The following is a 50,519-nucleotide window of genomic DNA, read 5'->3' on the forward strand; positions in this document are numbered from 1 at the left end:
CATGAATATTCATTAGGTGGGCTGATGATGTCACATCCCCACTTTCCGTTTTCTTATGTTATTACAAAAATCATAAATTTTTTATCATTTCATACTTGGGTGAATAATATGTCTCCCTTATAATGAAATAAGTTGCAGCAATAAATATCTAATGCACTAAATCAGTTGTCAATCCAATTTTTCTAGTTCTTGGAGGAAAAAAAATGAATAAACCTAATTTCATATAATAAAATACAAAAGAACAAGTGGGGATGTAACATCATCAGCCCACTAATGAATATTCATGACGACTGTTATCACAAAATGTTGCTAAAATTTAAAATTAAATAACTTTGTTATCCGATTTTGATGAAATTTTCGGCATTTTGCTCAGTGAATTCTACTCTATTTATTAAGCTATAAATACTTTCAGCCTGGACCATCCCTTTAATAATACGACGTCCACCGTTGGTTTTTTCACGATTTCTTAAAATATTTGCTCTCCTATCCTATCTATGAATGATTATTGAGTGAGTATCTTTTTATTAAAATTAAAATACTTTGGCCACGTTTCAGGGAACTGCTTGTCATGGTGGGGTGTTATTTGGGACAGATAGTTATCAAGAAGGAGCTCGGGTTACACATCGTTTCTTCCGTAGCTGCGAAGTTTCTCGACCTTACTGAATGGGTTATAGGGGTAGGTGAGAGTGACTGTACGAGACATCGGACCCTTGTGTAGAAAGTGGTCCATGTTGATCAGCGGAAACATCAAAGGTCTGGAGAAAAGTGATGTAAATTCAAACAAAGTGAACTTAAGAAAGCAAAATTGAAAGAAAAATACCATAACTTCTTAGAAAAGTAATATGTTTCAGCAAACTTACTTGGCAGGAATCTAGCTGCACTCATTAACAAACTTCCATGCGAAGATTTGATTGGTGAATTAAGGCATGCATGAGTAAGCAAAATAAGGCCAAAGTGTCACCTTTAAAATGTGAGAAGGGTCATTTTGGTAAATTTCTGTTACAGAATTTGGACAAATTGTAATTTTGGTAGCGTCGTTAGTTTACTGCCCCCCCCCCACCCCCTTACACGTCTCCTGACGTGCATTTTCACATTTTCCGGTTCAATGAACTGAGTTTGACAGTTTAAATCTTTCTTACATTTAGATATTTTATAATCATTTTAGTTTATCGAAAAAAGAAAGAATTGAGATGTGTAGAAAGTGAAAAGCAATAGGATAGGTTGAAGCAATATCAGAATCCGGAGTAAAAATAGAGCGATGGAACCACCAAATATGGAACTTACCTATAACTGGCTTTCATAGTGGTCATCATTCTGAGATTGGGTTCATTCAGATTCTCCATGGGGATTCGAAGCGGTGACCTGGGACGGTAGCCTGCATAACCGGGGCACTGACGGACACTATACCGAGTAATGAGAGAAAGAATACAAATTATGAAATTTAGGGGGGTGGGTAATAGGAATAGAGGACAATCACTGGTGAATCCAGGGGGGCACTACCGGCCCGTGCCCCCTCCCCCCTTTGAGAGGCATAATGGAAATTTGTAATGTAAACATGACGTTATAAAACAAGTGTGCCCCCCCCCTTGAAAGTGAGGACCTTTTTTTTTTGTTGTTGGTTGTCAAATTTTCCTAGGGAGAATGTTCCCCCTCCCCCTTTGGAAAATCCTGGATCCGCCCCTGAGGACAATGATAGTACGTGAAAACGAAGAATAGACGAGAAGTAGATGATACAGATGTCTATTAAGGATCGGGTAGAATATTGTCAGCAATATACCACAACTAAAATTTACAGAAATAACACAGGAAAATGACGGATATCGGAGATAGAAAATTGTCTTATCAGAAATAAAATATGTAATTAAAAAGAGACCAAAAAAAAACGTGTGGCCTTTTTACAAAAGTAGCAAGAAATGTCAGAGAACATTGGAAATTAATCTAAACCTCTGGTGGTGACGATTGTTATTATCAGTATCAAACGAAAGTATCAGAATACCAAGACAATTAGATTAGATAATCATTATTGAATGCAATAACACACACACAAAAAAAGAAAAATAATAACCACCCAAGGGAAACACAAAATGTGGCCTTGATTGACAGTGGCTCCGACAGACATGTTATACACACACAATCTGCCTCCATGGGAATCAAGTTTAGTGGTCACTATAGACAGGTGGCTGCTATAGACAGGTTCTTATACACACAATCTGCCTCCATGGGAATCAGTTTTAGTGGTCACTACAGACAGGTGGCTGCTATAGACAGGTTCTTATACACACAATCTGCCGCCATGGGAAACAGTTTTAGTGGTCATTATAGGCAGGTGGTTGCTACATACAGATGGCCATTAACACAGGTTTTACTGTATATAGGTATAGGTATAGAGGTGGCGTGGAATAGTACTCCCGTTAATTTTCAGACCCCCCCCCCCCCATCCCCGGTATTCGCAAAATTGATATGGTAATGGTAGTTGGAGTTAGAGAATCATGGGAATTGGTTCTAGTTGTTGCTATACTTACTAGGTTGAAGTTAGCCTTTCTCGTTTGACGAGATCTGTTATCTTTTCGTTTACAGAAATACTGCCACCATCTTTCAATTTTGATCTGAACAGAAACGGTAAACACAATGATGGAAAATGTAAAAGTTTCATTTTTCAGTCTTGTGGTTCGCACTTCAATTCCAACCGTACTGCCAAACTGAGTACAAGAAAATACATAAATAAAGTATAATTGATATACCACTATTTGCATAACGGTCTGTTATGACTGTCACCAGTGGCGTAACTACGGGGGGGCATGGGGGGGCACGTGCCCCCCCAATCGGCTGACAAAAAAAATAAAAAAACGGGGAAAAGGAGAAAAAGAGGGAGAAAGGAAGAGAAACGTAGTGGAAAGAAGACATTATTGTTCATTCTAATGTTATATTATATCATAATTATGTTATGTTATATTACATAAGAATTTTTTTTTTTCATAACTTTATGAAGCATAATTTGCTCAGGGCCTATGTCGTCATTGTTCCTGGTGCTCGCATTGTCTGTTTATCGAGATATATAATCCTGTTATACTAAAACCTCCCGTTTCCAAGTCAATATACACCAAACTGCCAAATATATTTCCTCGCACTTCGAGTTATTATAGTTTTTTGTACAATAGTATGCTTCTTTTTCATGACTACTTTGCCCCATTTTAAGGTCTTAATATAAAACATTTCCTGTCCGTGCTTACGTTCGCAGTAGTGAATTGGTGAAATATGTCTGCTCTCCATGAATTCCTAGAATCAGTCCTTAAGATGTCCCTTTTTCTGATCTGAATATCAAAAATTTTCAGCTCGCGCTTCGCGCTCGCATCACTTGGTTAGTGAACTACGTATGGTCTTCGTGAATTCCTACAAACAAGCCTTAAAATGCCCCTCTTCAGGTCTGAATTTCCTAAATTTTCAGCTCGCGCTTCGCGCTCGCAAGATTTGATTAGTGAGATGGGTATGTTAATCATGATTACAAGTGCTTTATGTGCATGTTTAGATGTAATTCTAACAAAATCAGCAAGCGCTAATTGGCACTTTGCATTAGATGACTATGATGAGATGTGTATACTCTTAATGAATTCCTAAAATATAGTCCTTAAAATCTTCCTGTTTGGGGGTCAATATTTACAAAAATTTCAGCTCGCGCTTCGCGCTCGCATTATTTAGCGAGACAGGTACGTATCATGATTACAAAAGATTGATTATAATGTCCCTTTTTAGGTCTGAATAACAAAAATTTTAAGCTCGCGCTTCGCGCTCGCATTATTTTACCAGTGAGATACATATCCGTTTAATGGCACTGTCCTTAAAATGTCTCTATTAGGTCAGTATACCTGGCAACTGACTCAATTTTTTTGCTGGTGCCCCCCCAATGCCGTGACCCACGGTACGCCACTGACTGTCACGCTAAGACTTGTTGTTGAACTGTGGAGATGACATTGCAGGTTTTTCTTTGCCAAAAAAGGGAATCTCAACGATACTAACATGACTAAAACCAGATGCCCGGGAGCTGATCGAATGATCTATGAAACAGGCAAACAACAAGCACGTATCTCTGCCTAAAAGAAATTGTCACCTCAAAAGTGGGTTAATATTTAAAACAAAAGGTCTCCACAAAAAAAAAGATGACGCAGTTGCTTTAGACATAAGCTTATGAGCAAAAAACCGACAAGCGGAAAAGGGTCCCTGCCAAAACTTACTTTCCTGATTTGGGCCTATTGATGGCGGGTATAGGGGTGAATGCCGTGGTGTTAATGACAGGTGTTGGTCTAGGATAGGACTGTCGAGGTTTGATCCTGGCCCGTTCCTGGATCCGATCCCATACTGGAGGTGTTATCTCCTGCCAGGTGGCTGGACCAACGTCGTATCGCCAGGGTCGGTATTTTACCAGGTCTGCATTCCTCTCTAGCGTCGAGCTGGGAGGTCGGAACTGAGGATTGAGAATTTTAAAAATATATTCCTTAAAATATTGTTGGCTTATTTACAAGTTAAGGAAGAAGAAGTAGGAAAAAGAATTTAGGTGAAATTTGCACAATGAAAATTCATCACCACCCCCCCCCCCCTCAACGAAAGAAAACATCTTTTACTTGTTCATTAAATTTTTTTTACAGAGGATACTTTTCAAAGCTTCACTTCTTAACAAAAAACCGGAAAATACCTCCCCCCCCCCCCAGCTGGGATGGCAGAAAAGTGTCTAGCTTCTAAGTTCTACCCGGACCATTTTGCAAGTACAGTGGTGTGTAAATCAATTTTTATTTTTATTCATCTGTGGATTTCTCAGTCTAAGTATCAAATTGAATATTCGTCATCAAAGGAAAGTGCGATCATTATTTGAATTTTGCATATATCATTTCTTAACCACATAATATTTGCAAGGTCGGGTACTAAAAACACAATAAATTATCGAAAGAAAAGGAAGTTGTCACCTAATGTGAGATGTGAGAAACTACCTTTGGGACTGGAAGACAAGCTTGTTCTGTCATCCTTCGAGTCGTCGATGTCCAGAAAGCTCTGATAGCAAGCTGGTTGATTTCTTCAGGACTGAGTCCCTTCAAAGGATCCTCGACTGTGTCTTCCTTGAATGATTCTTTCTTTTCTTCCTCCCCCTCTTCGTCTTCCCCTTCACTTTTCGATTTTCCTCCCTTCTCCGCTTCTTCTTCTTCTTCTTTTAAATCTGTCTGTTCCTTTGTTTCATTTGTCGTTAGACAAGTGTTCTCCTGACAAGGCGGTTCTTTGACATCGTTGTCATAGTTTGGTATCAACTGGAAGGATGTCTTGGTAAGATGGGGAGGGTCTGATCTGACTATAGGTTTGTCAACAAAGAACCTGAAGAAATGAAAGATGGTTTTCAAGGACAAGTCCACCCCAATATATACTTGATTTGAATTTCAAAAATAGGAAAATCCAGCAAGCATAACATTGAAAATGTCATCAAATCTGATATAAAGTAAGGAAGTTATGACATTAAAGGTTCGCTTAAAGGAGAATGAAACTCTTGGAGCAAGTTAGCTTTTGTGAAAGCAGAAAAATCAAAGAATAAGATCAACAAAAGTTTGAGTAAAATAGGACTAGCAATAGAAGAGTTAGAAGAGTTATGAGCATTTGAATGTCGAGATCACTAATGCTATGGAGATCCTCCATTGGCAATGCGACCAAGATCTATGATGTCACAGATGAACAACTCTCCCCTTTTGGACACTGAAAATATACCCCAAAACATCTCTTTTTGCCCATTCTAATCATATGACAAACGATTCATCAATGATATAATGTTGTGAAACCTCTGTACTTGTCCTCTCATAAAGAGAACACCTCACCTTGTGATAGACTCTATAAAAGTGAGAATATAAGTGAAATAAGTACTAAAGTAATGAGGGAGTTGTACGTGTGTGACATCACAGATCTTGGTCGCATTGCCAATGGGAGGAACTACATGGCATTAGTGATCTCAATATTCAAATGCTCATAACTTTCTTATTATTCATTCAATCTTCCTCAAACTTTCAACAATACGTTTCTTTGATTTTTCTCTTTGATATGGATTCAGCTGGTTTCAAGGGTTTCATTCTCCTTTAATTTCACATAATGCACATTCTGGGGCCCGTTTCATGAAGGACTTGCAACTGTTGTAACTTTGCCAATTATGGCAACTACCCTGGTAACAGGGCTCAGCAGCCAATCAAAATCAAGGTTACCATGGTAGTTGCCATAATGGCAAAGTTACAACAGTTGCAAGTCCTTTGTGAAACGGGCCCCTGCATGGTCTGCATGCAAATGAGGGAACTGATGACACCCCCACTCACTATTTCTTTTGCATTTCATTATATTAAATATGAAATATTTCCTCCTCATTCTCATGTAACACAACGTTTTATTCCTCCCTGAATTTGTGGAATTCCTATTGTTTTAATATTTTATGGTTGAGTCAAGTTGGTCATAATGGTCAAATCTGTAAAAATTGAAATATCGTATAATTAAAAAAAATATATAGACAAAATTAATAATGAGTGAGGGACATCGTCAACACTCTCATTTGCATAGCCGAGCTGTACATAAATAACTTTTTTTTAAAGATATGCAAATCTTTAGAATGTGTTATAACTTTCTTATTTTACATCCGACTTTGATGAAATTTTCAGCGTTTTCTTTGTCACCTTTTTCTCTATTGATTCAAATCAACATTTTGTTCTGCGGTAGACTTGACCTTTAAGTTTGATGGAGATATTACTCGTATAACAAACTCAGTTGTAATAGATTTCTGTCATGTTAAGAAAACTCAGATACACATTGAGGTAATGATGGGGAAATATTAGATTGGATACTCTTTGTGTTACCGGTATTGTTATGATACCCCCTGGTATAAATATATGGCATAATTGGAAGAAGTAAATCGGTCTCTCACGAGTCTCGCATCGGAATTGAGGAAAGAACAGCAGCAAACTCTACCACGAATATCTATATATATTGCAAACACGGAAGGGTATTCATTTTGATAATCATAGTGCTCATCTAGGAACATAATTTGTGATTACATCTACATTGAAAGATGTTATTATATCTTCCGAGACTTTATTTTTGTTGCTTGATTTATACTTCATTTTGAGGATGATTGAAGTCTGCAACGAAAATCAAACTAAACTTTACCCCCTTGTTTTTTGTATTTTATTTTTTGTATTTTTTTGGGGGGGGATATAGGATTTAGATTTAGGCATATATAGTTTTTGATTGAATTAGGGAATATTTATTCTTATGTATATTTTTAGATGAATATAAAAGTTTGTTTAAGCCAACATATTTGTTTAAATGATTCAAATTTACTAAAGATTTACGCTGGTAGACCTACTCATTAAAACATAGATCTATGTGAAATAATTTATTTTATATTCTACCTCGCCGATCGTCATGATAACAGAATTATAAATTTTGTCTTTACCCAAAAGGCAAAAATATATATATGTAATAATAAATGATAAAGGAGCAGCAATCAGTCCCAAATAAGATTTTTTTTTTTTTCAGAAGTGATATTCAGAAAATAAATTTTACCTAATGTTGCATCTCATTCCCTGATCCCAGCCAGCCTCCCAGTGCCGTTTCGGTCCTTGGGGCTCGATCGGAAATTGTCTTGGAGAGAGTTTAGCTTCCTTCTCGAGTTCGATTGAGGGAAGCTGATGAAAATGAAACTTTGGTGGTATTTCACTTGGATTATACTGATAGCACAATCGACTGGTTGTGCTAATAGATTTAGGTGAACCCTTTATTTCCATAACATGGAAATATTTGCTAGTTTTATTAATCTGTCCCTGAGCCTAGTTTAAATTACATATAAATTTCACGATCTAAATTACACTCTTGCTATAATAGATTGACAATTCAAGTATTCTTATTGTCTTAAAATCTTATTACGTCATCGCGTTGCCAAGCTTTATTGCGCACGCGCGTACTTTTCGCGCTCTTTGTGACGTATTGAAATCCACTCTTCTTATCCTCCAAGTCATCACATTTTATCGTTATCTTTAATTCGAAGGACTTCTAATTATCTTACGAAACATCACCCTACTCTTTCATTGATTCATTCCTCGCCTTTCAATTTCCATCCAATCTTTTCCATTTAAATTCATTTCTGATAAATAAAATTGTCCTGATTTAGCATGGTGAACTATAAGCCTTATCAGATAGTTCTTGAAACGTGTCAATATTAATGCCACGATTAACATAGAAAAAGAAAAGGTTATATGAATTCTTGTTATTTAATCATATTCAGTTTGTCCAATATATGAAGAGGGGCGATGATTGTATTTACAACTGTCGCTTTCTTTTCCCAAGGGGGGGGGGGGGGGGGGTTACGGACGTTAATCCCGGGGATGGGGATATATCCCCACTTTTCGGAGGAGGGTGGCATGTACAATCATCTCCCACTTTTCAAGACAACCAAATGTTTAATCTTCAATTGAATAATACTATTTTTAATGCGTTGAGTCATCTTTGAATGCAGTCAGAGTCCTTAAATTAGCCTAATTTTGCATTCTAAAAACGCAAAATTTCTCGCGCGGTCGCTCCGCTCCCGCATTCAATCATCTTATGCACAGTATAGGCCTAACTTATCAAAAAATAAAGTTCCTATGTAAGTGGTAATGAATAACTAATCTTAACTTTGTTCAACATCAATTGTCACAATTCCCGAGGAACCCTGACAATTTTTTTAAATCCCCAAGCCCAATCTCTTCCTCCAAATTATATTAATGATTGATTTGACTCTTCATCTCTCAAACAATCATGCTTTCGGATATAGCATGGATTTCTTTACGTACATTTTTGAATCCGTTCCGTTGTCCTGTCGATCAGTGAGAATCGTTGTGTTTGCTGAGGACAAGATTCTGGAGACCTTTCATCTCTCTCCTATTCATTTGCTCTTATTTTCATTTTCCCCCTAAATATACTTTTAATAGGTTTATGATCAAGTTGTCTTTTTTTTTGGGGGGGGGGAGGGGGTGGGGGTCTATACTATATAGGAGGCTCCGCTCCGCTTTTTTAGCAGCCTCCTTCATTTCCAACCTGTTTGTATAATCATTTTGACTATAATTTTTGTACTTTGAAATTTGCTATATGTTTTATTACTTAAAATAATTATCTGCATACCAAGATGAACGAAACCCGTTGTAAACAATGAAAATGGATATGAACGAATGAAATTTAATAACTTTTAAAGATGGACTTTTGAAGGCTAACATTGATTTGACTTTAAACAAATCTGAGCTGCAAGGTCCCTCTTGTCATCTGTGTCTGTGATATGTTACAAAATTGAAGCCAAGAAAAATCGCGTCCGAAAATAATTATTTAGTGCTTCAAAATAGTAAAATATAAAGTGACCGGAAACACGATCTTATTTTCATCACATACACTTACCACTCATGTGTTCTATTATTATCGGCACGATAGAAATTACACAAAATCTTCAATTATAACGTATCAAAAGCATTTCTTTTGATTTTTTTGTTGGTTTCAGAGTTTTTAGGTTGATAGAAAGGCACCCATGTACACATTTCATCTCTCCTTTGGTTTTTTAAATTACATGTCTATAACGTTAACTTATGCCTTTAAGTCCCTCGGAGGTGACCTAAAGCGTTCGGTCCTCCGGTTACTTACAGCATTCATTCTTCCTTGGCAGACTGGTAAAACAAATCATTCGACTCCATTTTTTAAAAGTAGATTGTTTTATTTTATTCGAATAAATGATGTTAAAACGTTTTTATGTATTTCTAGTCATCCTGTGATTTTAACAAACAAACGACAATTCACGTATACACAATCTAAGACATAAAAAAATCATGTTACAGTTTCTGAGGCAATGATTATATTGAAAAGGGTGATAAGCATGATTATTATTCAAACAGGGTCCATCTTCTCACACAGAAGATATTTTGCACATCAATATTCTTAATTATATATGACAAGAAACTCCCGCCGACGTCTATTACACGGAGAAAACGAGGAAAGTAACTTTCAGTGATTTATAGCCTCGGTTAGAAATAATGACATTTTATATAAGCACAAATTATATCAATTTCAATCCATTTAGAGGAAAGCTAAAAAGGTAATGAAATACAGTCATTGTTTTCTACATTATTTTCACAAAGAGTAAGACGATTACTATGAGACTCAAATAACATTAAGCTTTGAAATCATATATACCAGTTCAATGAAATGTTTATGGACCTAAATTATTGTTTGTTTGATGACATGCCACGATATTAAATATACATACCATGTCCCATTTTGTATATATATCTTATCAATAAATTAATATTTACCTTGCTGGGTAGTCGAACTTGAGCAAATCTGGAACCCGTTTCATAAAAAGCTACAACTATTGTGACTTTGCCTCAGTGCTATAACTACCATGGTAACAGGGCTCAGCAGCCAATCAGAATCAAGGTTTCCATGGTAGTTACCATAATGGCATGAATTGTAAGTCCTTATTCAACGGACCCTTGCATGTTAATTGCCAATCCATTATGGACCAGAGTGCCTCGAAAGAATAGTTCAGCCGAATAATTTTGTAATTGTTTCGAAGAATGCGCAGATGTGTCTAACTGCTGTCGAATTGATTTACGTGCCCGAATTAAGATAACCTCCTTGTAATAAGACATCATTATGCCGCTCTTTACCTGAGCTATTCGCTCTCTTAAAAAATACAGTGTATTGAAGATACGCGCTTGTAGCATGACTTATATAACTATAATGTGAGTTTCATTGATCACCGAAATGTCACAGAGAGGTTTCCAAGTTCATTCTAAAATTTAAGAAAACACACATTGTTACTCCAAATTAACTTCTCAAAAAGTGGGGAAAAAGAGATAAAGACCGCGTATATGTTGTGAGCTCCCATCAGTCCTTGGCATTTGATCAAAATGTAACAAGTCTACCAAATTGATGCTTTGTTCTCACTTCTAATGTACGTTGCTTGTCTAATCATATTCCCATGAAGTCAACTTGATTTTGTATCATAGACAGTTCCTTTTTGCATTCCGAACTCTGAAGCCACTACTGTGGTCAAAGAACGCCCTTAAATAGCACATCAAACCATATATGTACTCGACAATAACAATGACGCTTCTTCCGCACTGCTAACTTTGGTATCGTCCAAAGCCTAGCTGCTCAGAAATGCTCAAACACAATAGCAATTCAAATGCTATGACGGCTCGCAGATGGGATATCCTTGACAGGGATCGCTGTAGTACGGTACAAACGCAGACAGGACGTTGACAAAGGGAAAGATGATGAGGGCGCCTGTCAATGAGCCAAGTTGGGTGACGATACCGTACCATGTCAGCAGTCGATGGTTATGGGGCTGGTTACGGAGGATAAACCCGATGGTCGCCTTCACGTGAGCAAAGAGACCGCCTGCTAGGATCCAAGCTATCACCTGACGGATGTAGATGAGGGAGAAGGGAGATAAGAAAAGAAAAGAAGTGGGAGGAGAGGGGAGGAGAAATTAAAAATGAAATGAAAATTAGGGATCATAATGCCTCATCACTCTTTTTACGACTCGGTAGAGACGCTGAAGTAGGTTATTGTTTCTACCTTGGGACTCGGGGTTATGACTTTAGGACACTGATCGAATCTTTGTATAGTTGAGATAATGAACATGATTTAGTATATAGTATGTCAAAATAATTCGAAAGCAAAGGCATATTTTGTTTTCTTCGTTGATCATCAGTTTTTCTGATATTTAAGGAAAATTCGTAATGAACGTGACTAGATTTTAAACTGACATTTGGAAGCAAATCCTTTCTAAAGGATTGACAAAATTATATAGGCTATATATCCGAACCATCAACAACATGACTGCAGAATGCGAATTCAAACGGTATTATCTTACCACAAGAGCGACTCCTGATATCTCTTCCTGTAGGGGTGGAGCTGGACTCAGTAAAGCGGTGGCCATGCAATAACCTCCCATCAGGAGTCCTAAAAGACAGGTCCCTGCTACCAAGACCAGACTCGTCTGTGGGAAGAACATGACGATGAAGCAAGCTAAAGGATTGGCTACCTGGCCCAATGTAGCCGCTAGAAGATAAGCATTGAAGCCGTAGGCACCACAAGAAAAGCTCTGGATGGACGGAAGAACACTGTTGCTTAAGGCATTGGTAATGGCAAGAATGACAAATAAAATGGCATATTCTCCTTTAGAATAGCCTTGGCGTTGCTCAGAATTTTCATCTTCTAGTCTGTCTGAAGACTTCTGTTTTTCCGTACTGTCCTCTTTGTTGAAGTTGGTCTCGCTAGACCTTGACTCGTTGTATTTTTCAGAGGATGACTGTGTCTCGGCATCTTGCTGAGCGTACTCCTTCTTGGAAGAAGGAAGAATGTGCAGGAAAAGGAAGGCTGCGAAGGACAGAAACATGGATGCGCAGAGGAACGAAAAGAAGGTCTCTGGTGGGAATTTAGCCGGTTGCGTTTGCGACATCCATGATGTGCAATTGTCGCCAGTTGAGAGGTAAGTGTAATTGGCGACGCACACCTGCTTGCCAACGCCTTGCCCGAGGGCTACCAAGCTTGGTGCCAATGCACTAAAACCCTGACCAACGAAAAACCATGTCATGTACGAGCTTTTCAGTTTGACCATGAACGGGATGAATGTCACCGAGGATGTGCAGTTCACCAGAGCTAGGACGAAAGACAGGCATATCAAAGCAGTACTGCGTGGTTCTCCAAACACTCCCCAAACAGTCGTCGCATTCCAGAAGAATACAAGAAGAAGACATGCAAATACTCCAGCTGACAAACTCAAGTATATGGTGGGGATCTCAAGCTTGTTTCCCTTCACGAAGTAGCTGAAGGCCGTGAACGAAAGAGGTCCAACGTTCGCTAACTGGATGATGATGACCAGGTAGGAGGCAAGATTGTATCCTTCCGGGATTCCGAGTGCTACCATGAGGGGCAGTTCCACCCATAATCCATTGATGGCCAACCATGATCCCGACCCGAAGAGTACCACCAAAATAATCACGAATATGTTACGAAATCGATCTCCTAATCTCTCATTCATGGCTGTGTATCGAGCCAACGTCGTTTATCCATGCACCTCAAAAAGCAAAGAAATAAGCTGTTGGCTTACCGATTTGTTTCGTTATCTAATCTTTCGATTTTACCGAACACCTGCGATGGCTAAGATGATTAGAGGACACTGATACCACTCACGTAATCACTGGCTTCGTCAATTACCTATAGAAAAGAGCAAACAGAGCGATATAGTTAGCAGTTAATATACATCATCGAAGTGTATGTGGCGAGTGGGAGGGGGGGGGGGCTGACCGACGAGTGTTCGAATGTACCATTATCACTACAATGGTATCGCAGGAAAAAATGCGTATAGCATTACTTATGGACCTAGGTCCATGCACTATCAACTTGAAAATGACAGTCATTATGACATGAATGATTTTGCAAAAGAAAATATACCTAACTGGTATGTGACAATGACCCCAACAAGATGGAGGAAGAGGGTCTCGCATCCCCATGGCGTGATCAACGAGTTACGCTGAAGTGATGTCGTGGTCGATGACAAAACGACAACAGACGAATGAAGGAACAGAGCGATCCAATCGACGAGACACCAAGATAATGACCCAGAAATCTATTCATCCGTGTATACCCCCTATACCCTGTATTCACTCACTGCCCAACTTGAGCTGAGTGATGCAATTAATGAAATAAACATGATATGATACCAGAGATCAAGATAACATTGCTGACCCCAATACAAAGTACAGCAAACAACAATGAGATAAGATTCTGTTAGGGTACCATGAGAAGGAACATAAATTTACCCGAGATCGAACTATAAAGATAGATATAAAAGCTGGACTCGGATTTACAATGATAATCATTTTATATATGGGTAAACTCATGGGGTAGGGTGATTTATTATACCTTGGTCACATTTGCTCTACGGCGGCCGTACGGCGAGTCGAAAACAGCCGTTTTATTAATTTTAATTCAAGCCATATATATGTAGTTGGTACAAAAAATGTTGAAACGGCTGTTTTCGACTCGCCGTACGGCCACCGTAGAGCAAATGTGACCATGGTATTAGTATCCATGCCAAATCAATTTAGGGCCTCTTGTAATCAGCTTCATATCCATGCTATGAATCACGTGACATTATCCGTACCAGTGGCGGATCCAGGTAGGACACATCGGACCTGTACCCCCCTCCCCCCTCCCACCCCCCCCCCCCCCTTGAGAGGCACAACAAAATATTTGTTTATGGGAATATGTCATGCATACGCAAGTGAGGACATTTTTTCCTGGAACAACATGGCCTACATTTTTTTAGTAAAAACTTTTTTTTTGCTTGTCAACATATTCCTGCACACCCCCCCCCCTCCTTTGAAAATCCTGGATCTGCATTCCGTTCCGAGTTAAATTACATTTGCATTAAATGATGGAGACATCGATCTATTTAATCATTCGCATAAAACTTAATTTCGTATAGAAATAAGAAACACGATATTAGTCTTCACTACAAGCACTTTCTTGGTTGCTTGGTTGATTGTTTAATTGATTGATTGATTGGTTGCTTGTTTGATTAGTTAGTTGATTGATTGATTGTTTTAATGATTGGTTTATCGTTTGCTTTCTCTTACAGTGATATCAGTTACAAATCTCAAGAGTCTGTCGCACAGCTTAATATGACAGCGTATGTATTGCTATCTTTATATTTATTAACAACAAAAAATTATTTCTAGATATCAATAAATCAATTATTGATAAAGAAATTTGTTGATATCAAGAAGTGATTCTTGCAATCACTGATTGCCTGCCATATGTCTGTATGTACGTCGGTCGTGGCACTGGAAAGCGGGGTGCGGGGCCTGGTATGCTGCGTATTTATATATATTATATATATTTGCCTCCGACGAAGATTCTGCTAGGATCGAAAGCTTAGGCCCCTTTTTGACTTTCTATTTATATATACCACAGGCAGCACCCCCTTGAAGTCAAGTTGGTATGCTAAAATGTAGAAATTTGACCAATATCACCTTCATTTCGGAGCGAAAAAAACTTCTTTTTCCCTTTCTTCGTCATTTCTTTTTCAAAACCAGCAAGTCACTCTTCAGAAATCGTTCCCATGCCCCTGACGTCGGTACGTGCTGGCAAAAAAAGGTCAAGGAATGACAGCCAAATTAGCAAAGAAATCCAGTTTATTTGTGTTATGGCAAAATTCTAGCATATTGTATAAATTCTTTACATTTTATAACCCAACCGATCCACAAAGCAAATTCACTGAGGAGGCGGGCCTAATAACGCCGAAACTTCTTTAAAGGTAAATAAAAGGTCGGTTTACTTCAAGGCAACGGCATCAGGTCTGATGCACTTTATCATACATTATTTTTCTTTCATAATTATGCCCACATGTCATCTGATATAATTATGTGCTTTTTATTGAAATCTCGACAAAAGATTTACAGGATCCGAACCGAACTAGGTCATGTTAATGCATATAATCAATTACTGAAGAGATAATGTGATCAACACGCGTAACACCTATTTCAATAATTCTTTACTGGTATTCAGTTTCAATCGTTGACGTCTGTGTTGTGGGCTCAGAAGGGGGAATCTTCCACGCAATGGCAAAACTATTATCTTTTTTTAGAAGGGATCTGGTAATGTATTGTTGCCTGCTCGTTATTTGTGAGAATAGACTTCCAAAAGCCAATAAACGAAATAATTATATTATTTTGTCCATCTTGAAAAAAAAATACAATTTCCATTTTAAGGGGATGTATAACATAGGCGGGTCACGGGGGCTCGAGGGGCCCGGGCCCCCCTATTGGCGGAGCAAAAAAATGAAAAAAAGGGGGAAAGAAAAACAGAAAAAGAAGGGGAAAGAAAGGAGGAAAAAAGGAAGAGGAAAAATAAAAGGGAAGCGAGTGAATAAAATAAGGTCAAGGGAAGACTTGGAAAATGATTAATTTCATGTCACTTCATTAAATTTTTGCTCGCGCTCGCATAGCCTGTTCGATGAGATACATATCTTGTTCAATAGGCTAATATGTAGTTTAAAATATCAAAATTTGAAGTCAATATACAAAGCATATTTCAGCTCGGACATCGAGCTTTCATTATTTTGTTTGATTTACGAATTGATTTTTTTTTTAAGTGCTCTGTAAAATGTCCGTTTTATTGTGTGATTATCATTTGCAGCTTTTTGCGCTGTGCGCTCGCATTAGTTGATTCGCCAAGTAGGCCTACATATCGTCTTTGTTTATTCCATAAGATTCGTTATATATCAATTCTATAACAAACTACTTAAAATCCCCCTTTTATGACAGTTTATCAAAAATTTCTTCTCGCGATTTGCGCTCGCATTATTGTTAAAAATATATCAACTCATAAATCCTATTCATGATTACAAAAGTGCTCAAAATATCCAGTTTTAAGGCCTCAATATCAACAAATTTCACTCACCCATTAGGCTATTTACATTAATAAATATGATAATAAAATTTTCATGAATTCCAAATAACTAAATTGTCCCTTTTTCAAAAAGGAATATCGACAAGTTTCATATCAAGCTTAGGAAGAAGAATAGGAAGATAGTCACCATTTTTATATGTTGAAAGAATATCCTTAGGCATAGAATGTCCATAATAATACAAATATCAGCTCGCCCATCGCACTCGCATCATTTATTAAGTGTTATCCACATCCACTTCACAATTTCCCTACACAGTGCTTTAGATAGGGCTTAAATTTACCCTTTTCATACCGGAATATCAAGTATTTTCCGCTCGCGCTTCGTGCTCGCATTATTGATTTTCATGATAAAAAATGAAATGTATTCAGCATGCCCAGATTCTGTCTAACTCTAAAACACGCACACAAATGTTTATTGAGATACACAGCGTAATCTTTATTCAAAACGTGAAAACAAAAAAAAAGAAAAGGAAAGGGATAAGGGTGAAATATAGGCCTATTATTTTCCAATGTTATGTCAAAATCTGTCACAAACTTTGATTTTTGTAATAAAAATGTCGAAATTTTTGCTCGCTCGCTTCGCTTGCTCGCAACTTATTAACTTTACGCTATACGCCGTATCGAGCACCCTCAAATTCGTTGGCTCATTATGCCGCTGGGACAACCCCTTCAAAGAAATAAACAAAAATCAACTTTGAGTTTCCGATCGGGGAGAATATGGGTGAAAAAAAAAATCGGCCCCCCCCCCTATTGGCGGGAGCTGGATCCGCCCCTGGTGTATAAGGCAGGGTTGTACAAATAGCATAATGCCAACAGTTTTCAAAGGTACCCTGTTCTTTCTTCTCCTTCTTTTTTTTTGTTTGTCAAATTTTCGAGGAGGCAAATGTCGACCCATTTCAGCTCTATGGTTGATCAGTTTCATCGACGAGAACCAGTTTATTTTTTCCAAAGTTAAACAACAAAGAGAATTACTGGCTTGTCAAATATATGAAGTTAGAAATTAATTTCAAATTCGAGGGCGTGGCCCTTTCGTGATTATCAGGATTTGGTGCTTGATAAAGGGCATATAGGCCATCCTCACTATGGACCATAGGCTAGGCGCAGGGCCGTAGCTAGAGGGGGGGTATGGGGGGGTGTGACACCCCCCCAACATTCGTGGCAGTCGGCAAAATCATGTACCAGTTGGCAAAATTGAGGATAGGGGAGAAAAAGAAAGAAAGAGAGAGAGAGAGGGGGAGAGAGAGAAAGAAAGAAAGAAAGAAAAAAGAAAGAAAGAAAGAAAGAAAGAAAGAAAGAAAGAAAGAAAGAAAGAAAGAAAGAAAGAAAGAAAGAAAGAAAGAAAGAAAGAAAGAAAGAAAGAAAGAAAGAAAGAAAGAAAGAAAGAAAGAAAGAAAGAAAGAAAGAAAGAAAGAAAGAAAGAAAGAAAGAAAGAAAGAAAGAAAGAAAGAAAGAAAGAAAGAAAGAAAAGGAAAGAAAAATAGGGGTACTAACTTCGAAGAAGGTTACGACTTTTAGAGTAAAGACAACCAATTGGCAAATCCAAGTCCATGTAGCCAGGCTTAGAGCCCTACTAGTCAGCAAAATACTAAGTACATAACAGATGGAGCTATAATAACACACAAAGTAAGCCCCCGATCCTCCCCCAATATGAACAAGCTTGTTAGTTTGCAAATTATACCACAATTATTGACGATTTAACAAACATTAGTTTTGTAAAATTAAAGGCAAGACTAGGTACATAAATATTGGGTGGGATGAATTTCCAAGGTTTAAGTTGAATAATCAAAGCCAAAGAATAGTTGGCAAATTATAAAGTGGGCCTATTAAAGTGGCAGAACACTATACGCTCTACCAGTCAGCAAAGTGATGTGCAAGTACTGCCCCGTTTCAGATCTGAAAAGAACAGAACACAAGACTTAAAAAATGGTAACTCTGCAGTTGGCAAATTCATGAAGACAAGTCTACAACTTGTAGACTTGTCTACAAGTTTGCAGTTGGCAAAAAACACCAAAATTTTCTAAGTTATTTTTACTAAACTTTTTTTTTTTTTTAATGGTGTCAGAAGGTGCTTAGGATGGGGATGGGTGGGAGTGGGGGCAGGTTGGGGTTGCATCATTCCTGGTGCTCGCATTGTCTGACTAATGAGATATATAGTCCTGTTGTAGTTTAAGTCCATAAAGATTATGCACCAAACTATCTCCTCGCACTTCAAGTTATCATTGTTTTATGTAGTGACATATGCTTTTTTCATGACTATATACTTAAAGTGATTTAAGGCCTTAATAAAACATTTCCAGTCTGTGCTTACGTTCGCATTGGTGTGGACCGATATAGATACCGGGCTGGTGTTAAATCACCGGCGTTTCTGCAGTGCACGAATTCCTAAAGACAGTCCTTAAAATGTCCCTTTTTCTGATCTAATTATAACAAATTTTCAGCTCGCGCTTCGCGCTCGCATTACTTAATTAGTGAAATAGTAAATTCCTACAAACAAGCCATAGAATGCCCCTCTTCAGGTCTGAATTTCAAAAATTGTCAGCTCGCGCTTCTCGCCCGCAATATTTCATTAGTGAAATACGTATCATGTTCATGATTACAATGACCACAAAAAGTGCTTCATGTGCCAGTGTAATTCTAACAAAATCAGCAAGCGCTTGGCGCTCGCATTAAATGACTATGATGAGATACGTACGCACTTCATAAATTCCAAAAGATAGTCCTGAAAATGTCCCTTTTTAGGGTTAAGTTATACAAAAAATTTCAGCTCGCGCTTCGTGCTCGCATTGTTTGTTTTGAAGACAGATACGTATCATGATTACAAAACTTTGCTTATAATGTCCCTTTTTAGGACTGAATACCAAACATTTTCAGCTCGCGCTTCGCGCTCGCATTATTTGATCACTAAGATACATATCCGTTTAATGGCACAGTCCTTAAAATGTCTCTATCAGGTCAGTATACCTGGCAATTGAGCGCGCTTCGCGCGCCCACTTAATGACTCTAAATTTTTGCTTGTGCCCCCTCCCCAATGCCGTGACCCACGGTACGCCACTGTTAGCAGTAGCATTCTTGAAATTTTAGTTGAGACATCTTGCACAGAAGGTCAATTAAAAATTAACAAATCTTTGATTTTGATATTATTAATGCATAGGGTATATCATTATATACTGCAAGTTAGCAACTACGGCACACTAGCCTTTCTCTTTTGATCAAAAATGTTTATTTTTAAAGTGCAAATATCTTTGTATAATTTACCTTAAAGTATTCACCAAATGCCACTAATTCAATTCTAAAAATTCAAAATCTTTTAGCAATTGATTATTGTAGGAGGGGGCACATCCCCCATCAGACTCCCCCTGTGCTCACGTTGGCGCTGTCTCGCCAAATTTAGTTGGCAAATTTAGCTGGTACACCCCCCCAACAAAATGCTTCTGGCTACGGCCCTGGCTAGGCGTATATGTTTTCTAGGGTGTACGGTCTTTAACATGGGATTACATTTACCCAGCAAGTTTAGGGTGAACTACGCGGATATAGGTAGACCTATTGCAATACAGGGTCATAGGGGAAGTTCATCCTGAAGAAAAGTTTGTTGTAAAAATAGCAGAAAAATATATTTAAAAATATTGGTGAAGGTTTGAGGAAAATCCATTACAGATTAAGAAAAGTATTATAAGTTTAAGTTTTGGGTTTGTGACGTCATCAACGAGCAGCTGGCCCATACATGTATGTTATGTAATACAAAATGCATAAATTTCAATTGTTTAATGGTTCGTGATGACTTCTTTTTGTTTTATATTTAGGAACGGGTGTGAAATGATTTGTCTATTGATATACTGAAGGCAAAGTAAAATCCATTTTCCATTTTCTGAGAAAATAACATTTCATTGATTGTTCACCATACGATATGTAGGAAAGCTGCTCGCATATGATGTCACAAATTAGATTATTAAAATTCTAATAACTTTTTTGGATGGATTTTTCTCAAACCTTCGGCATTATTTTTTATCATTTTTTCAGCTAATTTTACAATGAACTTTTTGTCATGGCGAACTTCCCTTTTAAGAAAAACAAACTGTGGTCGCTGATTGTTGGCTCTGTCATTGGCCTCTTAGGCTGCTTGCAGGGGGGGGGCATCAGCCAATAGAAAATGTACAACATTTCAGGAACTTCTACGATCTACATTCTAAAATATTAGTGGAGTTATTTTCTATATACTATAGTAGTGACGTACCGTGAGTCATGGCATGGGAGGGAGGGGCACGACCAAAAATTGTGAGTGAATGATTAAGTATGCATTGACCCTATAAGGGAACGTTTTAATCACCGATTGACATGTAGGAATGTTATGAAGAGGATAGGCCCTATACATGTATATGCAAATAATATTTGAGAGTGAAAAGCGCGAGCTGACGTTTTTGTCAGATTGAGACCTTAAAACAGGAAAAGCATAAGCACTTCTAATCATTGTAATAATAAACAGAAGAAGTATCGCAAAAATAAAATATTGCGAGCGCGAGGTGGAAATATTTTTGATGTTCAAAACTAAAAAGAGACTTATTTTTAAGTACTGTTTGTATGAATTCATGAAGAGCGTAGTATCTCACTAATCAAATGATTCGAGCGCGGAGCACGCGAGCTTAAAATTTTTCATATTCAGACCTGAAAATTGACTATTTTTGAAGACCATACCACGTATCTCATCATTCAACAAAGGCGACCTGATGTTTTTTTTACATTTAGACCTAAAAAGGGTACCCGGCTTAAACAGTTAAAGCATTTTAGCCGTTATCCTGAAAGAGATGCGCAGGCCTATATCACTAAATGAAATAACAACGCTAGGAGAAATTTAAATCTATTTTCTATTGACTTCAAAACTGAATGTTTAAAGCGTCATTAAATCCTCTTATCTTGGACGGGGTTATGAATCTCAAACAGACAATACGTGCGTCGGGAGGAATGAACACAAGTCATGTGCAAATTATGCTTCATATTGTGAATTCTGATAAAATTCTGAAAAAGTACCTTTTCACTATAAATTCTCTTTCTTACTTCCCCCATGCACTTTCTCATACTTTCCACCCGTTTGCCGGTTTTTTTATCTCTTTTTTGCCAGGGGATAGGGGGGGGCTCTTGCCCCCAGACGCGTCGATCCTGGGGGGGGGGGCAGGGGGGGCGATCGCCCCACCAATGAAAATATTGGGGGCCAATAATTCCGCATGTGCAAAAATAAAATAAGATTGTAATGTTACACAGAAATCAGCAAGCGAGATTGAGATACACAACACGTTCTTTATTTAAAATCGTGCTCCAAATGTCCGCTTTTTCAGATTGGAATATAAAAAATTTCTGCTCGCACTTCGCGCTCGCATCTATTGTTGTTATAGATACCCATCTTAATCATTGGTACCAAAAATACTTAGAATATCAAGCTTTCAGGTCAGAATATAAAGAAATTTCAACTCGCTCTCGGCACTCGCATTATCTGTGTAGTGATATATGTATCCTCCTCATGAGTTACTACAAACAGTCCTAAACAGGTATACCTTTTTCCGGTTTTCAGGTCAGTATACTAAAAAAAATCAGCTCGCGCTTCGCGCTCGCATTAATTTGTTGGTGAGATATGTGTCCCTTTCTCATGAGTCATATATAAATATATATAGGCCTATGTGTGGGGGTTGTTTGTTTTGTGTGATCGAGCGCCTTTGGAACGTTGATTCATGATTTTGCCCCCCCCCCCCATCTGAAAAATGGATCGACGCCCCTGCTTGCCCGCGTGCCTCCCATAGTTACTCCACAGCAAATGGCGTCCATACAGGCCTCCTTTTAATCTCGGAAGCGCCAATCGAAAGACATATCCTCATAATAATATTGTCAGGTTTTGCTTACCATTCAGAAACTTTAGTAGTCGTAGCAGTGGCGGATATCAAATTGCTCCGTTGTAGTCTTGACTCTGGGCATATTGACTATGGATTGCCTCATTAAAACGTGAAATGAAAGATCATCTGCAAGACTGTCTGGTGTTCATCAAGCCGAATTTTCAAATCCCATTCCTATACAGCTAACCCAGGAAATAAGGCCAGGCTCGTCTAGCTCTATGGTTTGACGACCGATATTTATCAACCATGCTTCATTACACGTGCACTTTCTAATGTTCCCTCATGTTGTTTGGGCATAATTCATGCTTGGCTGGTTTTATCAGGGACGTGTCCATGGTTTTATAGAGCCCCCTTTCAGAGCGGTCATGCGACACACCACGTGTATTGCAGTGAGAGTGTTTACAATGTCTGACCCCGGTCTGACCATGGTAGCTTCCTGGTCTGACCAATTACAACCCTTCTCTCAATACCTTGAGTGTCTGGAATGATGCATGGCCCTCGGAAGCGGGGACCAAAACACCTTAATTTTAATGGTGAAAATCTTTTTTTTTGTTGCTTGTCAAATTTACTTCAGCAAAAAAATCGTTCCAAGGGCCCTGGAATGATCACGATCAAAAGTATTCTTTCAGCCCACTTCTAACATGTCACTGGCCCGCCTCCAATGGAGAGTTGGGTTAAAAAAAATGGAATAGGGGCAGAGTGCTATACACTAGCGTACCTACGGGGGGGGGGGGGGCAGGGGGGGCACTCTGCCCCCCCTGACGAGCCACAACCCATACAAAATACATATCACTGCCCCCCCCTGACGAGCTTGAAAGACCTTTTATGCCCCCCCTGACGAGCTTGAAGACCTTTTTTTTTTCTGGTACAATAACCTTTATTTTTGATTGAAGACCTTTTTTCTTTTTTTTTTTTTTGCTTGTCAATTTTTTTCTTGGAACAATAACCTTTATTTTTTATTGAAGACCTTTTTTTTTTTTTTGGCTTGTCAATTTTTTTGGCGGCCGATTTTGCCCCCCTGTGGAAAATCCTAGGTACGCCACTGGTGCTATAGTCATGATAGTATAGCCATATCTCATATCTCCATGGTATAACGACGAAAATCCCCTTTATTTCAACTAATCAAACTTTAATTTTATGTTACAGCACTTTTGTATGTTCATTATGTACTTCGTGTTATATATATTTTTAACATAATATCTGTTTTATCTACTACATTGTATTCATATTGTGACATTTTGACCATACATGCTTGCGATATGCCATGCATAAATGAATGAATAAATAAATAACATCTGAACCGAATCGACTGAATCAATATTTAGAGTTGTTTTTTTTTTCTTGAAAACTTGGATCTGGATTTAGATATTCACTAAATTAATGATACTCCGAAAACAATAGAGGTACATGTATATGTATCTCATTAGGGGAAAAATGGCAAAATAATATCCCAAAATTACTCTTGTGTGTGTTTTTTTTTATGAAACGCTTTCATTTTTGCTCAAAATCATATCGGCTTTTGAATGAACAATGAATCAAAGGTTGATCGTTTGAAAAGGTCGGCCAGCAATCCTGCGATTTCACACGTAGCGCGTTGATACGTAGGGGCGGACCTGGCTTTTATCCATAGCTAGGAGGGGGGTTGACCGAGAAATTTGACAAGAAAAAAAAAAGGTAAAGGAGTTTTATAAAAGGTATTTTGGGGTTGGCTCCGTAATGTTGGTCATCACTTTTATTTTTACTTGGCAGCCCAACGGGGGGAGGGGGAGAGGTTAAACCCCCTACCCCCCCGTAGATCCGTCACTGAGCCATGTGTTAAGCCCGGTGTTAATGAAGAGTAGATTGGGGAAAATAAGAATAATAATGTTCATGATTAGACAATGGCCTTTGTTTGCATGACTGCAGTATGCTATGAGTTTCTTACCAGCATTATGGTTTCGTTTAGGAACTGATGTACTAGAGGGTTTTGGGGGTACTGACTACTGACATGACTGAGCCGCAACATAATTTCTATGACCAAGAAAAAAGGCAGAGAAAAGGGAAATTAAAAAAATGTGAAATAAATTATCAGTAAAGAAAGATTTCATACCATAGTCCAACCAGGGAAGTGGGAGTAAAAAACCTACTTCCCTGGTTCAACATAATATTCCAGAATAAGCTTGCTGAAAGAAATAATTCCTCACATGAAATAATGAAATTGATATACAAAAAAATAGAATCAAAATCCTCACTAAAATGTGAAACAAATTTAAGATATCAAGTAGATCGATGAATTCCATCAAATTATCGTTGTTCGATTTCAAATATACTGTAATACAGTGACACGCTACCATTGCCATATTCATTCCTGACAAGTTTTCTAACATTTTTGGAAAAGGGTCAAAACTTATTGTCTTTTGTGGTCATGAATTTGTTTTAATGTTGATCTTAACTCACTATAATAATGATCAAATACCATACGAAAGAGGGTCTATGATTCTTAATTAGATATAAATTCATCTAACATAAATGAATCCATATATACACACATTGATATTTGATATTCACCAATTGATACCCCCCCCCGAGCAACGCTTAAACAGGGGTAGAAACCATAAACTGAATTATCAACGAATCGCCATTTACTTATACATAAATCGACAATGCAGAAAAGTACACATGCTGTACAAAAAGACCTATTAATATAGCTCTTTGTTTACGAACTAAATTTTTCGGATTTTTTAGTCATGGGCGGTGCATGCCAAGGTAATTTTATAGGGGGAAAAGAGCCGATCCAAAAGTGACGTCATGTTTTCAATTTGATAATAGGGGTATATACAAAATATACTACCCAGATCTCATTTTCATATCATCTTTTTTTTTATAATTCTTTTTTTTTCTGTCATATTACTCCTCTTTCTCCCCCACTAATTGACAAAGTAGGGACACCTCCTGCCCCATGTAGCTTCGCCTGTGGTTGGAATATGATTACCAATTCTAATTGCCATGTTCACGGTCTCACGCACGTATTTATGAAATGCGAAAAGCGAAAGAAACTTTATTATTATTATTACTTATTATTTGTACTGCGCTTTTCCCATTAGGCCCAAAGCGCTTAAATGAATAGTCAAAAGTGATAATGATCCAAGCGATATAACACATACCTTGTTGGTTTGATAGTTGATACGATTGATGTGTTGAAATAATGGCTCACGTAATCAATAATAAAGAAAGAATTGTTTTCCAACTGCTGGATTCTTTTCGTCAAGAATGTCAATTTTGATCTTCTAAACGATGATGTATGTTATTAAAAACCGAATCGTTGCTGTCCGCATTCACTTCCAGAGCCAAAATAGAGTCAAAGGTGAAGAGACGCGTTAATTCAGTGTTAGGTAAGTCCCCCAAATCAACGTGTTTTGTAACGTCACTCGAACTTGGGCAAAAATTGAATTGACGGAAACGGTTAAAGATAACACCCTCAAACAATCGCTTTTAGCCAATAAATCATTAACACTATTTAACACTAGTAATAGGGGTATTATACAAAATATACTACCCAGATCTCATTTTCATATTATCTTTTTTTTATAATTTTTTTTCTGTCATATTACTCCTCTTTCTCTCGCACTAATTGACAAAGTAGGGACACCTCCTGCCCCATGTAGCTTCGCCTGTGGTTGGAATATGATTACCAATTCTAATTGGCATGTTCACGATCTCACGCACTTATTTATAAAATGCGAAAAGCGAAAGAAACTTGAATGAATAGTCAAAAGAGATAATGATCCAAGCGATATAACACATACCTTGTTGGTTTGATAGTTGATACGATTGATGTGTTGAAATAATAATGGCTCACGTAATCAATAATAAAGAAAGAATTGTTTTCCAACTGCTGGATTCTTTTCGTCAAGAATGTCAATTTTGATCTTCTCAACGACGATGTATGTTATTAAAAACCGAATTGTTGCTGTCCGCATTCACTTCCAGAGAGACGCGTTAATTCAGTGTTAGGTAAGTCCCCCAAATCATCGTGTTTTGTAACTCGAACTTGGGAAAAAAATTGAATTGACGGAAACGATTAAAGATAACATCCTCAAACAATCGCTTTTAGCCAATCAATCATTTACAGTAGTATCCAGTATGATGTAATTGAAGGATGTAAAACACCAAAGTTGGGGTTGATTGAACTTATATTAGATATAATTTATTATCAATGTGATTTAAGGTTTATACCATAATAATGCACGAACTTTAATATTATAACGAGACCCCACCCCCATTATCATGTTGCCAACTGGTAGACATGTCTCATTTGGCCACCAACTGCATGTTTTAAAGGTCAAGTCCACCCCCGAAAAATGTTGATTTGAATAAATAGAGAAAATTCAAATGAGCATAACGCTGAAATTTTAATCAAAATCGGATGTGAAATAAGATAGTTATGACAATTTAAAGTTTCGCTTATTTTTCACAAAACAGTGATATGCACAATTCAGTGATATGCAAATGAGACAGTCGATGATGTCCTTCACTCACTATTTCTTTTGTTTTTTATTGTTTGTATTTTACAATATGTCATTTTTTACAGATTTGACAATAAGGACCAACTTGACTGAACCATATATTATTAAACAATGCTAATTCCACATCTTCAGGGAGAAATTAATCGTATTTCACTTGACACCGAGGAGCAAATTAGAATATTTCATATAATAAAATACAAAAGCAATAGTGAGTGGATGACGTCATCAGTCTCCTCATTTGCATACCGACCAGGATGTGCATGTAACTGTTTTGTGAAATTAAGCAAAATTTTAAAATGTCATAACTTAGTTTCTTATTTCACATCCGATTTTGATGAAATTTTCTTTGTTATGCTTGCTTGATTTTTCTCTTTTAATTCAAATAAACTTTTTGTTGGGGTGGACTTGTCCTTTAAATCAGATTTTCACCCCCAACCACCTGTTAAAATCATAACTCCTGAGTAATTTAGAAATGACAAAACAAAGGATGAATGTACTATGTGAACTTGCACTATTAACCTTCACTGCAGTTAAATGTTTTGAGGAATGTTGACCATGCCGTGGAAGATCAACGGCAGCAGCAAACGGTAGCTGAAACCTGATATCGTGATACGGTTTATGTTATCCTTCAGTGCCATGGAAGCCCGGGGGCCACTTCCATTGACGAGTGGATACCATGCGCGACCATGGGGTCTCGAAAAGCACCCTAAACACGTATTTTCCATTTTCTGAAAATGCACCCCTTAACAGGTATTAGCATGTGAAACCTTACTATTAGAAACAAAACGATACCCTTGGCAAGTATTCCCTGAATTGAACCCCTAAACAAGTACAGCGATATTTTATTGTTAAACGTCACGTACGGGTCCGTCGGTCGTCGGTTTTACCTATACACATCATTTGGTTTAGTATACGGCCCCACCTTCTACACCTCGCGCAAATCGGACTCTAAACACGTAATGTTGGGGCAAAAAGGACATCCTTTATAAAACATTTTAATTTTGTTTTATCATCCCCGCAAATTTGACCCTAAACACGTTGGCTAGCGAAATAGATACCCTTTTTTCATTATTTTTGTGTTTTTTTTTACACCCTTATCACGTTACGTACGTAACGTGCCCTATCTTGAAAAAGACATCCTTTTTACGTGTTTTTTGGGTCGCGCATGGTATCCACTCGTCAATGTAAGTGCCCCCCCCCCCGGCATGAAAGAAATACAATCGAGTATAACAACAAACTTCGCTTAAAAGAGAATGAAACCCTTGAAACTAGCTGAATCCATATTAAAGAGAAAAATCAAAGAAACATATTGTTGAAAGTTTGAGGAAGATTGAATGAATAATAAGAAAGTTATGAGCATTTGAATATTGAGATCACTAGTGCCATGTAGATCCTCCCATCGGCAATGCGACCAAGATCTGTGATATCACACACGTACAACTCCCTCATTACTTTAGTACTTATTTCACTTATATTCTCACTTTTATAGAGTCTATCACAAGGTTAGGTGTTTTCTTTATGAGATGACAAGTACAGAGGTTTCACAACATTATATCATTGATGAATCGTTTGTCATATGATTAGAATGAGCAAAAAGAGATGTTTTGGGGTATATTTTCAGTGTCCGAATGGGAGAGTTGTACGTGTGTGACATCACAGATCTTGGTCGCATTGCCAATAGGAGGATCTCCATAGCATTAGTGATCTCGACATTCAAATGCTCATAACTCTTTTATTGCTAGTCCTATTTTACTCAAAGTTTTGTTGATCTTATTCTTTGATTTTTCTGCTTTCATAAAAGCTAACTTGCTCCAAGAGTTTCATTCTCCTTTAACAACAAATATAAATATACATGAGAAGTTAAAAAAATAAAAGCTTGAAATAATAAGCTCTGACAACAAACAATTACGGCAAGAATAGATGAAAATTAAAAAAATCCCATATATATTCTCAAGAAAATAACGATGGCATTGTCGCTGAAGTCAAGTAAATGAACAAGGGGGACTATAGTGCATTCTCTTGTATAGTAAATGCATATGAGGATAACTCAGGGGGTTGGGTCCGGGCCTGTCACATGGATCTACCTCTGAAAGACATAGTAATCATGCAGTGAATTAACATGCTTTTAACAGGGGAACAGTGCCCAAATAAAATGGGAATTGGCAGACAAAACAATCTTCAGAAATTTTATGAGAAAGTGGCATTTTCATGGAATTTATATTAAAGGGATGGTCCAGGCTGGAGATATTTCTATCTCAAGAAATAGAGTAAAATTCACAGAACAAAATGCTGAAAATTTGATCAAAATCGGATAACAAATAACGAAGTTACTCCGGTGAAACAGTTCTCGGCATGTCTTTATGAATATTCATTATAGGTGGGCTGATGATGTCATATCCCCACTTATTCTTTTGTGTTATATATATATATATGAAATTAGGTTTATTCAACAAATTTCTTCCAAGAACTAAAACAATTGGATTGACAACTGATTAAGTGCATTATTTATTGCCGCAACTTATTTCATCATAACGGAGACACATCATTTACACATGTATGAACAAATGAAACATTTACGATTTCATGTAATAACATAAGAAAAAAGAAAGTGGGGATGTGACATCACCAGCCCACCTAATGAATATTCAAGACGATGTGCATACAACTGTTTCCACACAATATTTATAAAACTTTAATTCAATAACTTAGTTATCCGATTTTGATGAAACTTTCCGCATTTTGCTCTGTGAATTTTGCTCTATTTATTTAGATATAAATATTTTCAACCCGGACCATCCCTTTAAAAAAAGTTATGGTGGAGCGCTGTTCGATTGTGGCCGATGGTGTATCTAGGGGGGGGGGGGACATGTCCTGGGCTGAAAGCCACTAAATTGAAGTCTTTTTTATCTATCAATCAATCAATCAGTCAGTCATTCAGTTATCAATAATATTCACTCAATTACTCATTCAATCAATCTACAAATCAATTAATCAACTTAGTTTCCAAAACAGCAAATAATAATAGTAGCCAGTTTTTATATTGCCCTTTTCCTATATACGGCTCAAAGTGCTTTCCAGCATATTATCACCCTGGTTATTGGATTCGTTTCAATCCTGCACAAAAGTGCACAATTTCCACTCTCTGGGGAGCATCCCTTGCATTCATCGCAGCCTCAAAAGGCGCTGGCAAATTCAAACATACAACTTTTGCATCCTACCGGGTACCCAATTAACACCTGGGTGGAGAGTGGCAAACGCAGACCGACGTCTTGCCAAAGGATGCTAGCACCGGTTGGGATTCGAACACACGACCATCTGATTGAAAGGCGAGAGTCAGTACCACTACACCACAACACCTCTACAAATAAATAATGATCAGCCAATTATGCACCCAATCAATCAACTATCAATAGTGCGACAGCCCAACATTCAATTAATCATTAATCAATACACAATACATTGACCAATCAAAAATTCTCATTACCTAATTTACATCTGAATATTTCCAACAATTAATCATTTTACAATCAAGGAAGTAGAATACCCCCAAACATAGTAGGCAATCCAAAACTGGTCTATTATATATTTTAGAAGTTTGGTTTCACACACAAACACACACATTAGAGACACTAATTTATGTATTTATCATTGCAATCATTTGATCACTCTCTTTAATGATAATTTCTATAATCTGATAATTTTTTTCACAGTACTTCAAGAGACATGACTCTCAAATTGCATAATTTCAGATTTAAGTGAAAAACAAGTCACTGTCTACAAAATCTCTTCTAACCATCTAAAGTGATTTTTTTTTCTGTCTAGATCATAATGCATCCTTCTTCATTCCTTCAAGACATAATCATTGGTACAAAATAAATTTCTGAAATAAATAAGCACCACTACATCGTAACACAATCCATTTTTACTCTCTACACAACTGATGCCAAGAATGATAATCTGATTTAACAATCAAGTCATCGGTGTAAACACAAATTACACACCATTTCAAGTAAACTAAAACAAATCGAAATAATCATATATGTAAAGAAAATTGCAATTTGCACCAAATGATTAAATCAAACATAAAGATTAATTTGGTCAAAACTCTCTCCTAAGACACAATACGATATTGACAAACTGGTATTACAAAACTGACATAGAGTTCTACCAATAATTGGATCTGAATCCAATTTAGTGTCATAAATAATTAACCTCTACAAAATAATCAGTTGTGCTATCAATTTTACCCTGTCTCAAATTCAAATTCTAAGTATTCAAGAATAATTAGAAAAACCGCAGCAATAGTCTTAAGATAATTTTAATATAAATATAAAGATCTGTGATCAATTTTCATATATTTCTATAATTTTTTTACATAAATTTTCATAAATTGATGATATAGTTCTTGAATATTGCTTCCAAAAATTTAGATTCTGATATTTTATTTGAAAGCGTACATGGACAATGTAAATGTAATATCTACCAACACATCTAGGTATTTAAACTTCAAGACTTTGTAACAATATTTTCACTGTAATTCAATCGAAAGGCCTGGTCCCACTGGCCGATGGACACAAAATGCATTCATAACGGATACAGCTGACAAGCAAAATTTTTGGGTGGCTCCATCCGTTTTCATCTGCTCCAGACAATGGACAAAATGGGCGAACAATGAAATCACAGTGGACGGATGCTCGATGAATATAGAGCGTATGAAATATGTACGCAAAGAGTACACAACGGATACATAACATGATCCAACAGATGGCAAGATTCTTTTCCGTTTTACATCCTCTCTACATCCAGAAGTGCAGTGGGACCAAGCTTTAATTGAGTTCGTTCATTAGTTAATCATTAAAACTCATTGGGATCATAAACAACATCTTCTGGATAATCTAATATTAAATAAACATATCTTTATCCAAAGACCAGTTCTTTCCCCCCATTTTTTTCCCATTTTTATTTGATGTGCATTTGCAATGTAAAATTAAGTTGAGCTGCCCAAAAGAGTAGATAATTTAAAATGATAATAATAACGCAGTTCTTGTATAGCGCATATCACATTATGTCAGAACGTCCCTATGCGCTTCCAAAGGACTTGGATATTATTACCCTGGCTTTGCCCCGCACCCTTTTTACAGCGCGGTGGCAATGCAAGGAATATATACCTGCCAGGTACCCATTCATCTCACCTGGGTTGAGTGCAGCACAATGTGGATGAATTTCTTGCTGAAGGAAATTACGCCATGGCTGGGATTCCAACCCAGGACCCTCTGTTTCAAAGTCAGAAGACTAATCCACTGGGCCACACAACCTCTGGCCTGGGGTTTTGAAATGTTACAGTGGACAAATTTCATCAGCATGGTTAGGGTGGTGGAGGAACTGAGTGTTAACACATAGTTCCCTGACATGACTGCTCCCCCCCCCCTCGACATTGTGACCCAACACCAAAATACAGCTTTTTAAGGAGGATCTGACCTTGGTAATAAAGTAATTGAATGAAAGAAGAAAAATAAGAAAACAGAATGGTGACGTTTGAATAAAATCAGACAAGAAATTTCATTGCACTCAACTGTCAGGAATTTGTAAATTAAGTAAATTGTTTGCAAGAGACATTTTACTCAAATTGTGCATGGGGCAAACTGAAGAGAAGTCCCAACCTTATATCACAATGACAATGAAGCACCTCACATATTTAATCATTTGAGATACACAACATTGCAGTACTATGTTGAATGCTATCAAAGTACTCTAGTATAAGTACTTTACATTACACAACCTCTGGCCCGGGGTTTTCAGAGTGTTGGGGGACAGGGGAAGAATTCATCATCATCATGATCATCCGTTAAAGTACAGTCCACCAGGTTGGTGTATCATCGTACTTGTAGAATTATGCAGGAGTATGTACAGTGCTGTGGAAGATCTATTCTACGTACACGTGTGGTTAAAAAAAAAAAAAAAAAAAAAAATCAGCGCAGTCTTAGCCCAATTGGATTTTCTGCACCTCAGCCTTGAAGCTGGCTACTGAAGTGCAGTTAACTGTAATGGCAGGGAGAATTGGGTTTATATATAATGTAAGGCACTCCCGCTAAACCAGAAAGCATATTTACATCATTTCCTTCAGTTCCTGCTTTGATTACCTAATGCACTAATACTGCAAATATAATGACAATAATAGTAGTGATAACTGTTATGCTATATTCCCATTTTAATCACATAAGCATTCACATCTTTCAGTATTCAAATATATATGTTTAAACCCAACTGTATAACGAGTATCCTGTTGTTGAAACCAAACAGAAAAATCCCATACAAAAATTGGATGCATACATGCACACGTAGGAACCTTTAGAGCGTACTTCATGAATGTTTTAATTTTTTTCAAACATAAACTATTACATAGTTCTATGTAGAATCTATCATACCATGCTTTCGTAATGGAAACTATTCTTCTCATCGTGCATACAATGCAGAGCATATAAAAACCTATATCTTGGTTCGATGACATTTTCTCCGGCGACAACTGCGAATGCCATACACTAATGGAATGACCAACTTCAACCCTGGATTTACCACTATAATCTTACCTAAACCTAACATAAAGCTTTATTGCAACCCTGACCCTAAACCTACATCTTTAGACGAAATAATGCCAGGAGCAATTGTTGCCGGAGCAAATGTTGTGTCACTTATATCCTTGCATAAAGAACTGAATGGATGTCATAAACATGTCCCCAACGATATAACAGAATTCACAATTTCCTTGAATAGTATTTGCATAGTAATACCTACTCATATATAATATTACAAAAGGTGTTCTTCAAGGTTACTCAAGGTCAAAGACAAACACAAGTACATGATAGTCTACAGACACAGACCCATGGTTTTTGCATAGTGCATAATTCACAATGCAGAGTCTGAAGTAGTGAGACTAGATTTACTGTGTACTGTGACTGGCTCTTACACAGACAGAGCCTCTGACATGTAGTCTTCACTCCAGACATGGTATAATTGATTAAAGTGTCAAATTTGAGTCTGTGCTTGCAAACTAATTACAAGTAGTGGATTTCACATCATATAGTGGAATGTACATGTATTTTTATAGTGCAAAAATTACACACTCTACTTATTAGCATGGGGGAAGTTGATTGTTAACAGTTTCTATTTTCTTTCAAGAAATGGTACTTTAGATAGACTTCACGGCCTTGCAAAACTACAGCTATATTTAATTATGCATGCCTTGAAGACAATGCTAGTTTTCAATGTACGACTTGAAGGCTTGCCACAGTTTGCCATGCAATTCATACGTGTATTGAATGGTTGAAAGGTAGTATATCAAACTTCACTCTGTATGTTTATAATCAGAAAAATGCATCAAACATAAATGTTTCTTTAGGCGATCAATTAAATCATAATTTCATTCTTCCTTTTTTACGCAACTATAGGCTGCTGTGTGCTAAACAAAATTTGAACTTTTATAGTAATCTATACTTGCTCAGGTTGTAAACTAATTTTGCAATGAATAAACATGAAGAATGAAATCTGTCATGGACATTTAATGAACTGTTGACCCTTCAAGTGGCATTTACTGTTTGCTCAACTGCTGTTCAAGAGTGTACACTACTAGAAACGCTATGACGGGCAAGCCTCATAACCATCGCATGGAGATGCATAGTATGGAGTGAAGAGGTAATAGACATTGACGAGAGGAAACATGATACAGGCACCGACCAGTGAACCCAGCTGGGTCACGGCTCCGAAGCCAATGAGGAGCTTACGATTGTCGGGTTCGTTGCGAAGGATCCAGCCTATGGTTGCCTTGGTGTAGGTAAAGAGGCCCATGACGAGTATCCAAGCAAGCACCTGTAGTAAGAGTAAAGTGTAGCCATGGAAAGAGAAGCAGCAGATGGGAGGGGAATGGTGGGTGGGTGAAAAGGAAAGAAACAAAGAAATTACTTTAAATCTTTGATTCTTACACGATGAAACAAGATCATTTATTGTAAAAATAAACAATATCAAATTTATCATGGGAAACAAAGGATTTTTTTTAAAGGCTATAAAACTGAACTAAAATATACAATAAATTAAATCTCTGGAGTGCATTCAAATTAGACCTCATGCCATATTTCTATATAACTATTTTTGTTTACTCTTCCAAACTATCATAATTCATGAGGTTTCTTCACAGGTCCATACATCCTTGGCCACATTTTTTCTTCTTTCTTAAATATTCCTGACCTTCAGTTTGCTTGATGCATTTTTTTTTACTGGAAACAAATTGAAGTTGATGTCTTACCACAAAGACGGTTCCGGCCATTTCATCTTGCAACGGTGGTGTAGGACTGAGTGCTGCTGTTGCCAGGCAGTAGGAGCTGATAAGAGTCCCACAGAATGCAGTCACTCCTACCAGGATCAGACTCTTCTGAGGGAACAGCATCACAATAAAACAAGCTACAGGATTGGCTACATTACCCAAGGTTGCTGCCAGGAGATAAGCATTGAAGCTATACGCTCCACAGGAGTAGCTCTGTATGGATGGAAGGATGCCATTACTGAGAGCATTCACATAGCCAAGCAGCAGAAAAATGTAGACGTAAGCTTTTTTAGATTTCCTCTGTTTAGGAATCATTGGGTCTTTGCTTGTAGGACTGGGTAGATCCATAGCATCCACAGCATCCAAGTCATTTTCTTCACGTTTGGCATACTTCCCACTGGCACTCAAAGACATGCTGTCTGAGGAAGAGATGGATTTGGCAGAGCCAGACGATTCTGATTGGCCATGAGCATCTAGAACATATTCTCGCTTGGCAAGTGGAAGCGTGTTAAGGAGGAAGAAAGAGATGAGAGATACGGTCATCATAGCGAAGAGGAACCAGAAGAAGTCATCTGGAGGGAAGCGTGCAGGAATGGTTTGTCCCATCCACAAAGTGCAATTCTGGCCTGTAGTGGCATTCACATAGGTGTAGTTTGCAACACACTCATCATTTCCAACTCCCTGACCCAACGCAACCAGACTTGGCAATAAGGCGCTGAATCCTTCTCCCACAAAGTACCAAGTGAGATATATGCTTTTCAGTCTGGACATGAAAGGTGTAAAGGCCACAGATGACGTACAGTCTACGATGGATATGAAGAATGACAGAGAAAGTAGAGGTGTGCTTCGTAAGACCCCTCCAACATAAGTGGTCACATCCCAGAAGAAAACAAGAAGCAAGCACGCTACGATACCTATCGGAAGGATGATGTAGATGGCTGGAACTTCAAGACGTCTGCCTTTCATGCAGTAACTCATGATGGTGAAGATCAAGGGTCCGATATTAGCAATCTGGATGATGATGACTAGGTAGGAGGCAAGATTGTACCCCTCTGGAATCCCCATTGCTACCAAGAGGGGCAGTTCTACCCAAAGACCATTGATGGCCACCCATGATCCAGTCCCAAACAGGATAACAAGCAATATCACTGGAAACTTTCGAAGGCTCTCCTGAAACCCCATTCTGACTTCAATCCACAGCTCTTCAAAGTATTTTTCCTTCACAATTTCTTTTGTAATTTTACACGGGTTTTGACATCTATGCTAAATGTATTAATACTTTTTGGAGGTTAACAATATGTAACAGCTCTGTATCAATTGCAAGTTCCTGAATGATTTTCCTTCAGAGCAAATCATCAATGAACGTAGGTTTGTCAGACTGGTTAACACAGATCTGATTGCACTCTTATGTAAACAGTCAACTTCTGAGTTGTGTAAGGCCGAGGTCAATTACCACATCAAATAAAAACTATCCAGCGGAAGCTCGTCAAACACTTCTGTAGACTCAATCATTCAGCATCGATAATGTCTCGATTCAAAGTATGCTGGTACCATCAGTCCTACACGTTCAATACTCAGTTCTGGATCATACTTAACGGAATCCTCCTTATTCATGTAAGATTGAACACTGAATGATGCTGGTGGCTGTGTGTGTGTCTCTTTCTCTTATCAAGAAAACCCTGCAGAAAATAGAAAAGCAGATAAAGTTCTTAAATACAGGTAAAGAGTCATGGTACTTTTCCTTATAATTCTTGTTAATCTCAATAGGCTTCCATCACAGCAGGAGATCTGAAGATAAAAATAAACTGGCAGTCATACTCTTTAATAAATAAAAGAGATAGCTCAACGACTAACAAAAGTGAATATTGTATTTCTCAAGCTCACATATTCTGGAAATGACAGGTGCATTTAAAAAACCTACATAACAAAAAGTGACTCCAGGTCAAGGAATTAACTTCATGACTTTTGGACTCCTCCTGTCACATGACAGACAAATAAAAAAAATCATATTAAAGTGCTTTCAGACTGACTCTAAGTTTCAGAATACCAGATATTCTCTGATTTTTATGAAATTTATCCTGATTTACCCCAATCTGAAAAAAAAAAATTCCAGTGTGAAAGCAAATTACTTGTAATATCCCCCAAACATACAAGTACTGCTACATATAAATAGTAAGTACTTGACAAAATAATGAGAACTTTCTCATGAAATTTTCAAAGGTTGTGGGTATTGTCGCAGTGTGAAAGTCAATTACAGAATTTTCCCAATCCAGCAAGAATGTTGGGCACAGTTGGCGAGGCTGTGGGGATGCTGAGCTAGCAATATTGACTCGCATGCCTCATCAGTAGTCTGCAGGCACAGACCCTGATTGAAAACTTTGATCAACAAGTGGGTCTCCACGCAAAGACTAGCACATACAAAACTTGCTGGCTACACATTCAGTGAAGGGTTTGCACAGCAGACTACCTCATCCGCTACTCAGACTGTACTGTACATGCTCATAACTTTGAGAACTTACCCCAAAAGTATCTGGTTTGGGTGGGTATGAATGTGAAAAATAAATATCAATTATCAGCCCTGAACAAATTCTTCTAAATTTACAGGTATTCTGGTGATTGAGTCCATTTAAAAGCTCCTTATGATTGTTCATGAAGGTGTTGACACAGTTATGATTTAATCGCTCATTAGCTGTCTGTTATCATGTTTTATCAGTTGTTCAGGCTGTAAATCAATTACGCTCTTATACATGTATTCCTGTTAATGGCAAGAGAGCGAGAGAGAAAGAGGATGGAAGTAGGATATAAATGTAGATACTGTACAAAACTAAATGCAATCTATATATTAGAATATTTGGAACAGTCAAGACAACTTGTTACAATTAAATAGGCCTATAATGTGAACACTAACTAATGCATCATATTGCCTACATACAAAAGGAGGAAGACTGCTTGTCATGGTCACACAAGTCTATTTACAACTGGATGGCAAAAGATACTCATTAGAGTCAACCCCATTCTCAAATGTTTAATTTGATATAGCTGATTGACAAAAGTGAATGAATATGATTGGTAATCTACCATTGATTCTAGGGAGAGTAACTACTACACTCCCTTTTCCAAAATTGGGAAGAAATATCACCAATTTTGGAACTATTAGTGCTATTTCACTGTCTCAGGTGATGAATTTGATCCTGTCAGATGTCTCCATATTATAAAATGCTGATTTATTTGTAGAAATAATTTTCTGGTCAGGTATGGAATGTCAAATCCTATCCACTGGTAGTAAACATTTGACCCTTATTTTTTCATGAATTTTTTTTTAACACCAGAATCTATGGGCAATTTGTTAGCTCTTGATACCTCATATCAATAGTCACAAATTGAGCAAATAAAAGAAAGAGAAGAGACAAACATGGGGGCTCTTTCAATTCCCACTCGCATATCATCAGGGCCCTTCCAGATACACCACAGACCTGGGAGGTGGGAGTCTAAACTCCCACTTCCCTGCACAGAATGTGCAATTTGGAAGAATGGAGGATATACATTGGAGATGATCATTTGGGCATTTTCACGGTAACTGACATTACACGGCACAATGTTTTCACACCTTTCATTGTGTGTATCTCTAAAACAACAAATGATGGGAGTTTGCTTTTGATAGAGTTAATAAAGTGAACCTTGCTGTATACTCTGATACTAAGTTTTCCTATGTAACCACATTTTTTTACGCATCAGCAAGCAAAAATGTGTCGGTAACTGACATTACGCAAAAGGACATGCAATTTCAGGGTGTTCATTAAAATTGAAATATCTCATGTCCCTGAGTAGATAGAGTAATAATTTGAATATGTAAATATACCTCCGTTACTAGGTTAAGATGTGTCAAAATATTAAAAAATTAGTTTTTGTCTTTTGGGGACTATGATAATTTTTCCACAACCATGCTGGTAACTGACATTACGGTAACTGACATTACACTTAATTTGCCATAGAGATAACACATGGAAGTCAAATTTGTGGAATCATTGCATTGTATCTTCTGTGCAGGGCTTCACATGAAAGTGAGCTTGATGTGGAAGTATACCCGAGTTTTTAGGAACATTTCAATGAAAAACTTTTTTCTTTTTCTTAATTCCTTTCTTTGATTTGAACATTTTTATCATTACTTGTCGGTAACTGACAATACACATTAACATTTATCAGTGCTATATGATTTTCAAAGGCATAATTTTCTTGGTACTTACAGTATATGTAAGGCTTTTTAAAGTCATAAAAGTTTCATAATACTTCACATTTTTAATTATCAAAAGATAAGAAATGTATGTTTTACTTACTCGGGGGGGGGGGGTCATAGCAGCTACATGTTTTCCTATAGTTATTTAATATTGCATTGACTGTACACATGGATTTTTCTGACTATACACCCATAATATATTCATCAGTTTTATATTGACTTTTTAAACCTTTTCCTTCTCCAACCTCCCCCTCCCCTCAAAAAAGGCAAAAATGAATAAGGGTCTCCTCCCCTAGGCTACATGTACCCCTCCCCCGAATCTCATGCAGCCATGTAGTTTTATTGATTTCTATTCTGGTCAGTGCAAGCAATGCTTGTTCATATCTGTCGGATTTCAATTCTCTTCATAATTTGTTTAATCATTTTCTTTGCTAATTTCTTTTATAAGCTGTCAACAAAAAATAAACTCCAGCTTCTAAACAGAAACTGAACTATTTGTAAATTAGAAAAAAAAACACAGTTTTAGTAGATCCATGCAACATTGATCAGAACTGTCAAATTTCACTTTTCATCTATACTTGTAAACCAAAAACAAAATTGTATCACACATCCACACTACTAACAGGTATAAAAACCAGGAATTTACTTTTAGCGAGGCAATGCTCAAAAGAATCCTAGAAACTAAAAAAGGGACCCTGGAAATCCCCTTCATCACAATGTTAAGCTTTAAAAATGTTGCAGATTTAGGCAATAGGTTGGGAAAAGTACCCCCTACCCCCCCCCCCCCCGAAAACCAAACAAAAAATTGTCTGATACAAACAATTAGGTACTTGGTAAGTGCATGTACAAAACAATTTCCTAGTGATGTTTTTTTGCACGATGGGAATGCAACTTCCTTCATAATTTCATATAGTATTCCTTGTGAACTTTTTAAAAGTCAATAGCAAGCTCCTTCTGGTGTGACTTGACTTAAATAACAAGTATACAATATTTCTTCACCATAAAATTGACCACATATTTGCATTTCAATATTGGTAACCAACGTTTTATCATGGTAACTGACATTACATCTCGGTAACTGACATTACATTTTCCACTTGGTAACTGACATTACATATATTTAATGGTACCCTATGGCTTCATTGTTAATTGGTAATCTTTAATTTTGGTGTAGAAGGGAGGGGTGTTACCTAGAGAGGAAATCTACCAAGTTTCATATAATATATCCTCTTTTCCAGGAAATGAGAAAAAAAAGTTCATGTTTTCGGTAACTGACATTACATACCATATCACATACTTCATCAATGTTTTTTTATCAGATGAATGAATTACTGGTGTTTCTTTCTGTGGGATTTTAAAAAGTGTTATAATAGCAAGCTAAATCACAGGCGAAAACATCATGATCAAACCTGTTCTTTAAAAATCTGTCAAAACAAAATATGTATCAATATACTATTTTCAACACTAATTTGTATCCATACTTTGGCAGCCATTTTGAAATAAAAAATGGCTGCCCGAGTCGGAAAAAAATTTTGTCTCAGAAACTTCAGGTCTTGTTTTATTAAAAAACATAAAGCATTTTACATGAATATCAACTTGATTTTTTTGCCTCTGTGTCCATCTGTGGTGAAAATGCCCATTTGCAAAAAAATTGCAATTAAACAACTATAAAACATCACATCAACTAGATTTCAACCAATCAGAAGATACATTTAAATGGGTACTCCAGGATGAAAATAATATGATTTGAACATATAAAGAAAAATTAGTAAAAACAAACAAAAAAAAAGAAAATTTTATCAAAATCGGATAACAAATAACAAAGTTATTGAATTTTAAAGATTTGCATTATTCCGGTGAAAAAGTTCGAGGCATGTCTTTATGAATATTCATTAGGTGGGCTGATGATGTCATATCCCCACTTGTTCTTTTGTATTTTATTATATGAAATTAGGTTTATTCAAAAATTTTCAACCAAGAACTAAAAAAATTGGATTGACAACTGATTAAGGGTGTGTTTATGCTTCCATTGCGAGGACAGAATCAGCTTTTCAAACGTTGTTTCAAAACACCGATCGTAAACGTGGTTCTGGGAGTGCTTAACTTTTCAGAGGCGAAATCACGAACTACAGCTGGCTTCGCATCATAATTTTCGTTGAGCAGGAAAGCGAAGTCAAATTGGGCGCGCCCTTTTTCGAAAGTTTTTTCAGAGTGTTGTTATGGGGAAGGTACATGTACGTCGACTGTTATTTAAACATCAAACAATTTCCAATATTTTAGTCATTTCATGGAGCTACTTGACATACATATAATTTCCACCATGGTGAGGAAAATAGTGAGAAAAAAATAAAGAATATTAAAGTATACATGATAAAATAATAAAACAGATATTTGTTTATGCCACTGGGGCATCTGGCGATGTCTCTTCATTATAACTCATGTTCCAGTTTTTTTTTTGGTAAATCCCTCAAAATTCATCGTGATGACAAATTGGAAGAGTAATGCTAGTGATAGGACTTAAAATCAATTATCACGCATTTATGTAACAAGGGAGATGAGAGGTAATTCTGTGGAGGTAACATGCGACCATGGAGCAGTGAGACTGTATTTGCCCGCGGATTTTCATCTCACCGGAAGCATGTACCAAATGACGTCATTTAAACACGTTTACGATCGTGGTTCTGTTTATACTTTCCCCAGAAAGCCTGATTCTGGTCAAACGACGTTTACAAACGCACCTTTTTGTGAGTTTACGATCGGCGTTTTGAAACGTCGTTTAAATGAAAGTAAGCATGGACGCAACCGTGTTTTGGACTAATCACGTATGTATGGAAATGCTGATTCTGGCCTGAAAAGTGGAAGCATAAACACGGCCTTAGTGCAATAAGATATTCATTGCTGCAATATATTTCATCATAAGGGAGACACAGCATTCACAATTGTATGAAAAATGAAATAATTATGATTTTATACTGGTTCGAACCTAAAATTTACTGGTCCCCCCAAATGAAGAAAAACCTAAAAGAGACTAGTTTATTTTGCTGCCTTTTATTGCTTATTCATTGTAACCCCCCCCCCAAAAAAAAAAAAAAACTAGTGCAAAGTACACAAACACACTACAACATAATTTATGAGAGCCATTTTTATGATTAACAAAAGAAAAGAAAATATAATTTGTATCAGTTTGATATATTTTATACTGGTCATGTCGGACCAGTAAATCTGGCTATTTCTGAAAAATTACTGGCCCGACATTAATTTTCACCGGTCTGAGACCGTCGGACCAGTGCCAGTGTCGTGCGCTGCATTATTCTAGATTTTCACTTACCTGCTGAATCCAAACTGTGCATTCTATCATACTTCAGCAACCCATGATACTAATATATCCTCTATCATGTCTATCCAATAAATAATGCAGCTTTCAAAATAAAAAACTGGTACATGCCTCTTTTATTGAAAATGGAATTACCCTTTCGCATGCATACAAATATATGCTTCAGATATCAATAGAACTAGAAGACACACAATGAAACACGAGGATGTCCACGTTTTATTTTGCAGTGAGCAGGCCTTTACAACTGCAGTAGCTTGCCAGGAACATCCTATTCAGAATAGTAAGTGCTATGGTCCAGTGCCTCTAAATACTACACGAGGTTCCTCCCACACACAAGGATGATGTAACACACATTGAGTGCTTTCATAAGCAAAGCCATTGAGAACAGATTGCTTTCAATCAAACCAGACTAATTTATCTTTCTTCTATGTTCTGTTCACGAAAGCTGTGACTGTCTGGGTCAAAAGGAAATAATTAAATTAAGGAGTTCTAACTGACCTGTCTGAAATAAATCTAAATTGAATAAGCAAGCAAATTTAATTATAAAATCAACCCTACAAGTGAAGCATGTTATCAAGACTAGCACCACTGACACATTTACATGTATGTCAAGGCCTCAAGATTGGTCTAACTATTCAACCCGACCAGCAGCATTATTTATTCATTTTATCTTATTATTTGGTTATATGGCAAGAAACAAAGAATTGTTTTGGTTTGATGCCGCCTAGCTGGTATTGAACTCCTGTATTCCCGTTTATAAGGCGAACGCTCTTAAATTAAAACAACTGAGCCAACACGACAATTTTTCATCCATGGAGAACAAGATTGGGGTAACATTTTAGGCAAATTAATAATTTTTGAAATTTTGTTCCATTTATATCATACATCTAGTATATTATCAAATATATGCTGTAAATTACCCATACTCATCCATAAGCACCTATACAGGGCACACATGAGTATTACAGACCCCCATTCACTCACGTGTTATATCATAGCTCATCAAAAAATCATTAAAAATCAATCTCTCGATAGATTTTGCTTTAATTCACTGACATTAGTCACAATTAACAGTACATTAAGACTTGATATGTTAATCAGGTACTTGCCCAGCTCAATCAAAAGTTAAATGGCCTGAAATAAGACTAACCATAATTTCGGCCAGTTCATTGCCAGAAAAAACAGAACTGCATTGTGGGTAATAATAATAACAAGTGGAATGCCTCTGGCCGTCTCACCTGCATCACGCGATTCAATATAGCAGCAGTGCTGATTTTGAAAACTACTATAACTCGCACAAGATGTTCAGTGATACTTGGTTACTCTTATTTCCACGTTTTATGAACTAGACCAATACACTTATAGAGATATGATGGCAATTCAACAAATACATGTACCCCCAACGTGGCCAAAGTTCTTTGACCTTACATGACCTTTGACCTTGATCATGTGACCTGAAACTCGCACAGGATGTTCAGTGATACTTGATTACTATTATGTCCAAGTTTTATGAACTAGACCAACACACTTTCAAATTTATGGCTGTAATTCAACAAATACCCCAATTTGGCCAAAGTTCATTGACCCTAAATGACCTTTGACCTTGATCATGTGACCTGAAACTTGCACAGGATGTTCAGTAATACTTGATTACTATTATGTCCAAGTTTCATGAAGCAGATCCATAAACTTTCAAAGTTATGATGGTAATTCAACAGATACCCCCAATTCGGCCAAAGTTCATTGACCCTAAATGACCTTTGACCTTGGTCATGTGACGTGAAACTCATGCAGGATGTTCAGTGATACTTGATTAACCTTATGTATAAGTTTCATGAACTAGGTCCATATATTTTCTAAGTTATGATGACATTTCAAAAACTTAACCTTAGGTTAAGATTTTGATGTTGATTCCCCCAACATGGTCTAAGTTCATTGACCCTAAATGACCTTTGACCTTGGTCATGTGACATGAAACTCAGGCAGGATGTTCAGTAATACTTGATTAACCTTATGGCCAAGTTTCATGAACTAGGTCCATATACTTTCTAAGTTATGCTGTCATTTCAAAAACTTAACCTAAGGTTAAGATTTGGTGTTGACGCCGCCGCCGCCGTCGCCGTCGGAAAAGCGGCGCCTATAGTCTCACTCTGCTATGCAGGTGAGACAAAAATGAAATGGGATTTTTCTCCAAGGTTGCAGGTATTTTGGCAGTGTGAAAGCACATCACAGGAACTTTTAACCCAGCATGTAGTTGGGTGCGGATTCTGTAGGTGGCTGCTCAGCAAGCAATTTTGAATCTCGCACCTTGCCTGCTTATCAGTCCATACTGCACAATGCACATGCTTGTAACTTCGAAAACTTACTACGAAAGGGACTGCTTGGGGTACGTCCGAATGCAAAAGATAATTAATGGGTATTTCAAGCCTGAACAAGTTCTCGTAATTTAACAGGTACTCTGGTGATTGAGGCGGTCTGAAAACACATATTTACATGTGTGCTGGATAACTTTTATCCATGAAGAGTGACTTGCAGAGTAAAGCCATAAATATAATATCAATTGATTTAAAGGCAAAGTCCACCCTAGAAAAAAGAATATATTTAAATAAACAGAGAAATATTCAACATAACACAAAAAATAATCAAAATAAGATGTAATGTAAAATAAGAAAGTATTGACATTCTAAATTTTCTAAGCTTATTTTTCCCAAAACAGTTAAATGCACAACTCAGTGGCATGCAGATGAGAGTTGGTGATGTTCCTCACTATTTCATAATTTTCATTAGTTTTTTATTGTTTGAATTATGAAATATTTCAATTTTACGAACTTTAAAATAAGGACCAACTTAACTGAACCGTAAATATTAATCAATGGTAATTCCACATCTTCAGGGAGGAATAAAACTTTAATTCACAGGACAATGAGGAGAAAATAAGAATATTTCATATCATCAACTACGAAAAAAACAGTCATGGATGACTTCATTAATCCCCTCAATTGCATACCAACCTTGATGTGCACATAATTGTTTTGTGAAATTAAGCAAAACTTTAAAATGTCATAACTTTCTTATTTCACATGTGATTTTGATGATATGTCAGTGGTATGCTTGTTGGACTTTTATCTTTTTATTCAAATCAACATTTTGTTGGAGTGGACTTGTCCTTTAAAGGAAACTGGGGCAATCATTTTTTATGAAAATGAGGGATTAGAGACAAGCAATTCAAGATGTTAAATCAAAATCAGTGAAGCTTGGAAATTTCATTTTCATTGCATTCCTAAAATTGACGATATTATTTCAAAATAGCAGCACTGATATAAATTAGGCTACCCTTTCAAAGGTATCAGAGGCGGGGAGATACTTAAACTCATGGTTATAAAATTATAGTGATTTGTCCATCAGTTCTTCCATTTTGAATCAGTATTTCCACTCTGTGTGTTTCCATAGATGTTTTTTCATAATCAAATAATCACTTCAAAATAATAATTCAGTATGCACTCAAAACAGCCTCTCATCCTCAACAGAATTCTGGCTCAAGACTCAGAAATGTCCCGTAATTCATGCAACATTTTCACCTCTAATTCACCCATGAACAATATATTTTGTTGGTTGTCATTTTTTTTACATAACTACCCATTAGTACCTCGGAGTTCCTAGGTTGTTTGGACAGCAGGTGGAAAAATGTTGTGAAAATTGCTGATTTTTCTAGCATGGAATTGCCCTAAAGATGTTGTTAAATTGTACAAAGCATTGGTGATACCCACTCTTTGAGTATGGAAATGCTCTTTGGCACCCAAGGTATGTCTGTGACCTGAAAGCCATCAAAAAATTTCAGGGATGCGTTACCAAATTGGTGCCATCATTGAAAATGTAGACTGCAGTAGAAGGCTTCGTTCTATGAAGTTACTTTCCATTCAGTATAGAATGGGAATAGGGGATATGATACAGACGAACGAGATCATCAATGGCTACCAGATTGGTGCCATCATAGAAAAATCTAGAATACATGACATGAAAGCCCATCAAATACTACAAGTTCGCTTCACAACATTTATGCTTATAGTATAAAAATCCAACATTATTCACAAATTAGTTCAGTCAATTAAATGTAATTAACAATAATTTAATTAAGAAAACCCCAAAATTCCTTACATAAATTATACCTGAAATTCTCGCATAGGGACAATCATGATGTGATTTTTGTCTGAATAGAGATGTATTCTCATGAAATTGGTGTTATTTGAGACTGAGAGCCAAGTATAATATCTATAAGGGTTGATGTTATAAGCTTATAATTATATGCACATCAATTTGTATAACTTTGCTCAATAAAATGAATAAACAAGGGTAGTGTAGGGGAGGTGGAAGCAGTACAAATTACATGTGACTCTATGGGATTGTTGTATTGCTAAGTAACTTTGGTTTTCTAGGGGCTAGTCTCAGCTAGACCCCGTCACCCTTGATTTTGGTATTATTTTACAGCTAGGTCAAAACTTAAAAAACTGCTGTTTTTGGATAGATCTATTTGAAAATAACAAATTTGCATATCAAAATTACCTCAATTTCAACGAAATTAATAACTCTCCTTACGTTACATATCATTAGAAAGGAAATTTCATGAGCTATACAAATCTGGTAATGATTGGTCTGGCCAAAGAGAAAAAAATATGGATGTCTGAAATAAAGTATATTCGGGATCCTGAAACGTTTAAAATTTTCACTCATAAAATGTCAGCAGTTCACCATACCGTACCTCATTTTTAATAGCATTTCTGGAATCCTCATGAAGTTTCCTTTAAAAAAAAGTGTACTTTTGTGTGGATAGGGTAAATATTTTCAAGATTATGACTTTATGACCACTTTTATATAGATGCTCCATAATTAGATTTGGGCAACGCGATGTAACTTTTGAATCTAAACCTAGATCTAAAAGTTTTAGATCTAGGTTTAGAATATATTCATGATCAAACACAAAAAATTAAAAATTTCAACAAAATTAAGTCTATAGAAAGTAGACTCTATATAATTAGAATCTTAACTTAGCTTTTGATTTGGCCACTCCCCCACTCGTCTGTTTTAAAACTTTAATGTTAAACTTAAACACAAAAGAGACGAGTGGCCAAATCAAAAGCTTTGCCTTTGGCTTTGCCTTAAAATTCTTATATAGACTAGTCACTAGAGCTGGATCTAGAGTCTACTTTAATTCTTACCGGTAATCTTTAACGATAACAGATTTTCCTCAAACTTTCACCAATTTTTACAACAAATTTTTTGTCAGGGTGAACTTCCCATCTCACTCTCACTCAGACTCAGAGTACAGTGACTTTGGTCCTAACCTCGCACAACTCGTATGAAATTTTCGAGGATTTAGCTCCCGCGTAATTCGAGCGACTGTATCACAGAAATGTGATAATCCTATTGGATATGCGTGCGTAAGAATTGCGTGCGCCGGCAATAGCAAGATCCTCCATGCTCCAGTGTGGTCAACAACGGGGCGTTCGATGACAAAATTACTAATGACAGACATAAACTGGTGGCAAATTAAACAATGATGCCAATAGTTCATCCCGTCGGCGTACCTGTACTGATCATATAATGTATTATTTTATCCTCATGTGACTTACCAATGACTTGAGGTAAACCGTAAATTGTAGGATTCCTTGAAACGGCAGCCGGCGATTGGTAGTATACGGTCGGTCGACTATAGTCGGTATACGGTCGATCGCGGCCGGTCGATCGCATCGCGTATCGGAGCTATGCCACGCCCCCAACAAAATACACAACAAAAACACACATCATACTTCGCTTTTTTCGCTTTTCCCTTTCTTCTCTCTTTTTCTCTTCCTTTTTTTTCTTTTTGTGGGCTTTTTTTTTTGGGGGGGGAGGGGCGACCGACCCCACCGCCCCCGCCCTGGCTACGCGCTTCCCCTTTTCCCTTTTAATATGTTCATAGCTTTCTTTTCACTTTTTCCCTTTCTCCCCCTTTCCCGTTTCTCTTCTTTTTGTTTTCTTTCTTCCTTTCCTTCTTTCTTTCTTTCTTTCAATTTCTTTCTTTCTTTCTTTTTCATTTTTTTCCAGGGGAGGGGGGGGGGCAACTCACCCCTCTGCCCCCGCCTGTTACGCCACTTCTCATTAGGCCTATTAGAATATGAGATTCCTTTTCATGAATTCCTTATCTTTAAATGTCCCCTTTTCAAATCGTAATATCCACAATTTTCAGCTCTCGCTTAGGAAGAGGAATATCATTTTCATATTTGACAACAAAATGTTAGAATGTCCTATTCCTAGGTCATCTTATGATAATAATAATAATGATAAAATGAGTAACTCGCTTCATTTATTAAGTGTGTTCCATATCCTCTTCACAGTTTATTCCCTATACAGGGGCCGCGAAAGCGGGAATGGGGGGGGGGGTAGCCCCCAACTTTTGTCCAAAACCGTGTACAAAAACGTAAAAATTACCATATGATTGTGATTTTTTGCATGGTCAGCCCCCCCCCCCCACTTTGAAAACCGTTCCGCGGCCCCTGCTGTAATAGTGTGAAATATATAGTCCTTAAATGAATTAACCTATTTCAGATCGGAATATCAAAACTTTTCAGCTCGCGCTCAGTCACATTATTGATTAGGGGCATAAGGAAGTACCCATCCTTTTCATGATTACAAAATAGTGTCCCGTTTTAGGTGCAAATCTTTTTTTTTTCCTTTCACGCTTACGCATCAACAATTGTTTAGTTACTTTCATGATTATAGAAAAAGTGCTTATAGAATGTCAATTTTTAGGTCGGAATATAAAAAACAGCTCGCGCTTCGCGCTCCCATTATTTGATTGATGAAATATGTATGTTTTACTAACATGCAAACAGCCCTTTTGGATCAGGCCAGTACATAAATACATACGTATAAATACATACATAAATACATACTCATCTTCTTAATCAGGATGAAATATTTTCAGTACAAAATACATGAAATTTCGAGGGAAAATCAGCTCGTGCTTTGAACGCATTATTTTAATCAGTGGCTTATATCAAATCATTTCGGTTATAAGAATAAAGCTAAGAATTGATGATGACTATACCCCTTCAAAGAACAAAGAATCCAAGAAAACCAGATATGCCGACCGGAGAAAATGTGGATGAAAACATTTTTTTCGGCCCTCCTATAGGCGAAAGGGTCCGCCCCTGGATGTTTATTGTTTTGTACTACTTGCTATTATGAAAAAATATATGTTCAAGTTGTTCGCGAATGGCTTCGTCCTCAATGATTTTTCTCTCCAAGACTACACTATCGCTTGATGCGATGCGAAAAAGCAAACAGAATTCTTATGACAGTAGACTTTGTCATCATAATAACAATAACTAAATTTAGATGGTTGGCTTAATACGCGATCTAACGGAGGAAAGAAATGTGGACATTTGACCTCTGTTTAAGTTCTAATAGTACTAGAGCAGCGCTTCTCAACCTTTTTTTTTACTCGAGGACCAATTTGACTCTCAAATTTTTTTCGAGGCCCACCTACCAAAATTTTAAGAAAGCGATATGACTACTTGTCTCGACTCAAAGATAGACAATGATTATAATGGGCATATAAGTGCGTATAACTATCAGTAGCCCGGCCTTTGAGCCCCTCCTCCAAACGTATATACAACCATGACAACTTAATAACAAGAATGCTGAATACCTTCAACATTCGACACACATTGCTTTGCATTACCGCCATTCATGATGAATCCAAATT

At 37.1% G+C, this 50,519-nt stretch overlaps 3 protein-coding genes across 5 annotated transcripts; all 3 read right to left on the reverse strand.

Moving 5' to 3' along the window:
* Positions 1–374: 374 nt before the first annotated feature.
* Positions 375–7,937, reverse strand: LOC129277568 (uncharacterized). Its single transcript, XM_064095693.1, has 6 exons — positions 7,933–7,937; positions 4,980–5,355; positions 4,230–4,459; positions 2,523–2,606; positions 1,285–1,401; positions 375–755 (listed from the first exon to the last, which is right to left on the reverse strand). The coding sequence occupies exons 1-6, from the start codon at positions 7,935–7,937 to the stop codon at positions 617–619; spliced, it is 951 nt and encodes a 316-aa protein (XP_063951763.1). The 3' UTR covers positions 375–616.
* On the reverse strand, positions 7,549–22,779 carry LOC135153052 (solute carrier family 52, riboflavin transporter, member 3-A-like). 3 transcript variants are annotated; one of them, XM_064095179.1, is made up of 3 exons: positions 22,399–22,779; positions 11,909–13,254; positions 7,549–11,452 (listed from the first exon to the last, which is right to left on the reverse strand). In XM_064095179.1, exons 2-3 carry the CDS (start codon positions 13,076–13,078, stop codon positions 11,219–11,221), a joined length of 1,404 nt encoding a protein of 467 aa, XP_063951249.1. In that variant the 5' UTR covers positions 13,079–13,254; positions 22,399–22,779; the 3' UTR covers positions 7,549–11,218. The 3 variants fall into 3 exon arrangements, with proteins under 3 accessions (XP_063951249.1, XP_063951251.1, XP_063951250.1); XM_064095181.1 differs by lacking the exon at positions 22,399–22,779 and adding an exon at positions 15,075–15,185; XM_064095180.1 differs by lacking the exon at positions 22,399–22,779 and adding an exon at positions 13,492–13,727.
* Positions 22,780–30,529: 7,750 nt separating this feature from the next.
* Positions 30,530–43,057, reverse strand: LOC129253958 (solute carrier family 52, riboflavin transporter, member 3-A-like). Its single transcript, XM_064095182.1, has 3 exons — positions 42,770–43,057; positions 35,190–36,886; positions 30,530–34,756 (listed from the first exon to the last, which is right to left on the reverse strand). Exons 2-3 carry the CDS (start codon positions 36,387–36,389, stop codon positions 34,526–34,528), a joined length of 1,431 nt encoding a protein of 476 aa, XP_063951252.1. The 5' UTR covers positions 36,390–36,886; positions 42,770–43,057; the 3' UTR covers positions 30,530–34,525.
* Between the last annotated feature and the right edge of the window lie 7,462 nt (positions 43,058–50,519).

This window comes from Lytechinus pictus, chromosome 2 (genome assembly GCF_037042905.1).
Source record: "Lytechinus pictus isolate F3 Inbred chromosome 2, Lp3.0, whole genome shotgun sequence".
Lineage (NCBI taxonomy): Eukaryota > Metazoa > Echinodermata > Echinoidea > Temnopleuroida > Toxopneustidae > Lytechinus > Lytechinus pictus.

What these genes read in the sequence shown, in the direction of transcription:
- LOC129277568 (XM_064095693.1), bottom strand. An exon ending in CTTGTCTTCCAGTCCCAAAG is followed by an intron (nt 4,460 to 4,979) that starts GTAGTTTCTCAC and finishes CTCAATCCTCAG; the next exon opens with TTCCGACCTCCCAGCTCGAC. An exon ending in GAAAGGCTAACTTCAACCTA is followed by an intron (nt 1,402 to 2,522) that starts GTAAGTATAGCA and finishes TACTCGGTATAG; the next exon opens with TGTCCGTCAGTGCCCCGGTT.
- LOC129253958 (XM_064095182.1), bottom strand. Translation starts at nt 36,389, where the DNA reads ATGGGGTTTCAGGAGAGCCTTCGAAAGTTTCCAGTGATATTGCTTGTT. An exon ending in TGGCCGGAACCGTCTTTGTG is followed by an intron (nt 34,757 to 35,189) that starts GTAAGACATCAA and finishes CTCTTACTACAG; the next exon opens with GTGCTTGCTTGGATACTCGT.
- LOC135153052 (XM_064095179.1), bottom strand. Translation starts at nt 13,078, where the DNA reads ATGAATGAGAGATTAGGAGATCGATTTCGTAACATATTCGTGATTATT. An exon ending in TATCAGGAGTCGCTCTTGTG is followed by an intron (nt 11,453 to 11,908) that starts GTAAGATAATAC and finishes TACATCCGTCAG; the next exon opens with GTGATAGCTTGGATCCTAGC.